The 65,877-nt window shown below is 37.7% G+C and overlaps 1 protein-coding gene across 1 annotated transcript; it reads left to right on the top strand.

The window, feature by feature from the left end:
• Positions 1 to 5,376: 5,376 nt before the first annotated feature.
• GTF2E1 (general transcription factor IIE subunit 1) lies at positions 5,377 to 38,481 on the top strand. The gene is made up of 5 exons (XM_049785951.1): positions 5,377 to 5,854; positions 13,968 to 14,169; positions 29,654 to 29,895; positions 31,474 to 31,476; positions 37,531 to 38,481. Exons 1-5 carry the CDS (start codon positions 5,407 to 5,409, stop codon positions 37,953 to 37,955), a joined length of 1,320 nt encoding a protein of 439 aa, XP_049641908.1. The 5' UTR covers positions 5,377 to 5,406; the 3' UTR covers positions 37,956 to 38,481.
• The last annotated feature ends 27,396 nt before the right edge of the window (positions 38,482 to 65,877 follow it).

Here is a 65,877-nt window from a genome sequence, read left to right as displayed (position 1 = left end):
CTCTTCTTTAATCCTCTCTCATCGAGGTTCTCTCTTGGGCCCCTCAAGATTCCCCCTGACCCAGGATTGGCCTGTTGAGGCCTCGGGTAGAAAGGATGGACTTGGATGTGGGACTTAAGGATGCAGAATTGAGGGCCTGGAAGTGGGGAGGAATCAAGATTTATAGACTGAGCCAGACTTGCTGGAGCTTTCTCGGTTCTTTGCTTTTTAATGGAGGAAAGGGTGGAAAATGCTTAAAATCTGGTTCCCTAGAAAGCCTGTGAAGTGTATAGAATCCCTGTCTATGTTCTTGAAGAGAAAGCTGGTAAGGGTGGGCATGTTGGCACAACACGTATTTAGGAGATATATTGCAACTTTAGAGGAACATTTGACTTGCTCAGTGCTGGGTGTTGGTAAATCACTGGTGAACAGAATTAAGTCCCTTGTTTTAGGTAGGCAGGGAGAAACTGCACATTTCTATTCACTGTGAAAATTAGGAAAGTTAATAGAACGTTTCGTGAAAGAAGCCCATTCCTAGAAGGTTTGTCTCTGAAGCTATTGAGATTTGAGATGTGAAAGATCCTTAGAAGAGAGTTGAAGGTTTAGTTTTTAGGCCGAGAGCATACAGCACATGGAAAAAGTAGGAGTGAGGAAATGATTCATATAATTGGGAGACTCCTAATGTGAGTGGAAAAGAATGTAGACAGTACAAAGAGGGCATTCTTTTTTTTTTTTTTTTTTGGTGTGGGGGGAGGAAAGCAGGTTACATCTGGAGATGCTCAGGGCTTTTTCCTGGCTCTACACCCTGAATTGAACCAGAGTCGGGTATGTTCTAGGTATATGCATTACAGGCTGCACTTAATATCTTTTCTGTAGAAAAGGGGACATTATTTTTTATTTTTATTTTTTCCTCCAAGTTTGTTCCCTGTGTGCTGGAGTCCTTGAATATTTGATATATATTTGGTTCAGAATAAGCCCCGCTTTACCTTTAGAACTCTGGGGTGAGTTTGAGGTAGATAAAGTTGGGAGGTGACTAATAAACTGTAACACTAAAAAGAAACAAGGGTTGACCCTAAAAAGTACACACATTTCAAAACTCCCCAAAGGCCATCCAAGTCCTCCTGTCTTAAAAGTGTCAACTGTTCTTCAACTTTTTGATATTTCCAGTTTTCAAGAGGTTAAAAATGGAAAATTATGTGTAATCTCTGATTTTTAAAATCTCAAAAATGAATTAAAAAATTTTAGAGCATTCTCTGTCATCGTGGCAAAGCTGCTAATCATAGATCTCTGATCTCAATAATTTAGGAAATTTAGGAAAGACAGACTGAGTAATGGATTCTGCCAAAGTAGTACAGGAGATTAGAGAGTTGTCAGGAAGGAAAATTTTAGAATATACAGCGGTTTTGAGTTTTTATTCCTGAACTATCATTTGTTCAACTACTTGCTAGGCATTACATTTTTTTTCTTCTTTCTTTTGTTTTGATCCCTGGCTCTGTATTCAAAAATTACTCCAGACATTGCTTGGGGAACCATCTGAGATCTGGGGATTGAACCAGGTTGGCTTCGTGCAATGCAGTACATCCATCACTCCTGTTTCTTCAGCTTCCTATACCAGAATATTCCACAACAGCATAAAAAGCAAGCAACTTAAAAGTGATCCTTATTTTCCAAACCAGTTCTTTTTCAGTCCTAGTAAATTTATTTCTTAGTAATATTTCCTCAAAACATAAAGCTGTGTGATATTATTGGATAGTATGCTTTATTTTGCTGTTGTTTAAAAGCAGAGAATTTCAGTAATACAAAATGAAAAGTGTTATGAAATGGATGGTATGATAGTTGCACTGTTATGAATATATTTAGTAACACTCAAATTTTAATAGTGGATTAATTTCATCAATTTACCACACCAAAAAGATGGAAAAGACTAGCTATTTTTAAATGTGCCTACTTTGGTACCACACTTCCCAAAGATTATTAGGTCCTTTTGGTTTTGTTCTTGTAGTAAGTTGCATTCATCCTGTCCTCTTAGAAATTTTTGGCTCTCTTCCTTAGTTCAGGTGTGAGTACAATAGCTCATATTATTTCTTCAATGTCCCCATTTGCTCTAATTTCTTCATGTTGTAATAGAAACTTTTATAATGGGGTCTTATGAATGCTAGCACCAAAGGAATTCTTGATGTCAGTCCTGAAAGTAGAACACTTTACATGAATTATCTCAAATAATTTATTAACTCGATGGGGACAGCATTATTAATCATTTTTGGAGGAGGTGTCTCAATAGTTCTCAGCCAACTAGACTAGTGATCTTATGTAAGGGCCAGATGCAGGGCCTCTGGTGCATGGATTATTTGGGTTAGCACTTAGGGGCCTCCAAGCCAACACTCAGTGATGCCTGGGGAAACATGGTGCAAATGATAGAACCAGGCTTGGCCCTATGCAAGGCATGTACCTTAACACTTATACTGCTTCTTTGATCCCAATCATTGTTTAATTTGTGAGGCGACAGGCTGAGTATTTTCCAGGGTTACAAACTAAGAGATAGTTGAACGTCTCTTAGGTTCAAAGCCCTAAAACCATTGGACTGCAGAATACTTACGTCACTCCCTTACTTTTGGATCCCTAGCATGTTTCAGGCAAAGGAATTGAATTATAAGTGCACTGAAGAACTCTCATATATATATATATATATATATATATATATATATATATATATATATATATATATATATATATATATATATATATGATGTGCAATGCCAAACATCCAGTTTTTCTAAAAAGCGTGGTCTAAGACATTTTTGTATTTTAGAGTTACCTAAAAAGATTTTTAAATTAAGATGAGGCTAATCTGGCCTTCCTAGATCTGCTGAAATCGAATCTCTGGTAATGGGGCCCAGGGTATATATTTTTAAATATCTAATGATTCTGCTTTATAGGCTGTCATGAGAATCTTTGATATCGAAAATGGGCTCTGATATGGGAGGTCAAGGAGAGAAAATAGTAGTAGCAAATAATGCAGGAATTGGAGGTTCTTTTTATATTTGTGATCTTTTGCTCTTAAATCTTTCTAAAGCCATTTATTGTAACCTGCCAACTCCCGAAAATGTAAAGACTGGTTTCAAGTACAATGTATAGCTGAAAAAATAAAGTGTATCCCAAGAATTTGGTATTGTATTTCTTTGGCATTGAACCCAGACACTTAATGTTAAAACCTAGACTTAGGATGACAAGAAGACTCTAAAAATCACAGGTTAGGACTTAAGTGATATGAAGGCCAGGCTTTTATCTTAATTTAAAAGCTGGTGACATGCTAGCATCTCTTGTTATAGTTTTGGCTGAGTATTTGATGTCTGAAATACATGCTTTATTTCAACTGATTTTTCTTTTTTATTTTCCCTTAGTGACATGTAGGGCATTATACTCTTCCCCAAATGTGTGTATGTGTGGTGTGTGTGTGTATATTCAAGTTATTTAGGAATATCTTTTAGTAAAGTAGCTTGGATATAAAGATATTTTTATGGAGATTAAATTTTTTATAGTTGATAACCACACATTTTAAATAGAAAGTTCAATAAAAATTAATTTTAATACAGCATATGATCTCATTGAAATATTTTAGTGGGATATTTGTTAAGAATTTCCTTGTGGGATCTGTAGCGATAGCACAGTGGGAAGGATGTTTGCCTTGCATGTGGCCAACCTGGGTTTGATTCCTAGCATCCTCCGAGCATACCAGAAGTAATTACTGAGTGCAGAGCTAGAAATAACCCCTGAGCACCACTGGATGTGTCGGAAAAACCCAAAAATAAAAATTTATTTGTGGTAAAAGGAAATTCCTGTTAGTATCACTAAAACTGGCCAGTTTTAGTTTGGGATATATTAAATGATCTGAAATTTTCTTTATTAAAAAGTGCTTTCTAGGGACCGGAGAGATGGCACAATGGTAAGGCGTTTGCCTTGCACGCAGCCGATCCAAGATGGATGGTGGGTTGAATCCCAGCATCCCATATGGTTACCCATGCCTGCCAGGAGTGATTTCTAAGCATAGAGGCAGGAGTAATCCCTGAGCGCTGCTGTGACACCCCCCCCCCAAAAAAAAAGTGCTTTATAGGCACATTACTTATATTCTCGCATACTCATCACAGCAGCAATGTCACTGAAGTAATTAATTTTTTTCAGAAATTTGTTTAATGAGCAAAAGGTTTATTTTATTTTATTTTTATTTATTTAAACATCTTTATTACAAATATGGTTGTGATTAGGTTTCAGTCATGTAAAGAACACCCCCCTTCACCAGTGCAACATTCCCACCACCAATGTCCCAAATCTCCAATTATTTTTATTTTCTCAGAGAGTAAGTTGTGTCTTGAAGGTGTTTAAGAGATGTGTTCAAGATCATATAGCTGCTAAAATAGACCATCTAATTATGTATTCCAAAGCCCAGGCTTTTTGATACAACATATAAATTTTAATCCCTATGCTTGTTTGGGCTTCTGGGAGACAGCTATTTTTCTGTTTTTCCCTTGAATTCTGGAATTTAAGGCTATTTTACAGTTTTGTCGTATGCTATAAGTTGGTTATCCACCTTAACTGTACAAGGCTGTTTAAAGCTCTCAGAATCTTAATGTTAATTTCTTCAAATTAATAATTTATAAATTTTGGCCCATTTGGTGATTATTTATAAAACCAATGTGCTTATTGGTTTATTATTACTTTATTGGTATACAATCTATACTGTCCTATAATCTTAGAAAAATTTTACTCAACAAAAGAAGTAAAGACACTATCAGAATAGGACAACGATTGAGGTTTCCAACATTCCCAGAGATCTATTTCATTAAGAATATATGACTCCATTAATCTTTTTTTTTTTTGTTTCTTTCTCCAACTTAAGGTGGGCATGACATATCATTGTTATGAATAACAAATTACTTTTTGCATTTATACACACTGTAAATCATGAGTGACCATTTGGAAATAGGGTTTATGGATGTAAATTTTTTTTGGTATTTTTAGATCAAACCTAGCATTGCTCAGGAGTTACTCCTGGCTCTGCACTCAGAAATAACTCCTGGCATGGGGGAGCATATGGGATCCTGGGATTCCAACTTTTCTTCCTGGATCGATGGGTTGCAAGGCTAACTCCCTATCGCTATGCTATCTCTCTGGCCCCTGGATGTAATGTTTTTGTGTGCTCTTGTTCTTTGTTAAATACTTAGACATTAGACTGCTAAAAAATATTCTGAGTACTTGTGTAGCACTGTAAGTATGATGGTGCTGCTAGTTATCTAATAAGTTGATGCTTTTAGATTTTAAAATGTCCTCTAATGATTATTGACAATTGCAATGTCATTTAGCTCAATTGTTCATCACTTTTTTTTTTCCTCCTAAATTCAGCATGTTAAAAGGTGAAGTTTGCTGATAAAGATGGCAGACCCAGATGTTCTCACCGAAGTTCCTGCGGCATTGAAGAGGTTAGCCAAGTATGTAATTCGTGGATTTTATGGCATTGAACATGCCCTGGCTTTGGACATCTTGATCCGGAACCCCTGTGTGAAAGAGGAAGATATGCTGGAGCTGCTCAAATTTGATAGAAAACAACTTCGTTCGGTTTTGAATAATTTAAAGGGAGACAAGTTCATCAAGTGCAGAATGAGGGTAGAGACTGCTGCAGATGGGAAAACCACTCGCCATAACTACTACTTCATTAATTACCGTACTCTTGTTAATGTGGTAAAATATAAATTAGATCACATGAGAAGGAGGATTGAAACTGATGAGCGAAATTCCACCAATCGGGCTTCCTTCAAATGTCCTGTTTGTAGTAGTACTTTTACAGACTTAGAAGCTAATCAGCTCTTTGACCCCATGACAGGTGAGATTTTTTTAGTATATGAATCTTTCTGGTAATATGCGTGTGTGTGTGTGTGTGTGTGTGTGTGTGTGTGTGTGTGTGTGTGTGTGTGTGTGTGTGTGAGAGAGAGACATCTGGTAGGGCTCAGGGTCTACTCTCAGCTATGTGTTTGGGGCCACTCCTGAGAATGTGTGCAGACTGTGATGCCAGGACTCAAGCACAAGAAAACAACATGGATATTTCTTAAAAAACTGGACATTGAGTTCCATATAATCAACAATATCACTTTAGGGATATACCCTAGGACCAGAAAAATACAATACAATAATACCCTCTGAACTCCTATGTTCATAGCAGCACTATTTACAATAGCCAATATCTGGAAACAACCAAGATGCCTGACAACAGATGAGTTGTTAAAGAAATAGTGGTACATCTATACAATGGAATACTATGCAGCTATTAGAAATAATGAAGTCACAAAATTTGCCTATACATGGATGTATATGGAGACTATTATGCTGAGTGAAAAAAGTCAGAGGGAGAGAGATAAAACACTGAATAGTTTAACTCATCTGTAGGATTAAGAAAAATAAAAGACAGTATAGTAATACCCAGAGCAATAGATATGAGGGCCAGAAGGGCCAGCCATGATATAAAGTTTACCACAAAGAGTGGTAAATGCAGCTAGAGAAATAACTACACTAACAACTACCATGACAATGGTAGAGAAATACAATGCCTGTCTCAAAGATGGGCAGGGGATGGGGAGGAAGGAAATGGGGGACATTGTTGGCAGGAGAGTTGCACTGGTGAAGGGGGGGTGTTGTACACTTTATGGCTTCAAACAGTTGTTCCTGTTTTAAATAAATTTTTAACAGCTAACTTCAAGTAAAGTAAGTTTTGAATAAAATAGTCAACCTTGGGAATAAATCTCTTCCAGTGACTATTGTTGCTTCTCCAATATTCAAATAATATGGCAAATTTATTGTAAGTTTGAACTTGAATCATGAGTCATACTGGAGATAAAGCTTTTGGAAGAGAAAGATCAGTTTCCTGATCTCCGTATCACTGAACTATTTCTTCATGTATTTTAACCTAACATTTTCAAAACTGCTGGATTCTATATTAATGAGTTTGTTGAGTTTTCTTCTTTGACTTTTTGATACTATTTTTCTTGACAGAGTAGACTACTTTTTTCTTTATTTCTTTCTAGCTTGGGTAGAAAATGCCTTACAGTTTTTAAATGTCTGAAATGCCAAAAACGTAAATTAGCACAAAAGAAATTATTGTAAGAATACTTTGCGTAATTACTGACTTGTTAGATTGGAGAAAGTAATTGTTAGAGTTAAAAAAAATAGTACATAAAGATAGCAAGAAATTAGATGTTCTCCCTCTTCTCTTTCCTTCTCTCCCAAAATCTTTAGGTCTGATATTTTAGTTCTGATATCTTTGCTGCTTTTGATCTTAAAGATTAAGAATATTCTGTCCTCCTTCCTTTGTACTTTGATGCTATTATAACCGAATTAATTTATCTGAAGAGTTGCTTTTTAGTTTTGATGTTAGCATATCAAAATTCTGTTGAAATCAAAACTGCAGACTTTTTGCCTGCGCACAGTGCATGTTGAAATAGGTTTCACTGTTTTTTAATCTAGAGACTTTTTCTTGCAAGCTTTTGTATTCTTAGTGCTATACTTCAATTTGTGATTTTTATCTTTCTGGGCAAAGCATTTTATTTCTCTTTATAATCAGTTTCATAGTCTAGTAGTAATGCATGATTATATCAAATGTAGACATACTTATTTGAGGAAATACAGTAATCAATTTTGTCAATAAATTAGTTTTGGGGTGCGGGATTATAATGAGTACATCATTAATATATTTGGAATCTTCAGAATTTAAAGATAAATTAAGCCTGCTTCTGCGTTTTTCCTTTAGAATTCAAACAAATTAAATTTTATAATATTATATATAAATGTACAATGCATTACAAAAGGATCATTTTTCAAATTGATTTTCATTATGGTAAAATGATTATATGAAATGTTTTATAAAAACTAAGTCGGGCTGGAGGGATCACATAGCGGTCAGCAGCAGGGCATTTGCCTTGCATGCAGCCGACCCATGATGAACCTGAGTTTGATTTCTGGCATCCCATATGGTCCACAGAGCCTACTAGGAGGATTTTCTGAGCACAGAGCCAGGAGTAACCCCTGAGGGCCTCTGGATGTGACCCGAAAACAAAACAAACAAAAAAACAAAGTCTTTAGATGACATTTTGAGAGCAACATTTTATTATAATACTGTGACTATTTTGAGTTACAAATTTGAGTTATAAAATTAATAATAAATTATTTGATAATAATTTTAAAACTATCTTTTTTAATACATATTTTATTTAAACACCTTGATTACATACATGATTGTGTTTGGGTTTCAGTCATGTAAAGAACACCACCCATTAGCAGTGCAACATTCCCATCACCAATGTCCCAAATCTCTCTCCTCCCCAACCAACCCCCGCCTGTACTCTAGAGAGGCTCTTTATTTCCCTCATACATTCTCATTGTTAGGATAGTTCACAATGTAGTTATTTCTCTAAACTCACCCTGTAAGTGATGAGCTTCATGAGGTGAGCTGTAACTTCCAGCCCTCCTCACTTTTGTGTCTGAAAATTATTATTGCAAGAATCTTTCATTTTTCTTTAAACCCATAGATGAGTGAGACCATTCTGCGTCTTTCTCTCTCTCTCAGACTTATTTCACTCAGCATAATAGATTCCATGTACATCCACGTATCGGAAACTTTCATGACTTCATCTCCTGACAGCTGCATAATATTCCATTGTGTATATGTACCACAGTTTCTTTAGCCATTCGTCTGTTGAAGGGCATCTTGGTTGTTTCCAGAGTCTTGCCATGCTAAATAGTGCTGCAATAAATATAGGTGTAAGGAAGGGATTTTTGTATTGTATTTTTGTGTTCCTAGGGTATATTCCTAGGAGTGGTATAGCTGGATCGTATGGGAGCTCGATTTCCAGTTTTTGGAGGAATCTCCATATCGCTTTCCATAAAGGTTGAACTAGATGGCATTCCCACCAGCAGTGGATAGGAGTTCCTTTCTCTCCACATCCCCGCCAACACTGCTTGTTCACATTCTTTGTGATGTGCGCCAATCTCTGGGGTGTGAAGTAGTACCTCATAGTTGTTTTGATTTGCAACTCCCTGATGACTAGTGATGTGGAGCATTTTTTCATGTGTCTTTTGGCCATTTGTATTTCTTCTTTGTCAAAATGTCCATTTCTTCTCCCCAATTTTTGATGGGATGAGATTTTTTTTCTTGTATAGTTCTGTCAGTGCCTTGTATATTTTGGAGATTAGCCCCTTATCTAATGGATATTGGATGAATAGTTTTTCCCACTCAGTGGGTGGCTCTTGTATCCTGGGCGCTATTTCCTTTGAGGTGTAGAAGCTTCTCCACTTATTCCCATCTGCTATTAATCTCTGCTTTCACTTGCTTGGAGAGTGCAGTTTACTCCTTGAAGATGACTTTAGTCTCAATGTTCTGGAGTGTTTTGCCTACGTGTTGTTCTGTATATCTTATGGTATCGGCCTGATATCAAGGTCTTTAATCCATTTGGAATTTGCCTTTGTACATGATGTTAGCTGGGGGTCTAAGTTTAATTTTTTGTAAGTTGTTAGCCAGTTGTGCCAACACCACTTGTTAGGATTTCTTGCTCTTCTTAATGAGGCATTGAATCCTATTTGCCAGGATTTTGTTGAGGATCCTTGCATCTGTGTTCATCAGTGATATTGGTCTGTAATTTTTTTTTGTAGCCTCTCTGTCTGGTTTAGGTATCAAGGTGATGTTGGCTTTATAAAAACTATTTGGAAGTGTTCCTGTTTTTTTGATTTCATGTAAGAGTCTTGCCAGGATTGGTAGTAGTTCCTCTTGAAAGGTTTGAAAGAATTCATTCCTGAATCCATCTGGGCCTGGGCTTTTGTTTTTGTGCAGACATTTGATTACCGTTTTAATTTCCTCAGTAGTGATGGGGGTGTTTTGATATGCTACATCCTCTTCCTTCAACCATGGAAGATTATAAGAGTCCAAGAATTTATCCATTTCTTCCAGGTTCTCATTTTTAGTGGCATAGAGTTTCTCAAAGTAGTTTCTGATTACCCTTTGAATCTCTGCCATATCAGTAGTGATCTCTCCTTTTTCATTCCTAATACAAGTTATCAAGTTTCTCTCTCTTTCTTTGTTAGTTTTGCCAATGGTCTATCAATCTTGCTTATTTTTCCAAAGAACCAACTTTGCTTTTGTTGATCTTTCAGATTGTTTTTTGGGTTTTCACTTCATTGATTTCTGCTCTCAGGTTTGTTATTTCCTTCTGTCTCCCTATTTTTGGGTCCTTTCTAATTCTATGAGCTGTGTCATTAAGCTATTCAGGTAGGCCCCTTCTTCCTTCCTGATGTGTGCTTGCAAAGCTATAAATTTTTCTCTCAGTACCGCTTTTGCTGTGTCCCATAGGTTTTGATAGTTTGATTCTCTATTGTCATTTGTTTCCAGAATGGTTTTGATTTTCTTTTTGATTTCATCTCTGACCCATTGGTTATTCAGTATTAGGCTGTTTAACTTCCAGGTATTAAAGTTTTTCTTCTGTGTCCCTTTGTAGTTCACATATAATTTCAGGGCCTTGTGGTCAGCAAAGGTAGCCTGCAAAATTTCTATCCTCTTGATATTATGGAGGTATTTTTTATGTGCTAGCATGTAGTTTATCCTAGAGAATGTCCCATGTACATTAGAGAAGAATGTGTATCCAGGTTTCTGGGGGTGTAATGTCCTATATATATATCTACTAGGCCTCTTTCTTCAGTTTCTCTTTTCAGGTCTTGTATATTCTTGTTCTGTTTTGTTCTGGTTGACCTATCAAGTGTTGACAATGCCATGTTGAGGTCTCCAACAATTATTGTGTTGTTATTAATATTCTTTTTCAGATTTGTCAACAATTAAATATTTTGCTGTCCTCTCATTCGGTGCATATATGTTTCAGAGAGTGATGTCTTCCTGCTGTACATACCCCTTGATTAATACAAAATGTCCATCTTTGTCCCTTACAACTTTCCTGAGTTTCAAGTTTGCATCATCAGATATTAGTATGGCCACTCCAGCTGTTTTATGGGTGTTGTTTTCTTGGATGATTTTTCTCCAGCCTTTTATTTTGAGTCTATGTTTGTTCTGACTATTCAGGTGCATTTCTTGTATGCAGCTGAAGGTTGGATTGAGTCTTTTGATCCATTTAGCCACTCTGTGTCTCTTAACTGGTGAAGTTAGTCCATTGACATCGAGAGAAAGAATTGTCCTGGGATTTAGTGCCATCTTTATATCGAAGTTTGGAGTGTCTGTTGGTCAGTCTTGTCTTAAATTAGGTCTTTCAGTTTTTTAAGACTGGTTTTGAGTCTTTAGTTTCTTAGTTGTTGTTTGTCTGTGAAACCTTGTATTTTTCCTTCAAACCTGAAAGTGTGTTTTGCTGGATGCAGTATTCTAGAAGAAACATTTATTTCATTGAGTTTTGTCACTATGTCCCACTATGGCCTTGAGTGTTTCTGGTGACAGGTCTGCTGTAAATCTCAAGGATGTTCCCTTGAATGTAATTTCTTTTTTTGATTTTGCTGCTTTCAGAATTCTGACTCTATCTTTGGGTTCGTCATTGTGACTAGGATGCTTCTTGGGGAGTTTTTTCTGGGGTGTCTTTTGGTTGGTACTCTTTGGGCATGCAGGATTTGATCACATACATTCTTTAACTCTGGAAGTTTCTCTTTAATGATGTTCTTGACCATTTTCTTCCTGGGTCTCTGGGACTCTGATGATTCTTAAGTTGTTTCTGTTGAGCTTATCATAGAGTTCTATTTTCATCTGTTCCCATTCTTTGACTAATTTTTCCATTGTCTGTTCATTTGCTTTAGGTTTTTTTTTCCTATCTCTCCCACTGTATGGAATTGTTATTTATCTCATCTTCCACAGCACCAAGTCTATTCTCAGCTTCTGATACCCTGTCCCAGAGCTTATCCATTTTGTCATTCACTTCGTTTACTGAGTTTTTCAGGCATGTTAGGTGACATGTTATTTCAGTTTGGAGTTTTGTGATTTCTGTCTTCATATTTTCTTGGTTCTTATTAGTGTTCTGTTCAACTCGATCCATGGTTTCTTTGAGTTCTTTGAGCATCTTCCATATTTTTGTCTGAACTCCTTATCTGAGAGTTTGATTAGTTGGTTGGCCTTTTTCCAGTCATCAGAATTTTCATCTTCATTCATTATGTCTGATGCTGGCCTGCATTGTTTCCCCATTGTCACACTTGTATTGTGGGTTTTTCTATGTGTTGTGGAGGTATTCATTAGCTAAATGATGTGCGTGGCCACGTTCCTCTGGCTCCACCCTTTCTGGATGGGTCGACTTGCCTCCAAAAAGGGGGAGTCCTCTGTGGATCAAGCCTCACACAGGATCAAATCTTAGGGTCAAGCACGCAGCAGAGAAGACAGTCCGGGGAGAAATGCTGGGCTTTAGTGATCCAGCACAGTTCTTAATGTTTTTTTTTTCTTCTTCTTGTTGCAGTGGCATTCTTTCCTTAGAAAGAACGCAGGGCCGTGTGTGCTCTTCTGGAGCTTATGGGATAGCGAATTTTCTAGGCCCTTTTAGGGCCACTCCCAAGCGTTCAGAAGACAGGACAGGAGACACACACAGGCAGCACTCACGGTTTCTCACAGTTGGGCTCCACTGGGCAGGTTTAGATTCGTATATTTTCCCAGCCTGACATCACAAACGGGACCTGCCTTCTGCAAAGTACTGCTTATAGCTGGTTTTCACTTTTGGAAGCAGTTCCTTGGCGTTCTGGCCCTTGAATGAGCCTTTGGGAGAGCGAAATTTCTGGGCCCTTTTCGGCCCACTCTCAAGAGGTTCAGAGACAGGACAGGAGACAAACACACAGGCAGCACTCACAGTTTCTCACAGTGGGGCCCCACTGGGCAGGCCAGAACATCAGTTCTTAACATCACTTTATAAGAGTTGCATCCATGTGGCATACATCAAAAAGTGTATATGGGAGCATTTTGAAGAAAAACTTGTATACAAATAAAACAAACATTAATGTCTATATGTTGTATGAGTTTACTGACAGATAAAAGACTGCTTGGGTTTTTGTTTGGGAGAAGATCATATAGGATCTTTATTATTAGAATGAGAAATTTAGGTTAGAAGTCATAGGCTTTAGAAAAGTTCTGATATCTCTCAGGTTGCTGCTGCTGCTTCTTTATTTTTTTTTTTAAAGAAGTATTGGGAACTAAATCTGGAATGGCCATGTACAAGGTAATGACCCTACCTGCAGTACTGTTGCTCTGTCCCCAGCTTTATTTTTAATTTTATTATTATTATTATTATTTTGGTATTTTGACCATACCTGCCTTGCCCAGAGCTAGCTCTATACTCAGAGATCACTCGTGGTGGGCCTCAGAGGACCATATGTTGTCAGGTAATAAATCTGGGTTAATCACATGCAAGGCAAGATCCTTACATGCTATACCAGATAGACTCTATTTTTAATATTTTTGTTAATAATTGTAAGCTAAACATTGTAGACAAATATAAAGCTGGATGAAATAAGAGGATATCCTAAATATAGAACTTAGAATTCAATGCAATTATTAATATAATTCTCAAAAAGTGTAGGTTTTCCATAATGTAGATACAAAAATATAAAATATAGAAAGAAAGCTATTGGAAAGAATATAGTTTCTGTGTTAAATCATAAATAATTTGATTTTAAGTTAGAAATAGTATAAGCTATATTAAATATGATTAAAATATTTGTTGTAGTTATGGGTGGAATTGTTTGGAAATGCATCAAAATGATAGTGGGTAGAAAGATGGTTATGTGAAAATATGCGACGTGTTAATTATAGAATATAGATTGTGAAACATGGATGTTCACTATAAAATTTTTTATATTTGAAAATTTTATTGAAACTTTATTGAACTTTATTGAAAACTATATTGGAGGATGAATTGAGCTCTGATTGTTTTCTAATGACTATTGTTATTTCATTTCCCTGACGAGACTTTGTTTTCTTTTCTGTATAGGAACTTTCCGCTGTACTTTTTGCCAAGCAGAAGTAGAAGAAGATGAATCAGCAATGCCCAAAAAAGATGCACGCACGCTTTTGGCAAGGTTTAATGAACAAATTGAACCCATTTATGAATTGCTACGTGAGACAGAAGATGTGAACCTAGCCTATGAAATACTTGAGCCAGAACCCACAGAAATACCAGCCCTGAAACAGAGGTAAGTGAAGAGCTTGTGTTTTTACTCTTTTATGTTCACCCTTCTTCTAACTACTTAAGTTTTGAAGAGTTGCAGTGTGAAGCAGGAGTGTGTAAATAATTTACCAGAATAATTAAGACTCTAATGTTACAGAGTCTAAATTCTACCATATTTGTCTTACTAACATGTTTATGATGAAATTTGTAGGAATGCAAAACAGTATGTACCTTAAACAAACAAAGAAAAAATCTTAAAACAATTGTATTTGACTTCAGGTATTCTCTTTTCTCAGACTTACTAAAACTCATTTAACTCATATAGATGAATTTACTTTAGATGAATTAAATAGTTTTTTTTTCCTGGGGATATTTGATATTTTTCTAGCTAAGTTCTATTTATATTTTAAAGAAATAAGGGGCTGGAATGGTAGGGCGTTTGCCTTGCATACAGATGACCCAGGATAGACATGGGTAAAATTCCCAGCATCCCATATGGTTCCCCGAGCCTGCCAAGAGTGATTTCTGAGCGCAGAGCCAGGAGTAACCTCTGAGTGCCACCAGGTGTGACCCCAAAACAAACAAAAAAAAGAGAGAGAAATTAATCATTTTATTTTTTTGGTTTCTGAAGCATTTTGACCACACATTTCTTATTTTCCTATACTTTTAAATTCAACTTCCTTGAAAGTGAAGTATTATAGATTACTCATGAGTTTATGTTTCTTACTATGACTCTTGTTTTTATCAGTGTACACCCTAGTATTGGAACCCTAGTAATGGAATGGTAGAAGCAGTATTAGTTTGCCATCCCATAAAAAGTGGTTTATATTCCATTTTGAGAAGCACAGATTAAAATGGGGTTAATTCTCTCTTAATAATTTTTTTTCTTTTTACTGTCAAATTGAGGATTTAAGAGGTTTTTCACCATCTAATCCCTTTCATAGATCTCAGCTGTCTAATTTGTGACTAGTTTTTAGAAGTACTATTAGTATTCAGTTTTCTATTTCTGATATTACAGGAAGTTTGGGGGCCATTCCAGAGAAAATCTGTTTTTTTTTGTTGTAGTTAAAAATAACCAAGTACTTGCTCTTTTACAGGTAATTATAAATTTTCTTGACCAATATCATGTATTGGGATTAAGAATTCTCACTAGAAGTAGCTTGAACAGTAAGAAAAATCTGTCCTGCATAGCCAGGTATTTTGAAGTGTGTCATTTTCTAGTTTTTGCCCATATTTATACTACATTGGACTACACTTGTTGATTATCCTCCTGGGACTTTGAGGGAGCTAGCTTAAGATGATCATGTTTTTTTTGATATCACATATAGATGAAAATATTCAAATACAGGGCCCAGAGAGATAGCACAGCGGCGTTTGCCTTGCAAGCAGCCGATCCAGGACCAAAGGTGGTTGGTTCGAATCCCGGTGTCCCATATGGTCCCCCGTGCCTGCCAGGAGCTATTTCTGAGCAGACAGCCAGGAGTAACCCCTGAGCACTGCCGGGTGTAGCCCAAAAACCAAAAAAAAGAAAAGAAAAAGAAAATATTCAAATATAGAAAAAAATGACAGTACCTTTCTATTTTTTTTAAAACATTATTTATTTTTGATTTCGATTTTGATTTTTCTGATACTACATCCATCACAAGGTACTGACTCCCTCCCCTATTTCTCACCCACTTTACCTCCCACAACCTTTCGACTTAATTGTGTGTGTCAGTTCCCCCTATTATGTTGCCTTTGGATCTTTGTTGCTACTTTGTTAAGTTCCACATGTGAGAGAGATCATCCTGTATTTACTGTCCTATGTTTAGACCAAAGACGGCATTCTCAGAAAATCTTAGTCCTACTCTATCCTTTATTGAATTGCTTTATGTGCTTATGTATTTCTAAGCAAGCATCTGGCAAAGTATATAAGATTATGTAACTGCTGCTTAAACTAGTTAAGGTTTACCACTTAGGAGTGGAAAGTTCCCAGGGTTTGTTGGAGCAAATAACTGTCAGTATTTAAATAAAGTCAGTAAAAGAGAAGAATTACAATTGATAAACAACAAATTTTATCCATATATTGGGTAACCGTAAATTTTGTGATCAGTAACAAAATTTACGGTTACCCAATATATGAATAAGATATATGTATTCCTGTCTTTCTTAAGTAGAATTTTTTGACAGTAACATGCTTTTTTTTCATGCCTTAAGAAATCTTTTAATAAAATAGTTTTAAGGGGCTGGAGAGATGACATGGAGGTAGGGCACTTGTCTTTCATGCAGACGGTCATTGGTTCGAATCCTGGCATCCCATATAGTCCCCAAGCCTGCCAGGAATGATTTCTGAGAGTGGAGCCAGGAGAAACCCCAGAGCGCTGCCAGATGTGACCCAAACATCCCCCCCAAAATAATTTTAAAATAACATTCCTTAACAAGTTTGTAAAGCACAGTTCTTTAAATAAAAACAATTTTAAATATTTCCTTCTCCCAAGAGTTTTCAAAGATCTAACATTACTTAAATAATATAAAGAGATTTTAAAACTGAATCACCACTTTTGTCATCTTTATATAAAATGCATATATTTCTTTATAGAACAGTTTTAAATGTGCAGGAGAAATGAACTAAGGTAATGTTAGTCTAGATTTAGTATCACATTTGCTACTGATTTAGATTTGTCTGTATATGTAGCGAAGGTAGAAATAAAATCTGTTTGGTTAATTCAATTAAAGTTAAACTTAAAATTTTAAAAGTTGAATTAAAAGGGCCAGAGTGATAGCACAGCAGTAGTGAGCTTGCCTTGTATGCGGCCAACCTGGGACAGACCAGGTTTGATTCCTGGTACCCCATATTGTCTCCTGAGCCTACCTGAAGTGATTTCTGAGTGCAGAGCCAGGACTAACCCCTGAACACCACTGGGTGTGGCCCAAAACCCAAAAATAAATAAATAAAAGTTGAATTAAAAGTTAAATTAAAAATTTTTTTTCCACATTCTAAATTTGTTTGGCTTGCAATAAAATTTTTCCTTCCTTAAATTGAAATACAACCAATCTTTAAGTTTTAATAATGGAGTTCTGAAAACAAAAGACTTAAAAAGTAGACCCATGCTAACATCTGCTTGTCCCATTCTATTCCCTCTATTTTTCTTTTTCCTACTCCAGTTGCTGAACACATATTAACCACCAGAAGATAGTATTGAGTTAATACTAAAGATAGAGCATAGGGTCCTGAGTGGTAGCACAGTGGTAGGGTGTTTGCCTGGCATGCAGCTCACCTAGGAGGATATGGGTTTGATCCCCAGCATCCCATATGGTCCCCCAAGCCAGGAGCAATTTCTGAGTTCAGAGCCAGTAGTAACACCTGAGCACTTCCAGGCGTGGCCTGAAAAACCAATAAATAAAAATAATAAATAAGGACACCAGGCGGGGAAAATCCGCGAAAGTACACCGGCCCAGTGGGGCTCAGCTGTGAAAGACTGTGAGTGTGACCTGTCTATGTCTGTCTACTGTCCTCTTGCGTGAAACTCTTGCGAGTGGGGCAAAAAGAGCCTCCAGAAACCTCGCTCGCCCAGACGCCATTTTCAGGGAGGGACTTCAGAGCATAAAAACCGGCTATCCTTTGCAAAAGCTGGCTCCCTGTGTGTGACACCAGGCGGGGAAAATCCGCGAAAGTACACCGGCCCAGTGGGGCTCAGCTGTGAAAGACTGTGAGTGTGACCTGTCTATGTCTGTCTACTGTCCTCTTGCGTGAAACTCTTGCGAGTGGGGCAAAAAGAGCCTCCAGAAACCTCGCTCGCCCAGACGCCATTTTCAGGGAGGGACTTCAGAGCATAAAAACCGGCTATCCTTTGCAAAAGCTGGCTCCCTGTGTGAGACACCAGGCGGGGAAAATCCGCGAAAGTACACCGGCCCAGTGGGGCTCAGCTGTGAAAGACTGTGAGTGTGACCTGTCTATGTCTGTCTACTGTCCTCTTGCGTGAAACTCTTGCGAGTGGGGCAAAAAGAGGCTCAGAGGAGCACGGCCGCTCCGCTTCGCTACGCGGCCGTGCACTCTTTCTAAGGAAAGAACTCCATTGCAACAAGAAGGAAAAATCACACTAAGAACGGCGCTATATCACAGAAGCAAACATTTCTCTCTGGACTGTCTTCTCTGTTACATGCTCGGGCCTAAGATTTGACCCAGTGTGAGGCTTCATCCACGGAGGACTCCCCTCCCTTAGAGGCAAGTCAGCCCATCCAGAAAGGGAGGAGCCAGAGGAGTGTGCTGCCTACATCATATAGACAATGAATACCACTACAACACGTAGAAAAACCCACAATACAAATGTGACAATGGGGAAACAGCGCAGGCCAGCATCAGACATAGAGAATGAAGATGACAATTCTGAGGACCAGATAATGACTGAACAACTAATCAACCTCTCAGATAAGGACTTTAGACTAGCAATATGGAAGGTGCTCAACAGACTCCAAGAAACCATGGATCGAGTTGAACAGAACACTAATAAGAACCAAGAAAATATGAAGGCAGAAATGACAAAACTCCAAACTGAAATAACATGTCAACTAACAGGCCTGAAAAACTCAGTAAACGAAGTGAATGACAAAATGGATAAGCTCTGGGACAGGGTATCAGAAGCTGAGAATAGACTTGGTGCTGTGGAAGATGAGATACATAACAATTCCATACAGCAGGAGAGATTGGACAAAAAACTTAAAGCAAATGAGCAGACAATGGAAAAATTAGTCAAAGAATGGGAACAGACGAAAATAGAAGTCTATGATAAGATCAACAGAAACAACTTAAGAATCATTGGAGTCCCAGAGACCCAGGAAGAAAATTTCCAGGAAGAATCAATGGTCAAGAACATCATTAAAGAGAAACTTCCAGAGCTAAAGAATATATGTGATCAAATCCTGCATGCCCGAAGAGTACCAACCAAAAGAGACCCCAGAAAAACCACCCCAAGACACATCCTAGTCACAATGACAAATCCCACAGATAGAGACAGAATTCTGAAAACAGCAAGATCAAAAGGGGAAATCATGTTCAAGCAAGCTTCCCTGAGATTTACAGCAGACCTGTCACCAGAAACGCTCAATGCCAGAAAGCAGTGGTGGGATATTGTGACAAGACTGAATGAAATGAATGCTTCACCCAGAATACTATACCCAGCAAAACTCACTTTCCGGTTTGATGGAAGAATACATGGTTTCACAGACAAAAAACAGCTCAGAAACTTCACAGACACAAAACCAGTCTTAAGAGAAAAACTGAAAGACCTAATCTAAGACAAGACTACCCAAAAGACACACCAAATTTTGAAATAAAGATGGCGTTAAATCCCAGGACAATTCTTTCTCTCAACGTCAATGGACTAAATGCACCAGTTAAGAGACACAGAGTGGCTAAATGGATCAAAAAACTCAATCCAACCTTCTGCTGCCTACAAGAAACGCACCTGAATAGTCAGAACAAACATAGACTCAAAATAAAAGGCTGGAGAAAAGTTATCCAAGCAAACAACACCCATAAAAAAGCTGGAGTGGCCATACTAATATCAGATAATGCAAACTTTATACTCAGGAAGGTTGTAAGGGACAAAGACGGACATTTTATATTAATCAAGGGGTACGTAGAGCAGGAAGAATTCACTCTCCTAAACATATATGCACCGAATGAGGGGCCAGCAAAATATTTAATACAACTGCTGACAAATCTGAAAAATAATATCAACAACAACACAATAATTGTGGGGGACCTAAACACGGCTTTGTCAACACTGGACAGGTCAACCAGACTGAAACCCAACAAGAATATACTAGACCTGAGGAGAGAAATGGAAGAAAGAGGCCTAGTGGATATATATAGGACACTCCATCCCCAGAAACCTGGATACACATTCTTCTCCAATGTACATGGGACATTCTCCAGGATAGACTACATGCTGGCACATAAAACATACCTCCATAAGATCAAGAGGATAGAAATTTTGCAGACTACCTTCGCTGACCACAAGGCTCTGAAATTATTTGTGAACTCCAAAGGGACTCAGAAGAAACACTTTAACACCTGGAAGTTAAACAGCCTCATGCTCAATAACCAGTGGGTCCGAGATGAAATCAAGGAGGAAATAAAAAGGTTCCTGGAAACAAATGACAATAAAGACACAAACTCTCAGAACTTATGGGACACAGCAAAAGCAGTACTGAGAGGAAAATTTATAGCTTTGCAAGCACACATCAGGAAGGAAGAAGGAGCTTACCTGAGTAGCTTAATGACACAGCTAATAGAACTAGAAAATGCTCAACAAAAGGACCCAAGAACAGGAAGACAGAAGGAAATAACAAAGCTGAGAGCAGAAATCAACGAAGTGGAAACTCAAAAAACAATCCGAAAGATCAACGAAAGCAGAAGTTGGTTCTTTGAAAAACTAAACAAGATTGATAGACCACTGGCAAACCTAACAAAGAAAGAGAGAGAGAGAAACTTGATAACTCGTATCAGGAATGAAAAAGGAGAGATCACTACTGATATGACAGAGATTCAAAGGGTAATCAGAAACTACTTTGAAAAACTCTACGCCACTAAAAATGAGAACCTGGAAGAAATGGATAAATTCTTGGACTCTTATAATCTTCCACGGTTGAAGGAAGAGGATGTAGCATATCTAAACACCCCCATCACCATTGATGAAATTAAAACAGTAATCAAATGTCTGCCGAAAAACAAAAGCCCAGGTCCAGATGGATTCACTAATGAATTCTATCAAACTTTCCAAGAGGAACTACTGCCAATCTTGGCAAGACTCTTTCATGAAATTGAACAAACAGAAACACTTCCAAATAGCTTTTATGAAGCCAACATCACCTTGATACCTAAACCAGACAGAGACGCTACCAAAAAAGAAAATTACAGACCAATATCACTGATGAATGCAGATGCAAAGATCCTCAACAAAATCCTGGCAAATAGGATTCAATGCCTCGTTAAGAAGATCATCCACTACGATCAAGTAGGTTTCATCCCAGGAATGCAAGGCTGGTTTAACATCCGTAAATCTATCAACATAATACACAACATCAATAACAAGAAAAATAAAAACCACATGATCATATCAATAGATGCAGAGAAAGCATTTGATAAGGTCCAACACCCATTCTTGATCAAAACTCTCAGCAAGATGGGAATGGAGGGAACCTTTCTCAATATAGTGAAGGCCATCTACCACAAGCCAGTGGCAAATATTATCCTCAATGGAGAAAAACTGAAAGCCTTCCCTCTAAATTCTGGCACAAGACAAGGCTGTCCTCTCTCACCACTCCTATTCAACATAGCACTGGAAGTACTTGCTATAGCGATTAGGCAAGAAAAGGATATCAAGGGAATCCAGATAGGAAAGGAAGAAGTCAAGCTCTCACTGTTTGCAGATGACATGATACTCTACTTAGAAAACCCTAAAGACTCTATCAAAAAGCTTCTAGAAACAATAGACTCATATAGCAAGGTGGCAGGCTACAAAATTAACACACAAAAATCAATGGCCTTTCTATACACCAACAGTAATAAAGAAGAAATGGACATTAAGAAAACAACCCCATTCACAATAGTACCACACAAACTCAAATATCTTGGAATCAACTTGACTAAATATGTGAAGGACCTATACAAAGAAAACTATAAAACTCTGCTCCAAGAAATAAGAGAGGACACACGGAAATGGAAACACATACCCTGCTCATGGATTGGCAGGATTAACATCATCAAAATGTCAATACTCCCCAAGGCATTATACAGATTTAATGCCATCCCTCTAAAGATACCCATGACATTCTTCAAAGAAGTGGATCAGACACTTTTGAAATTCATTTGGAACAATAAACACCCTCGAATAGCTAAAGCAATCATTGGGAAAAAGAATATGGGAGGAATTACTTTTCCCAACCTTAAACTGTACTACAAAGCAACAGTTATCAAAACAGCATGGTATTGGAATAAGGATAGGTCCTCAGATCAGTGGAATAGGCTTGAATACTCAGAAAATGTTCCCCAGAGATACAACCATCTAATTTTTGATAAAGGAGCATGAAATCCTAAATGGAGCAGGGAAAGCCTCTTCAACAAGTGGTGTTGGCACAATTGGATAGCCACTTGCAAAAAATTAAACTTAGACCCCCAGCTAACATCATGTACAAAGGTAAAATCCAAATGGATTAAAGACCTCGATATCAGCCCCAAAACCATAAGATATATAGAACAGCACATAGGCAAAACACTACAGGACATTACAGGCATCTTCAAGGAGGAAACTGCACTCTCCAAGCAAGTGAAAGCAGAGATTAACAGATGGGAATATATTAAGCTGAGAAGCTTCTGCACCTCAAAGGAAATAGTGCCCAGGATACAAGAGCCACCCACTGAGTGGGAGAAACTATTCACCCAATACCCATCAGATAAGGGGCTAATCTCCAAAATATACAAGGCACTGACAGAACTTTACAAGAAAAAAACATCTAACCCCATCAAAAAATGGGGAGAAGAAATGAACAGACACTTTGACAAAGAAGAAATACGCATGGCCAAAAGACACATGAAAAAATGTTCCACATCACTAATCATCAGGGAGATGCAAATCAAAACAACGATGAGATACCACCTCACACCCCAGAGAATGGCACACATCACAAAGAATGAGAATAAACAGTGTTGGCGGGGATGTGGAGAGAAAGGAACTCTTATCCACTGCTGGTGGGAATGCTGTCTAGTTCAACCTTTATGGAAAGCGATATGGAGATTCCTCCAAAAACTGGAAATCGAGCTCCCATACGATCCAGCTATACCACTCCTAGGAATATACCCTAGGAACACAAAAATACAATACAAAAACCCCTTCCTTACACCTATATTCATTGCAGCTCTATTTACCATAGCAAGACTCTGGAAACAACCAAGATGCCCTTCAACAGATGAATGGCTAAAGAAACTGTGGTACATATACACAATGGAATATTATGCAGCTGTCAGGAGAGATGAAGTCATGAAATTTTCCTATACATGGATGTACATGGAATCTATTATGCTGAGTGAAATAAGTCAGAGAGAGAGAGAGAAAAACGCAGAATGGTCTCACTCATCTATGGGTTTTAAGAAAAATGAAAGACACCCTTGTAATAATAATTTTCAGACACAAAAGAGAAAAGAGCTGGAAGTTCCAGCTCACCTCAGGAAGCTCACCACAAAGAGTGATGAGTTTAGTTAGAGAAATAACTACATTTTGAACTGTCCTAATATTGAGAATGTATGAGGGAAATGTAGAGCCTGTTTAGGGTACAGGCAGGGGTTGGGTGGGGAGGAGGGTGATTTGGGACTTGGGTGATGGGAATGTTGCACTGGTGATGGGTGGTGTTCCTTTTATGACTGAAACCCAAACACAATCATGTATGTAATCAAGGTGTTTAAATAAAAAAAAAATTAAAAAAAAAATAATAAATAAATAAATAAAGATAGAGCATTCATCTATGCTCTATCATACAGCTTTCATATAACTATATGTCAAGGTTATATATAGAAGCAGTACCTTCAAAAAAATCTGGGTGTATCTTAAGAGTCTAGATGAAGGCATGACAGATAAGGACAAGCATATGCTAGAGAAACACTGAGTGGGTGGAGATGAGAGAAAAGGTACATGCTTACATTTGAAGCTGACAGGCATATAGAGCAGGTTTAATGCAAGATAATGGTATTGAAAACAGAAACGATATTAAAAGATGCAAGATGATGACTAAGAGGAAAAGCTTGAGAATATAAGGCGAGGAAAAATAAAGCACTTAACGCAGATGATATGAAGAAAGAACAAGAGAAAAGGGAATACATGCAAGAGACTAAATTAAAAAAACAATTTGTATCAGATTAAAAGTAAGCAAAGTTCGATTAAAGTGAAAATGCAGCATATAGACTTTTAGAAGGCAACATGGAGCAGGTAAGATTAGAAGATAGAAGTACAGTGATTCAGAACAGATAATGATAATTTATACAACCGTAGTACACAAATGTAAATTAGATGACTGCAGAAATAGAATGAGTTATTTAAACTATAATATAAGACTTTAAATTATAACAAGGCAAATAGATAACTTAGATATAGTGAGAGGCCCAGAGTTAAAATTCAATGAGAGATCAAATAATACAAATTGATAACAATTAGTAGTAAGAAACTACAGCTCATAGCTGGACAAACATGGGCCAGTTTAAAAACAAGAATAATAAGAATGCTTTTATTTATTTTTATAACTTGACCCTTTTAACTCAGTGATTTTTTTAAAATTTGTTGTTCATTTGTTTACAATATTGAAAAAAAATTAGGAGTTACCTTTACACCTTTACATTTATGCAGTGTTACCACTCCTACCATCAAAGTTCTAGTGCCATCCTCTAGAGTACTTTTTTTTTTTTTTTGAATAAATTCTTTATTTCAGCACCATGGTTACTTCTTTCAGTCATTTAATGTACATCACCCTGCACCAGTGCACTTTTCCCACCACCAATGTCCCCAACTCCCCTCCCATCCACCCCCACCCTAGTCTCTGAAGGAGGCATTACACTCTCTCTCCCCTCTCTTCTCTCTTCTCTCTTCTCTCTCTCTCTCTCTCTCTCTCTCTCTCTCTCTCTCTCTCTCTCTCTCTCTCTCTCTCTCTCTCTCTTCTCTCATGCATTTCTTAACAGAAAAAATAACATTGGACCTGTGTTACCTAGATTCAGAATGGTGGGGATGAGGTTAGCACAAGATTACCTTAGTCTATATAATGATCAGAGATGTTATTTTCAGGCAGTGGACATTCAGATACATGGATAGAAATCAGAAAAACTTCAACTAATTGCAAGACAGAAATCTTTTTTTGGGGGGGGTGGGCTGTCACACCCAGCAGCGCTTAGGGGTTACTCCTGGCTCTACGCTCAGAATCAGCAGGTTCAGGGGACCATATGGTATACTGGGATTTGAAATATCGACCTTCTGCATGCAAGGCAAATGCCCTACCTCCATGCTATTTCTTCGGCCCCAACAGAAATCATTTTTTATTGAAACCCCTGTGATTTCTTCATAGTTGGGTTTCATGCATATAATGAATCAGAACTAATTCCACCACTAGTGTTGACCTCCCTCTACTAATGGGAGGTCAACTCTTCCCTTTGGGAATAGTGCATTCCATATCACCATGTCTGCCCACCCCCGCTAGTGTAACATGCCCAGATCATTATTACGATTGGGTAAAATAGTTGTTGGGGGATGTTTATAAGAGTTAGCATAGGTGCAGCAGTCAAAAGATGGAACTCAGTAGAAAAGAACCTGAGAGTATTGAAATGTCTTATTTGGCAAGCAGATGAATACTAATATAAGTTGAAGTTTAGCTTTAAAGACTACTTTCCTTAAAGAAAAGGAAATGAACACACAATGACCTTGAATTATTGTAGTTCTCTTTTAGTTCTGGGGGATAGATTCTATGGCTCCTGAAACTGAATTTCACCAAACCTTACAAAAAATACAAAAAAGAGAGATTTTTTTTCAGTATATACATTACTATGATAAAATTTAAATCATAAATTAAATACAGTGAGATTAATAATAACTACTATATTTTCTGGTGTATAAGATGACTTTTTAACCCATAAAAGACTTAAAAGTTGGGGGTCATCTTATACTTTGGTATACAGCATGCTGAAACTTACTCCAGCTTCAGGGACGAGAGATCTGCACTTCCCCCCTTTACCGCTACATCCTATCCAGCTGCCAGCCATCATCACTCAGTCCTCTGCTTGTCCTAATTCATCTTTCAGGGCACACAGCAAAGCTGTTACTAAGCATTGCATCCTATCCAGCTGCCAGATATCATCGCTGATATGCAGCTTTCTGGTGCTCAGTCCTCTGTTAAGCTTTTATGGGACACAGAGGAGGCGCTCTGTCTTCCTCTAGCGGTCCTATTAATCACTGTACCCCAGCCAGCTGCTCTTGTAGGAGGCTCCTCTCCCTGCTCTCATTGTAAAATCACAATTAAAAAGTCTCAGTCACTCACTTCAAATGACAACTGTAAAATGATTGCTGGCATTCCAAAGTTTAGCTTTATTAAACATATACTGTTAACCTTTGAGGGTTCTACTCTTTTTTCTCTTATGTTTTTTTAATTTCCATTTGATGTGTGTTAAGAGAGGTAGTCTTATATACCCAGTTGTCTTATATGCTGGAAAATATGTTAATAATAAAATAGGGTATTTTAACAATATTAAATATTAACTAATATGAGCGTACACTCTATACTCCTCAAAATATGTTAACATAGTTAATATTTAGACTACAGTTGACCATGGTTAAGTGATAGAGGAGGGAAAAAGGGTGGAGAAGGTGCAAGTTAAGCTGAGTATTTTGAGCTTTTTGGTTTACCCCTGATGACTCTCAGGGGTTACTCCTGAAATTGCTCAGAAATCGCTCCTGGCTCAGGGGACCATATGGAACGCTGGGGATTGAACCAGGTCAGTCCTGTGCAGCTTTGTGCAAGGCAAACTTCCTACTGCTATTCTATTGCTCTGGCCCTTTTTGTTTATCTTTAAATAAAAATATTTATGAAATATGTTACTGAGAAAAAGTTTTCCAGACTAGTATTTTAAAGTTACCATATTATTTTCCCCATAAATAGATTTATTGAAATATCTTTTTTTCTTTCTTTTTTTTTTTTTTTTTTTTTTTTTTGGGGTTTTTCGGGCCACACCCGTTTGATGCTCAGGGGCTACTCTTGACTAAGTGCTCAGAAATTGCCTCTGGCTTGGGGGGACCATATGGGACGCCGGGGGATGGAACTGCGGTCCTTCCTTGGCTAGCACTTGCAAGGCAGACACCTTACATCTAGCGCCACCTCACCGGCCCCAGAAATATCTTTTTTTTAATTAAGTATTTTATTTTATTTTAAATTTATTTTGTTTATTTTATTTTTACATATTTAAGCACCATGATTACAAGCATGTCTGTAGTTTCGGTCATAAACAGAATACCTTATTGAAATATCTTAATTGATGTAAGCTCAGTTCCATCAACAAAATCTTCAGTTCTTACGACTTTGACCATTTCTTGTTCCCTTACTTAATGTTTACTGTGTTTCTTTTTATATCTCACATATGGGAGAGACTGTGTATATATGTGTTTGTGGTGTGTCACACTTAAACACATATAAATGATTAGAGATAATCTGGAATTCCACGAAACAAAAATCAGTGATAGGTTGATAAAGTAAATACTTTTAGGACTCAGTATTTCCATTTTTAGATATATCTAAATTTAAATAATATTATGGATAATTATGTGCTAATGCATGTTAGGGTTTACATGAATTAGAAAAATTCTACTAATGTAAAAATTTGTAAGAGTGATAAAAATTAAGATATTTTAAAGGAGAAAATCTTGATAGGTTTATAAATGTATATAGTATGCTTCATCCTAAGAAAAGTATCTAATCTTATCTAATATAAAACCAATGTCTTCTAATATAAAACTGGTATCATAGCAAATATATTAAAATTTCATATATTAGAAAATACTTACATTTTATATTAGAAATATTAGAATACATTTCTAATATATATTAGAAAATATAGATATTGCTTAAATGTTGGCATCTTCTAACTAAAAGATTGTAATAAAAATCTCTGTAAAAACTTAATCAGATACTGACCACTAAGTATAAATGAGACATTAATTTGTTATTGAAAATGTTTAAGAGCCTATTGCAAGCTAGAAAACACATGCCATTTTTAATTTAGTAGGATGCAACCATAATTGTCATAAATAAATGCCATACTCAGTGCTACATGCTGGGAAATTTATTTTGTCCTTGAGAAAAACTCCTAAATTTAATACTTCTTGAAAAACTCGTTTCAAGACTATGAATTTCCAAGCTGTTGCCTGTCCTTGAAGTTCTATGTTGTTCCCTCAAATCTGAAGATAATTTAGCTGGATAGTGTACTCTTGGTGTTTGTTTTATTGAATTTATAGTATATCCTTCTATTCTCTTCTGACTCATCAAGTATCATTTGATCTATCTGTGAAACTTAGACTTTTCACTATTATGCAAATTACCTTTTTATCCTCTGCTTTCAATTTTATGTCTCTATCTTGTTTTTTATTTTTTTATTCTGAGTAAAATGTGTCTAGGAGTTTATCTGTTGTATTTGTTTTCACTGGGTATTTTGTATTTGGTTGCCTATATTCCTAAAGTCTGAGCAGAAAATTTCTAAAATCTTAAACTCTGGAAAATTCTTGACTATGAATTTTTTAACCATCAATTCTTCATCAAAATTTGCCTTCCTGGCCCTCAGGGACTCTAATAATTCTTACATTGTTCCTCTTGCGCTCATCCCATGACTCTTGGGTGTGCTTTTTAAATTTATTTTCAGACTTTTATTTACCGTATTTTCCGGCGTATAAGACGACTTTTGAAACAAACAAAAAAAAGTCAACCAAAAATCGGGGGTCGTCTTATATGCCGAGTATATCCCGAAAAATGTTTCAATATGCCGCTAAACAAAAATTGTCTGAATATTGCCACAAAACGAATTTTCCAACTTGATCCTGCACCGATCACTGCAAGGCTGCTCGGACTGCCTTTCTAAATCAGCCAATCCAAGCAGGCTTTTTATGCATGCAAATGAGACAGTGTTCTGGACCCAAATCTACACTGTAAAAAGCCTGCTCAGATTGGCCAGAGTCAGAGAGGAAGTCTGTTACAGTATAACCTTTGGACCTTTGCTTGTTGTGATTGGCTCACTGTGGTACATGAGCACAGGAACACATGCAGAACGTGCAGCACAGGAACGTTCTGTCTGATACAGCGACTATAGGCCTAAACCTATGTTTTAACTGCAAAATTAGGGAGTCGTCTTATACGCCGGAAAATACGGTACATTCTTGTTTTTTTTCCTAGATGTTTTCTTCATCTTATCTCTGAGTTTCTTGATAATTTTCTCAACTGCTGTTATTCTTGAACTTCAGGACTTCTAATGAGTTTTTAACAGCACCTACCATACCTTCATTTCTGTTATTTCTGATTGTAATTTATCATTTTGGCACTCTTACTTTCTTATGTTTTGCTCACTACCTGTTCCTTCATTTCGTTGGCTCATTAAGCATTCTCAACTTGATATCATTAGAGTCATTTGCTGAGGATTTTTGGAGCTGGTTGGTGTTGTTAGGTCAAACTGTTTTCACGCATTGAACTTGGTGGGCTTCTTTGTATCTTCCTCATTGTTTTTCAGTGTCCCTACTGTGCTGAGGGTAAATTTAGACTCCCCCGGGAAATTCAGGGATTTGGTTGACTGGAAACAGTCCTTGTCCTTCTCTGCCATCTTCACCCAATGATGGGAACTGTAACTAAACACTATGAATTTACTGACAACTTGTAATACTTCCAGCTACCTTCCTTTTCTAACTCCAGGACCTTATTTTTCTTTTTCCTAATCTCTAATTTTTTTTTTTTTTTTTATGTAGCAAGGACCGTGTAGCAGCTACTGCTGGAGCTGCTGGCCTGCCAGGTGTGCACCACAAGGAAGCTTGGACCACTAAAGGTCCCTCCTATGAGGACTTATACACTCAGAATGTTGTCATTAACATGGACGACCAAGAAGAGCTTCATCGAACCTCACTGGAGGGAAAATCTGCTAAAGAGAGACCCATTTGGTTAAGAGAGAGTACTGTTCAAGGGGCATATAGTTCTGAAGAGATGAAAGAAGGTAAGATTGATATTTTTAACAATTAACATGTTCTGGGCTTAGTAGAAAATGAACTTGGGGGCCAGAGTGATAGTGTGTCAAAAAGGGAGTTTGCTTTGAATATAGCTGATCTGGATTTGATCCCTGGCATCCTATATGAGTCCTGAGCCTACCAGGAGTGATTCTGAGAACAGAGCCAGGAGTTACCCTGCAAAACTGATGTGGGAGATTGTCTAAAAAATTCTTTTTTTTATTTTATTATAATAATATCTTTTTTAAGCACCATGATTACAAGCATGTTTGTAGTTGAGTTTTAGTCATATACCCCCTTCACCAGTGCAGCCCTCCTATCATCTCTTCTCTTTCCCCAACCCTGCTAGTATTTGAGACAGACATTCTATTTCTCTCACTCACTACCATTGCCATGATAGTTGTTAAGGTATTTATTTTTCTAATGTCTAGGAAATTTTTATTTTCACTGGTAATTTATTATATCCGTTTTATAAAACAGTTACATTATAGCATGAAGTAAAAATTAAACCAATAATATTTAAAACCAACCATTATATTTGTATTACCCTTCTTTAAAAGCAATTATTGTATTTATACTACCCTTTAGCTTTATTGAAAAGCAAATGGGCATCCTACTAAATTTCTATTTTTAGATTTGAGAAATTTATCTTTTAATATTCTTAAAGAAGTGCTCTTATGTTTGAGGTAGCCAAACTTGCCTCTTTATTCTTACTCCTTTAACTTTTTCCATGACTTTTTATTCTTTACTTTAGTACAAACTTTTTTATGTTGTTTTCTCAAAAATACCGTGAAGTTAGTGCTCCCTGATACATATAAAAAGAAACCACATGACTAAAGGATCAAGGATTCTCACTGTGAAAGATTGGCAAAACATTTTTAGAACATTTTTGAAATCTTTCTAATACCTACCTGACAAATTAAGAATTGAATTTGAGTATGAGAACTGCAATTAAATTTTGATCTTAAATTACTGGATTGAAGATTTTAGGTGACAGTGATTTAGGAATATACCAAATATACTAATAAATAAATATTTAGGAATATAGTAAGTTGGAGGCTAAGACTGAACAAATGTTAAATTGGAAGCAGAGATGAAAGGCAATTTCTCTCTGGATAGATGTCACTAGCATTAAAATCTGTGTTTCCTATCCCCATGATATATATCTTTATAGTGTAAATGTTATCATCTTGGTTTTGGCCTTCTAATATCCTTTGCCTTCATAGTTAACATTTCTTTAAAGTACATATTGAGTGTAAGAGCAGGACCATAGTGATAGTACAGTGAGTAAGACACTTGCCTTGCATGCAGCCAACCCAGATTGAATCCCTAGCATCCCTATTGTCCTCCATGCACTGCCAGGAATGGTGCCCGAGTGCAGAGCCCAGAGTATGTCCTGAGAACTACCACGTATAACTCCCCTAGAAAAAAATTGTAAAAGTAATAATTAGATTGTGTGATGGTAAAGCAAGTAATACCACCCCTATGCATACTTATGCATAATTCATAGTGCTTTAAGAAAATTTTGTTAAAAATAGTTAATTTTAGGGGCTGGAGTGGTGGTGCAGGCGGTAGGGCATTTGTCTTGCACACGCTAACCTAGGACAAACTGTGGTTCAATCCCCCAGCATCCCATATGGTCCCAAGCCAGGGGAGATTTCTGAGTACATAGCCAGGAATAACCGCTGAGCATCATGGAGTGTGGCCAAAACCAAAACAAAAAAAAATAGTTAATTTATTAAAAAGTACAATTAGATGCTACTTATGTGGGTGGCTTAAAACTATATTGTAGGCTGCATTGACATGATGTAATAAAATGTTTTTATTTGATATACAAAATATTTTTCCTTATGATATAGTATTAATATATCCTTTTATTTAAAAAAATTAAAAACAATAAATCAAATTTAAATCTGCTTTTCCTTACTCTTTTAATTCCAGTCAGAAAAAATAGTTTTAGCAGCTGTAACTTCACTTTCTCTCCTATATTGATGAACTTGGCTGTGCTTTTTGATTATTTGATTAGGTTATTTAGATTATATTGCATTAAGGTTGTTGACTACTAAAAAATACTTTTTTTCTCCAACTTGTTGCCTATTCTTAAAATAACAAAATCCTTTCTTTGAACTTAAAAACAAAATTGAGTAAAATGAAACTATCATTAGCAAGAACCTAATTATCTACAACTAGGTTTATAAGCTTAACAAAGTTTATGCACTTAGGGATTCTAAAAAGATGGTATTTATTTCAAAAAGCCTTAAATTATTTCTTCCATATTCAGTTTTGTGAACTGAGGCTTTCTTTTTGTTTTGTTTTGTTTTGTTTTGTTGTTTTGGGGGCAACACCCAGTGACACTCGGGTTACTCCTGGCTATGCGCTCAGAAATCTCTCCTGGCTTGGGAAACCATATGGGACACTGGGGGATCTAACCACGGTCCGTCCTAGGCCAGCTCCCGCAAGGTGGGCTTACCACTTCTCACCACCACTCTGGCCCAATTGAGGCTTTATAAAGTAGGAAGGTCTGTAGTATAGGGATAAGGTGCTTATATTACATGAAGAAAACCTTAATTGGTCACTAACACCACATATGGTATACCATAAGCACCACATATGATCATCTGAGTAGTGTCAGGATTTATCTCTGAATACAGAGCCAGGGGTAAGCCCTGTGCACCATTGCCAGAGAAATAGTACAGTGGGTAGGGCATTTGTCTTGCATACAGTCACCCCTAGCACCATTTGGTCTCCTGAGCACTTAAGGATAGTCCCTGAGTGCAGTGCCAGGAAGAAACACTGAGTCCTGTTGAGTGTGACCCCCAAAGCCGAATAGAATAGAATAGAATAGAATAGAATAGAATAGAATAGAATAGAATAGAATAGAATAGAATAGAATAGAGGGGCCGGGCGGTGGCGCTGGAGGTAAGGTGCCTGCCTTACCTGCGCTAGCCTAGGACGGACCGCGGTTCGATCCCCCGGCATCCCATATGGTCCCCCAAGCCAGGAGCGACTTCTGAGCGCATAGCCAGGAGTAACCCCTGAGCGTCACCGGGTGTGGCCCAAAAACCAAAAAAAAAAAAAAAAAAAAAGAATAAAATAGAATAGAATAGAATAGAATGCTTCTTGTCTAAATTTGTCTTCCATCAATTTTCATGAAAGAATAGGATTTATATAGTGAATGTAAGAAGACACTCTTATTTGTTCTGTACTTAATTTTCCTCCATCATTTCAATATTTTTTAGAAATTTGTAGACAAATTATGTCTCGTTATAATGAGCTATAATTTCTTTTATTTCCAATTTCCTTACAAATAGATCTCTTCTTCCCAACCTGCCTTCATCTATTGTTTTCATTTTGTGTATATCTTGACCATCTCAAATTGTAATATACTGTTTGGCCATGGCCAAAATGTCATATGTTGTTTATGCATTTTGTCATCATTATTTGAGTTTTATTTTCAATATTCTGCTAGGTTGTAACTAATATTTCATTACTTGCTCTTTTAATTGATTAATTGACAATATATTAATGATGGCTTCCCTACATAATTTCAACATCACACCCATCACCAATGTATTTTACCTTTGTCTTCCAAGGATTCCAGTGCCCATCTCTTTCAAAAATTTGGCCCCACCCCTTATAAACTCAATTTGTGTATCAGTCCTGTTATTGTGTTGCCGTTGGCTTTGGATGCCAACTTGTATATCTTTAAATCCTTCATATGAGTGAAATCATTTTAGCTCTTCTGAATGATTTCACTCAGTATGATATTCTCTAGTTTACTTGCTGTGGTTTTAAGACCAACAACTGTATTGACATGTGCAGAGAGGTTTTTTTTTTATCAGATAAGTTTTATCTGATAAGTTTGAACTATCTTTTGGATATCTTAATTTCTTTTTTCCTGTAGGCAGATTTGCTCATAAATTGCCAGGGTAGAAATGATCTCTTTCTGATCTGCCCTCTTATATAACTTTTGGTTCTTCCTATATTATTTTTTTGTTGTCAGCTCTCTTTTTTCTCTCTCCCTCTCTCCACTTCTTGGTCTTTAAGCATACATTATTGCTTAACATCTCCAGAAAACTTGTCATTTCCCAATATACATCTTTGTGATTTATAAGTGTTAAATAATACTCTTCCTAGAACTGTATTTCTACTTTAACTTCCAGAGATAATCTTTATTTTTTGTTTTTCAGCTTTATAACAACATTTTTTTTTTACTAAGTTTTGAAGAACCTTATCAGTCATCTGATAGGTCTCTTGCTTCCCAAGAGAAATGACTCAAGTTTTAATTCATTTCCCTTACCCTTATTGATATTATTTTATTGTAATTTTGTGAATATAATTGCAGTAGTGATGACTTTCTATTTTTCTGTATAAAATTGCTAGACTTTCACCACCCCAAAGTTCCCAAAACCTTCACTACTGCTTTATATCATTTCTAATCTAGCCTTTTCTCAGTCTTCTCCCCTCATTGCTTGTTAATTTTAGCTGTGTCCTCAAAAGTAAAGAGTATTTTGTTTTACTGTTCAGTGAAACCGATTCCCCCTTTTTCTCCCCCTCTATGCCATAGATGAGTGAAATAATTCAGTATTTGTTTTCCCTCTGACTTATTTCACTTAATACCCTCTTGTTCCATCAGAATTGCACCAGGCTGCAAGTTTCACCTTTTTTATAGTTATATATTCTGCTTGAATAACTTTTTAAAATTATTTTTTCATTAGATTTTCTTTGACATGTGCAGAGAGGTTTTAAGCAAATATAAATGTAGGGAAGTACCCAGGGAAATAACTTGGTGATAAAGTACCTGATTTCAAACCCTGTCTCTGGCATTGTCCCACATCATCAAATGTGATTCCCAGTGTCACAATTGGTGTGAGATATACCGCAAGCACTATACCAAGTGTATAAGATCACTTTTTATAAAGGTCATCTGGCATCAAAGGATCAGTTGTAAAAATCTTAAGGTAGTTTAGAGAGATCTGGTGTAATTGAGGGTCCCTGAACTTTTGTTGCCATTGACGTAACTGAGCCCCTTTATTTATTTCATTGTCACAGTGCTGTGTGCTTGGGTGTTGCATACTGAAGATGTATGGGTGGAACTCACCCCATCTCTCCCTCTTAGAAATTGGGTATCATTTCTCAGTTGTTCTCCTACCAGTTGTTCTTCAGTTTGATTGTGTGCAGCATGTTCAGGATTTGGCCAGCAGTAGGTGTCTCTGTGTTTTAATTTAAATGATAGGCAATCAATATGTAGGCAATTGAGTTCCTAATGTTCTTGGTCGGGGTTGCCTTCTTCTTTCTTCTGGAGGCACTGATTGAGGCTTACTTGTATAAATTGGCAGGTATCAGATGACTTGGCCAGATCAGTGGCACACTCCCCACCTCAAGCCAAATGGCAGTGTGCTTATTCTAGTTTAGAAACTACCTCTCCTTTATTCTAAGGCTTTGACTGAGGGAAATTGGGCAGATAGCAGAAAGTAAGATAGGGGGGTCATTTGCCTCCTCTCTGTATATTTAATCAAATTGCAGACTTTCTACTGTTCCTGACAACATTCCCCTCTCTTTTGTTCTGGAGGTACTAGTTTGGGCTGCTTGTGCTGCTTAGCAGGTGGCATAAAGGCTGATTTGGCCCATTTTCCATGTTGTGCTAATCTGTGGCCTATCGTATGTTCCTGCCTGGGGCGTTCCTATCTTTTCTGTTCTTGTTATGACATCCAGATCTCACACACTTGGTATGGTGCTTGCTGTATATTTCACACCAATTGTGACATTGGAAATCACATTTGATGATGTGGGACAATGCTAGGGACAGGGTTTGAAATCAGGTACTTTATCACTGAGTTATTTCCCTGGGTACTTTCCTACCTTTATATTTGCTTAAAAAATTAATCAAAATGCAATGTTGATAATACTTAACTATTTGGAACACTATTTTAGAAGTAGCAATTGCCTTAGAATCTCTACATTCCTTTTTATAAAGTTTTCTATTGAATTCTGCTCTAACTAAAAGAATCTAAGGAGGACATCCTGCCTTTAGAAGCTTTTTTTAAAGTAGTTAAGTGTTGACTGATCTTTATTCCCATTTTTACATTTATGTTATCAATTCTATTTTCTTTAACAAAACCTTCAATTTTTTTAATGTTTTACTTTGTCTTAATATGTTTAATAATTCCGTTCTATACTTTCTGAAATGTTCACAATTACAGCTAATCCAATGTAATGTGCTAATGAGAAGATAGATGCTTTTACTTAGTCATAAACAGAATTGGTCATTCTTAAGCCTTTTTTTGCTTAATGATCATAGATCATTTTTCATATAGATAAACCAATCAAAGTGTTTGACTTATACTAAGCACATCATTAATACTCACTAATTCTCCACAATAATCCACTAAAGCAGATACTAATTTTTGCATATTTTTACACTAGAGAGAAAACATAAAGCTTTTAGGTAGCATATCACAATTTTAGTGAGTAAGTCAGGTTCCAAACACTTTTATTACTTTTGTATATTTGAAGCATTGATGTCTTTGGTATTATTTTCAAACTTAACATAATTCAAGCGTTTTCAAAAAAAAAAATTTTTTTTTTTTTTTTTGCAAGTCACTCTCTTCACTCTGGGCATTTTGGGGGTAGGAACCTGGGCAACAGTGCTCCCAGGGAGAGGGAAATGGGGGCACTAGTTGGAGGGGTGGAAGGTGGAAGGAAATTTTTTTGAGGAGTTAAACAACCCCAGCTGAGGGCAGAAGAGATAGAATAGTGGGCAAGGCACTTGCTTCCAATGCAGCCTACCCAGATTTGATCCCTGGCACCTCATATAGTCCACTGATTTTTTTTTTTTGTCTAATTTATCAAATAAGATGTAAACAGAAAACGATAAGTGTGCACTTAGAAAAATCTCTGATCCTGAATATTTTTAATAAAGTGTTCAAAGTACACTTAATTTGCTTTATGTAAACAAAACTCATTTATTGCATCATCTATCAAATATTTATTTAGTGATAGGCACACTGTTCAGGGCACATGGGGCATATTACTCATTAGAAAGAAATAGGTTCCAGAGCAGTAACACAGTAGGTAGAGTGCCTTGCTGACTTGGTTTGCTTCCCGAGATTTCGTGTGATCCCGGGCCAGCCAGGAGTGATTCCTGAGTGCAGAGCTGCAAAGCCAAGCATTCCCAGTGCACATCTAGGTCTGGCCTCCCCACAAAAAAAAAAAAAAAAAAAGAGAGAAAGAAAAAAACGGGATAAATATCTGTTGAGAAGACCTACATTCTGATGTAGCAATGTTGATGACATGAATTATTCTCTATATTATAAATAAATGTTGAGGGAAAATACAGAAATTTGGTATATAGATATGTGAAAGGAAGAGGTTCTTATTTGTGTAATAGATAGGAAGTGATGAAAAGGAATAAACTGTGTGAATACCATGCATTTTTTATTGTGCATCTTAAATTCATTTGTGGGACTCATTTTTCATATATTAAGGATGTAATCTAAAAATATCGAACCAGTGGAATGTGTCTTATACTACCTAAATATACTAAAATTATATGCTTTAAATTACTTACCAAAGCATGCCTTTTAATATTTGAGGATATTGACTTACTGGGTTTTTCTTTCTAGGTATAGATATAGACACATTTCAGGACCGGAAGGAAGGACGTACAGGGCTGGATGATAATGAAGAAGTCATGCGAGCACTCCTTATTCATGAGAAGAAGACTTCCTCTGCCACAGCTGGCTTGGTGGGATCAGCTGCTCCTGGCAACGCTGGCAATGCCAGCGACTCAGAGAGTGATACTAGTGAGTCAGACGATGAGTCCCCACCCCATCCAGCAGCTATGGCTTCGCATCACCGAGAAGAAGATGAGGAGGATGACGACGAATTTGAGGAAGTAGCAGATGACCCTGTTGTTATGGTCGCTGGTCGTTCTTTCTCTTATAGTGAAGTGAGCCAGAGGCCAGAGCTGGTTGCTCAAATGACACCAGAGGAGAAGGATGCATATATAGCAATGGGACAAAGAATGTTTCACGACCTCTTTGAGTGAGCTTTTACTATTTTTCCTCTTCTCTGTAATACTCATTTCAAAAAGAAATTCCTACCTTTGATGAAAATAGTTTTAGTGACTTTTTGCTCCTCCTGATGTAAAAATGACTTATCTTGTGCAAAGAATGATATGAGAATGATTTTCTTACCAAAACTTTCCATTTAATAGATTAGCAGCATTTACTTTTCTACAATTAATACAGTAGTATTAATATTTTAGTGTATTTGCTTCTCTAATGTTTTTATTTCCTTTTAAGACAATTTTTTCCTTTCTGAAATGAATTAGAAAAGTCAAGTCTGTAAGGTTGATTCTTTCTGTCTCTGCCGAAGCCACCTATAATAACTTATAGTAGACTGTCCATTAATCTTTTCCATCTAAACATTCCAAACAGTTGCTGTTTTTTATTGTCAACCAAAGAACTTTGCCTTAGACAAATCATTGATTAGGGAAGAAAAGTCTTAAAATGTCATATCATTTCATAATTGAGGATGGAATCAGTATATAAGGGAGTAAGGATATGATTTGAAAGGAGTGGATATGTCTAAATGTCATGATATGTAAGCAAGTTTATGCCTTTAGAAGTCTTCTATTTAATACCTTTTGGTTGGACGTCAGATGCCAGAAAACAAAAAATAGACTTGATAATTCTCATGAAAATAATTTTTGTTTTATTTTTGGGTCACACCTGTAGTATGATCAGGCAGTGATCAGGGTTACTCCTGAGCTCAGAAATTATACCTGGCAGGCTTGGGGCCAGACAGAATGCCAGGGATCAAATCTTAGTCAGCTGGCAGATTTGCAAACAAGGCAAATGCAGAACCTAGTGTACTATTGCTCCAGCCCCAGAATTTTTTTTTTTTTAATAAACATAGGACAAGTAGTAGAGAGCATGGCAGCCATGATTTTAGAATTTCTGGAGATGTTCTGACATTGGAAATGTTTTATGTAAAGCTGCATCTGGTCATTGCCTCCTTCTTTTCTCCTTAATATAGACCTCTAGTGACATAAAATTTGTTTAATGAAATTCCAACAGAATCCAATATAAAAGATATTTTCTTTCTCAAAACATTTCAGTATCATTGAAGACCTTTGTATCTGTGATTCTTGATAGTCACAGCATTTCAGAGTGGATTCATTATGTTGTTGTTTGTAACCTCAAGGAACTTAGTTTATTTTTTCTTCTGATGTTAATATGTTATTATTCACTAATGTTGAACATTAAAAATAAATAACTGTAAAAATCTATGTTGTATTTTTATAATATTTTCCCCCTTGCATTGTAATGTTTTATCTTTTTACTTTATTTAAAGAAAATGCATCACAGTTGACATAGTTGACTATACTACATTTGTTTACAGAAACAAAGCAAAGTTACTGTAAAGGAAATAGAAAGAAGACATTATTTTTGGGTGAGTAGGGTAACACCCAGTGGTCCTCAGGTCACTCCTGGCTCTGTGCTCAGAAATTGCACCTGGCTCCGGAGACCATATGGAAAGCCGGGAATCAAACCTACGTCTGTCCTGGGTCAGCTGCATGCAAGGCAAATGCCCTAACCCTCTGCTACCACTCCAACCCCCAGAAAGAAGAAATTTTTAAAAAGGAAAAGAAGAAAGATTTTTTTTTTAAAAAGAAAAAAACTATAGTAGCAAGCACATTTGTGAAAATTATAGTATCTCTAATAAAGTCATTAATACAATGGCAGAAAATTTAGTAAGTTCTTGTTAGCTGTCCATTCTGTTAAATTCGTGTGTTGAGGTAGGATGTTAGCATCAAGCAGATGGAGTTATCCAAAAATTCAAGCATTACTGATATTGCAACTTTTGGGATCATTTACTCAGCTGCCATGCCTCCTGGAACAAGGAAGATATGAGAGGAGGTCTGGTCCAAATATGACAGTCCTGAGTTTGATCAGATAGGTATCCACAAAGGTGATAAGGCAGGATCATCAAGAAAACAGTAATTTTGGGTGTGAAGACAGCAGGCATGGCTTTTCAGGGTGGGGACTTGGACTTCTCCTGAGATGGCTAACTTTATGCTCCTTGGACTGGTATACCCATAATCTTTCATAATTCTGCTTATACTTGTTTAAAAAAAAGAGTGAATCTATGAAGCTAGCCCTGTTCAAACATGGTGACTGTCTTTGTGGGCATAGGTACAGTTGCCAGGCTTCATGGAAAAAGGAAGATGTGGGGGTACCCACATTAACTTCAGAAAACCTGGTGATATCAGTCCAAATAACTGTGTACCTGAACTTTGGTCAGATTGGTGTCCCCAAAGGAAATTATAGAGAGTGATGAGACATTGCCATTTGAAAAACCAATGATTCTGGGTGATGGAGGAAGCAGGCATGTCTTCAGCAGGGTGGGGAATTAGCCCAGCTTGTCTCCCAAGATTGCCAGCTTTCTGCTGCATTGACTGGTGTCCTCATGATCTTTCAGGGTGTGGTTTACATCTTATTCGAGAACAGTGAGTCTTTGAGCTAGATCTGTTCAAACATGATGACTGCATTTTTGCACTGTAATATTTAAACTTTTTGAACATATTTGAAATTAGAACATATTTGCAATTAAGCTATTCTTGCGTATCTGAATCATAAATGAAATGAAATGAAATTTGTTTATCTGACTGTTGAATAAAGTTTGAAATAAAATTTTATTTAAAATATCTCTAGTAAGATGAATATGAAGACATTAAAATTAAACTTTTAATCTTTAAGTTTTAGTTTTGGACTTCAAAATTGTTTTATTTTAACTGAAGTAACATTAGTCATAACATACGTTTTAAGTAGATAGCTTTATAGTTCAATCTAATATATTTTCATCTTAACTACTAGAAATCTAGTTGTCATCCAAAATTTATTTCTACAGACTAAAACTTATGATTTTTTTACTCTGTAATATTTTGGGATATATACTGCTAGGGATATACTCTAGGAACCCAAAAACACTATGCAGAAAATCCCTCTGCATTCCAATGTTCATCACCACTATATATAGTGGCTGGAATTTGTAAACAACTCAAGTGCCCAAGAACATGTGAGTGCCTAAAGAAATGTTGGTACATCTACACAATGGAATCTACACATCTGTTAGGAAAAGTGAAGTCATGAAATTTGCTTATACATGGATGGATGTGGAGAGTGTTATGTTGAATAAAATGAATCAGAGGGAGAACTGTAGACATTGATTAATTTTATTTGTAGGAGATAAAAGGAAAATGAAAGATAGTATGGTAATATCCTGAGATAATAGAGGTGAGGGCCAGGAGGACCAATTTCTCAGCCTCTCTTAGAAAATTTTCCAAAAAGTGGTGAGTAGAGTTGGGTACAGAAGAGTCCACTGTGACAAAATATAGTTGAAACTGATCACTCAGGACAAGGATAGAATGCTAAAAGGGTACAAAGTGATATGCATGGCGCTCCCTTATTAACAATAGTACAAACCATAGTATCAAAAAGGAAAATAAAAGTAAAATGCCTGCCCCAGAAGCTGACATGGGGTGAAAGGGAAGGGAAACTGGGGACATTGGTGGTAGGAATTGTGCACTGGTGATGAGAGGTATATTGTGTGATGAAATTCATCATGAACAATTTTGTAACCACAGTTCTTAAAGGAGTTAGAAAAGAATTAAAATCTTGGTATAATTAAAATAAATATTCTTACCATTAAAATGCCTGATGTTAGTTGTACTTCAAATAATAGAGATATAATGTAGACAGTGTGTAGCCAAAAGGCAGAGCTAACTGACTTGCTTGAGGCCTACTCACACAGGTCAGAGGCCATTCCCAGAGGTATCACCTCCCAAGCAGGTGGTCACAAGGTCACATACATAAGCTCCCCCAAACCTTCCTTGGAGTGGGAAAAGTTGGCAGTGACATAGGAAAGAAGCAACTTAAGACTTCAAAAGGAACCATGGTCAAGCATCGAAAAGCCCCATGATGCCTTATGGGTGAAGATTGCAATTCTGCGGGCCAAATCAATAGTAATACCTATGTAAGCTCTCTGAAATGGAGTTCAGAGTGGAAATGCTTAGAATGTTCAATAAATTCAAGGAAACAATGGAACGTACTTCCAGTGAAACAGGAGGATATGAGATCCAGGAAGAAAACCCTTATGAAGAAGTAACAAAGACTTCATTGCTGAAAAGTTCTCAGAGCTAGAAGATTCATGTACCCACAATCTGAAGCCAAAGAGTAAAAAAGACCCAAATAAAAACACCCTAAGGCACATCCTAATCACAATGATAAAAACCAGAGAGACAGAATGCTGTAAACAGTGAGATTATAAAAGGAAGTTACACACAAAGCAGCATTCTCAAGATTTACCAGTAGAAACTGAGCCAACACACTGAGAGGATATAGTGAAAAAACTCAATGAAATGAACAACTCACCAAGAATACTTTACCCAGCTAAAATCTCATTCAATACTTGAGGGAAAAATACACAGATTCACAGATAAACAAGTTCAGCAACTTCATAGACTCGAACTACAGAGAACTACAGGGTCGGAGAAATAGCGCTGAGAAATAGCACTTGCCTTGCACACCGTCGACTCGGGACGGACCCAGGTTCAATTCCCAGCATCCCATATGGTCCCCTGAGCCTGCCAGGAGCAATTTCTGAATGACGAGCCAGGAGTAACCCCTGAACACAGCTGGGTATGATCCAAAAGCCAAACAATAAATAAAAATAACTACAGTGGATACTTTAAGACAAGACAAACTCCATAAACATCAAACCTATAGAAAGATGCAACAAAACTCCATGCCAGTAATCTCAGTATCTAGACACACTAATTGTCAGTGGCATGCTGGATTAGAAAATTAAACCCAGGAGCCAGAGTGATAGCATGGAGGCAGGGTGTTTGCCTTGCATGCAGAAGGACGGTGGTTCTAATCCCGGCATCCCGTGTGGTCCCCTGAGCCTGCCAGGAGCGATTTCTGAGCGTAGAGCCAGGAGGAGCCCCTGAGCACTGCTGGGTGTGACCCACCCCCCCAAAAAAAAGAAAATTAAACCCAAAAGTCTGCTACCTACAAGAAATATATTTGAACAGTCAAAGCAAACAGACTCAGTCAAAGGTTGGAAGACAATTCTTCAAGAAAACAACACATTCAAGAACCCAGTGTGACCATATGGCCATACTACTATAAATTACATAGACTTCAGTCTCAACAAGGTCATAAGAGACAGCAAAGGTCATTTCTTAATTTCTTAAGGGACTTAAACACCTAAGTACCCTAAGAGTACATCTAAATTTTTTGCTCTTTTCTATTGGCTTTAAGTAGTAGTTTTTAGCCACATTTATTTGCTATTTTCTTTACAAGCTATTCCTTAACACATTTTGACATTCTTTCTGTTTTGCAAATAGCCATATTTTTTCATGCCTTAGTTATTTATCCTATCTGCATTCTTTGCCTACTGCACTCTTCTACTCTTGCCTTTTATTTTATCTCAGTTGAAATGATACCAAAAAGAAAGCCTTTGTCTACACAATCTATCTCATTTATAGTTTCCTGTTTTATTTTTTTGTTTTGCTTTTTTTGGTATTTTTGGGTCACACCCAGCAGTGCTCAGGGGTTACTCCTGGCTCTACGCTCAGAATTCGCTCCTGGCAGGCTTGGGGGACCATATGAATGCCAGGAATAGAACCACAGTCCTTCTGCATGCAAGGCAAATGCGCTACCTCCATGCTATCTCTCCAGCCCCATCCTGTTTTGTTTTTTAAAGGTTTACCATTTGACAAACGTTTAAGAGATTTGCCAATTAAAAATTAACTTGTTTATTTCTAATGTCCACCAACTTCTGCTCCTTTTGTGTATTATTTTTGCACAGTGGCTGTGCTAAGTTCTGTATCATTCCAATTTTAGTATATGTGTTACCAAAGTGAGCACTTCTCCATTTAAAAGATTTAGCTCCCTGAAGCGGGACATGAGCATGTAAAATTCATTCTAGCATATATGAGGTTCTGACTGTTCAAATGGATAGATAAATTGACACTAGTAACAGACTTTTCTCTACCAAGACTCATTTTTTTTTTTGTTTTTGGCCAAATTGTGGAATCTATCAGCTAATTATGTCCACTTGTTCACATGGTACCCAGGGCTGTGACTCCAGGACTAACAGTAGAGGGTGCCAAAATATAGCTTCTTGGTCACAGCCAATGAGATAGAGCTTAATTTTGTGAGGCCATTAGCTTTTATATTCATAGAAAAAGAAATTGAGGTGTGGGAGGTTAAAGGGGAATATTGGTGAAGGGAAGTTAGCACTGGTCATGGGACAGATGTTGGACAATTGTATACCTGAAAGCTATGAATAATTTTATAAATCATGGTGCCTAAATAAAATAATAGGATATTTTAAATATAGAGAACAAAATTTAGTGAGTATTTTGTTTAGGAATGCAGTTAGGAAGATAGGCACTAGTCGTGTGCTGCCAAGTATTTCAAGTATATAGAGTACAGAGGGTCAGGGATGTGGCTCATGCATTGTATGTTTGAGGCCTGCCTGGGTTTGAGTCCATAAAAGAGAAAAAAAATATCTATTCTAAATTGAGATGTGTATACCAAATTTTGAAAACTTGCTAGGGTATTAAAGAACATAAAATTTCTATTTAATTATATATTGATTGTGTTAAAATTATATTTTATATATGCTTACTTAGAGGAAATACTACTAAAATAATTTTAGAGGCTGGAAGATAACTTAAGTAACAAAGCACGCATCTAACATGAAGCACATATCTAATTCTAAGTTCCATCACAACCCACATATGAAACCTCCCCTTACCAATGTAACCAGCACATGGGTATGACTTTGGTAGTCCCTTGAGCACTTATTAGGAGCACATTGCCTACAAAAAGGAAAAATAATTTTTTTAATATAATTTTTATTTTGATCATAGTGGCTTACATATTGTTGACAATAATATTTTAGGTACATATTTACATAAAATCAGGGGGGATTCCCATCCCCAAATTGCCCTCCCTACACCTCCGTTTTTGTCTTACCTCCCTTTTCCTCTTCCCTCACCCCCAGGGCGGCTAGAATATGTGGTCCCCTCTGTCTCTAACCAACTACTTAGTAGTCTTGCATCAGTTTGGTCTTGATGCCTCCCTTATTTCCCCCTCTAAGTAGGGGCAGGGGTGGCTAGTTCAAGTTGCGTGGTTTTGCCTGAAAAAGAGAAAATAAATAAACTGGGGTAAGAGTTTAATACCCCAAAAATGGGCAGAATCCTTCTAGAGGTTCTCATCATCGATTTGGGAAATGAAGGAGAAAAAGAAGTTGAAACACTTCACCAGTACCAAAAGAAGTGTCAAATATCCAGTGAGGACTCCAGCTATAACGATAAGCACCACAAAAAAAAAAAAAAACAGATAAAAAACAAAACAAAACAAAACAAACAAAAAACAAACACAAACAAACAAAAAACACACCGTGGTCTTGAAATAAGAAACATGGCGTAGCACATAACGAAAGAAAAGAAAGGAAGAGAAAAAAAAATAAGTATAATTGGGGACAACAATTTCAATAATCACACCCAAACAGAGAAATCGACCAAAATAGATAGGTAAATAAAAATAATAATAACAATAATAAATGAAGGTAAAAGATATATATGTATATATATATATACACACACACATATTTGTTTTTGTTTTTTGTATTTTTGTTTTCCCTCCTGCCCTGGCACAGTAAATATTGGGGTCATTCGAAAAGGAATTCACATGGCCTATGAAATATGGGGTTTCTCCGTCCTTGGAGTATACTGTCATGGGATCAGCTCCAGACTTTGCTCAGGATCATTTATTCTCCTGGTGGTGTTTTTTTTTTTTTTTTTTTTTTTTTGGCGTGTGGAAGACTTCTGTTCTGTCCAGGGTGATACACTCAGAGCTCTGTGTTTAGAGGTCTCAGTATCTGCACATATCCTGAGGTAGGACTTATGGTGAAGTCAGTCTTTGTGGTTCTAGAGGTTCTGTTACCTCAGTGTCATTTTAATCCATCTTCTGTGGTTGGTGATCTTGGTCTTTGCGCTAAACCTAGGAAGGCATCTAGGATAGCATCTTTCTTTGTTCTTCCAGAAGCCCCTTTCCGTTACAATTGTCTCTGCCGGACCTTTGGAACTGGGGATCATGTTTATTGTGCAGGTCTTAGTTCAAACCCTAGACTAGGGCTTTTATGTTGGTCCCAAGATGTATACGGTCTGGTCGTGGTTCTAGCAGCCAGTCATCTGTAAATCACGATCTTGGCTTTTGTATCTACCAAAGGGTGCCACGTCTTCTGGTTTTGTCTTGTCGTTAGCTGGTAAGGTAGGCTAAACTGTTCTAAGGTCAAGTTGTTCACATTTTCCTCATTGTCGGGATATCATGTTAGAGCTGGCCCTTGTTGTTGACCCTGCAGTATTAAGGCTGTCCCAGATGGAGTTTGTTTCTTGCAGCTGTTGTGAAGAGCTGTGCCATTTCTATGTCTGGGATCCAGGGTTCAAGGCTGGATGGATGATATCTAATCACCTGAGGTCTAAGTTGATTCCACATGACATATTTTCAAGGTTGGAGATATCCCTGTATTGTAAACAACTATGAGTTCCTATCTCTAGTAGATAAGAGCTCTTTTTTTTTTTAAATGTGTAAGATTTCCCCTTTATTTAGTGTGCCTTTGCAGGGGGAAGTGGTGCTCCATTATATGTCGGAGTATTTGGGGTGGACAAAGTGGATAACAGAAATAGGTCACATACCCAAAAACGATTAAAAAAAAAAAAAGGAAATAAAAGTGTATGTGCCCACAAATGTATATGTAGGGCAAACATTTAAATAAATAAATAAATAAAAAAAGAAAAAAGAAATAAAATGAGTTAGCGAAGTTTTTAAAGGACCAAAGTGGTGCAAAAGACTACTTTGCATTTGGGGGAGAACAGGTAAAGAGGTGGTGTATTACAGGTCTTATGCCTATGTTGGAAGTACAGTTTTCCCATTGTCTTTTGGATTTTACTTGTGGTGTGTGGGCTCCCAGGCATCTTCCAATCATACCCCCTGACCCTCTTCAGATTGGTAGAAATTTGCAGCAGGGAGGTCTTGGAAGAGTTCTTGCATTGGGGATACTATTGGACCTAAGTCCGGTTTCAAGAAACAGTCCACGTTAGGGGGAGTTGGTAGGGAGGGTCTCGCAGCATGAGTCCACAGGGGAGTTGGCTGTCTTTTCTTGCAGGAGACGAGGTGTGGGTTCGGCTGGGTGTCCCCTCGCCTGGGTGCTGGGTACTGGTTCATTGGGTAGGAGGTCGATCTTGATGCCTAAAAGATTAAGGACTGAGGGTGGAGAGTTATAATATGGTGGGAGATCTGGATGGGATTGAGGGGTGAAGGGATAGTTGGATTTCTGGGGGGGAGAAAGGGGAAGGTATATGGGAGGGGTATGAAGGCAGAGAAAAGAGAAAATACCGTAGAAAGAAAGGGAGAAGAGAAAGGGAAAAAAGTAAAGAGAAGAATAGAAGAGAAAAAGAAAAGAGAAGAAAAAAAAAAGTAGAGAGAAGAAAGGAGAGAATAGCAAAGGAATGCTGGTTTGGTTGAATGTGTTCGATGACTAGAGCCTGTAGTTTAGGTCTGTACATCGCAGGTACTGCTTTGGTGGTCTGACTGGTCACGTGCTTCGATTCCTAAAAGAAGGTTTAACCTAGAGATAAAGTGTATGTTAAAGAGTTTTCTCGTGGCCATCTCATAGTGCAAGCAAGGTATGGTATCTCGTGTGGTATCCCGAGTTGCCATCTTAGTTTGTCCGCCCTTTGTATCTAAGGGCGCCTGTGGACAGAAAAGCTGAGAGGTTATTTTTAAAATATAGTAAGGTAAAGGGATTAAAACGTAGTGTTATGGTATGTTGCCATTGCATTACGTGATTTCCCGCGGTGTTCTATACTTGTGTTCCTGTTTACGATCTCTAAGGGATTATTGTGGGCCTTTGTTGTAGGAGTCTGGTTACATACCTGTAACTCTCTTGTGCAGTCAAGAGTTTGCATTGTTCCTTTTTCATGTATTTTGGGCACTGCTCCCACGTATATGTTGACTATTACAGTGTTCGGAGTTTCTACCCTGTTAAACCCTGTTATATGATTGTTAGGTATTAGTTGTGTATAAAATATATGTTCTAGGTGTTTCAGAATAGTGCTACCATTCTGTGTTTATCTTTTGTCTTCTGGCTTACTTCGTTTAACATAACATGATCTAGGTCCATCCACGTTGCTGCAAAGTCTGTGATTGTATCATTTCTAACTGCCATGTAATATTCCATTGTGTATATGTACCACATCTTAATGATCCATTCATCTGTTGTTGGACACCTAGGTTGGTTCCAAGATTTGGCTATTATACTGAGTGCTGCGATAAATAGTGGGGTGCATACGTATTTTGGAATGAATGTCCTTCCATCTTGGGGGTATATGCCTAGGAGAGCAATTGCTGGGTCAAATGGCAGTTCAATTCTGAGTTCTTTGAGCACTCTCCAGACTTTCCTCCATAGGTGTTGGACTAGGGGACATTCCCACCAGCAGTGGATGAGAGTTCCTTTCATACCACATCCCCGCCAACAAAGGTTGTTTCCATTATTTTTGATGTGGGCCATCCTCACTGGTGTAAGGTGGTATCTCATTGTTGTCTTGATTTGGATCTCCCTGATGATGAGTGAAGGTGAGCATGTTTTCATGTGTTTGTTGGCCATCCTTCTGTCTTCCTCAGAGAAGTGTCTATTCATTTCATCTCCCCATTTTTTTATAGCTTTGTTTGGTTTTGGGGGGCTCAGCTTTCTGAGTGCTTTGTATGTTCTAGATATCAGCCCTTTATCTGATATGTCGAGTGAAAAGATTTTTTCCCATTCTGTTAGCTGTCTTCTTGCATTAAGCAGGGTTTTTTTTTGCCATGCAGAAGCTTTTTAGTTTGATGTAGTCCCATTTGTTTATATTTGATGCTAACGTTCTTGCCATTGGTGCTCCATTCTCAAAGACCTTTTTGATATATAGGTCTTCGAGTGTTCTGCCTATTTTATTCTCGATAAACTTTATGGATTCGGGTCTGATTTCAAGGTCTTTGATCCATTTTGAGTTGATTTTTGTATAAGGAGTAAGGTATGGGTTGATTTTCACTTTCGTACATGTGGTTTTCCAGTTGTACCAACACCATTTGTTGAATAGGCTTTCTTTGTTCCATTTTAGATTCTTGCCTCTTTTATCAAATATTAGTTGGCTATATACCTGGGGGTTTATGTCTGGGAATTCTGTTTCGACCCACTGGTCTGAGGTCCTGTCTCTGTTCCAGTACCATGCTGTTTTGATTACTATGGCTTTATAGTATAGTTTCAAGTTAGGTAAGGAGATGCCTCCCAGCTTCTTGTTTTTCAGTATTTGTTTGGCTATCCTGGGTCTTTTGTGGTTCCAGATGAATTTTGTGAATGATTGTTCTAATTCTTTAAAGAATTGTGTCTGGATTTGGATAGGGATTGCATTAAATCTATATAGGAGTTTGGGTAGGATAGTCATTTTGATTATGTTAATTCTACCTATCCATGAGCATGGGATGTTCTTCCATTTCTTTAGATCGTCTTCAATTTCTTTCTGAAGTGTTTTGAAGTTTCCCTGGTATAGGTCTTTCACTTCTCTTGTAAGGTTGATTCCTAGATACTTGATGTTTTTTGATACTATCTTAAATGGAATTGTATTTTTAATCTCTCTCTCCTCAACTTCATTGTTTGTATATAGAAACGCTACTGTCTTTTGTGTATTGACTTTGTAACCAGCCACTTTGCTGTATTGGTTAATTGTTTCTAGGAGTTTTACTGTGGACTCTTTAGGGTTTTCGATGTATATCATCATTTCGTCGGCAAAAAGAGATAGCTTGTGTTCCTCTTTCCCAATTTGAATTCCTTTGATTTCCTTCTCTTGTCGGATTGCTATTGCTAGGACTTCTAAGGTTATATTGAATAAGAGTGGAGAGAGTGGAAAGACTTGCCTCGTTCCTGATCTTAGTGGGAATGCTTCTAGTTTCTCACCATTGAGTATAATGTTGGCTGTAGGCTTTTCATAGATAGCTGTAACTATCTTGAGGAAGGTTCCTTCTAACCCTATTTTGCTGAGTGTCTTTAACATGAAAGGATGTTGGATTTTGTCAAATGCCTTCTCTGCATCGATTGATATGATCATGTGGTTTTTGTCTTTCATGTTGTTGATGTGGTGTATAATGTTGATTGATTTGCATATGTTGAACCAACCTTGCATTCCTGGGATGAATCCCACTTGATCATGATGTATGATCTTTTTGATGAAGTGCTGGATTCGGTTTGCTAATATTTTATTGAGTATCTTTGCATCTATGTTCATTAGTGAGATTGGTCTGTAGTTTTCTTTTTTGGTAGTGTCTTTGCCTTCTTTGGGAATGAGTGTGATATTAGCCTCATAAAAGGAGTTGGGGAGGATTCCTGTTTTTTCTATGGTTTGGAAGAGCCTATGGAAAAGTGGTAGTAACTCTTCTTGAAATGTTTGATAGAATTCACCTGTAAATCCATCTGGGCCTGGGCTTTTGTTCTTAGGGAGTTTTTTAATTACATCTTCAATTTCCTCTGAGGTGATTGGTCTGTTTAGGATTTCTAGATCTTCCTTTTCCAGTCTTGGAAGAGGGTGTTTTTCCAAGAATCTATCGATTTCTACTGGGTTCTCTAGCCTAGTTGAGTATAGTTGTTCATAATATGATCTCATGATATGTTGTATTTCTTGGGGTTCTGTTGTAATCTCTCCCCTTTCATTTGTGATCCTACTGATTTGGGTGTTTTCTCTCTTTTTTTTGGTGAGTTTTGCCAGTGGTTTGTCTATCTTGTTTATTTTTTCGAAAAACCAACTCCTGGTCTCATTGATTTTTTGTATTGTTTTCTTGGTTTCTATGTTGTTTATTTCTGCTCTGGTTTTTATTATTTCTTGCCTTCTGGATGTGGTTGGATTTCTCTGTTGCTGATGTTCCAATTCTTTGAGGTGATCTTTTAAACTGTTGGTTTTGTTATTTTCCTGATTCTTGACATAGGCCTGTATTGCTATGAGTTTCCCCCTAATTACTGCTTTTGCTGTGTCCCATAAATTTTGACATGTTGTCTCTTCATTGTCATTTGTCTCAAGGAATCTTTTTATTTCTTCCTTGAGTTGTTCTTTGATCCAGCTGTTGTTGAGCAGCATGTTATTTAATCTCCAGGTATTAGTTTTTCTCCATTGCTTCTTCTTGACCTCAATTTTGAGCTCTGTGGCATAGTGATCTGAGAGGGTACTTCTAATGATCCTTACCTTTGTGGTCTTATATAGGTTGGCTTTGTATCCTAATACGTGGTCTATTCTGGAGAAGGTTCCATGTGGGCTTGAGAAGAATGTGTATTCTGCTTTCTGGGGGTGGAGGGCTCTATATAAGTCTATTAGCCCTAAATCTTCTAATTTTTCATTCAAAGCTCTTATTTCTTTGCTATTTTTCTGTTTGGTGGATCTGTCCAGTGGTGATAATGGAGTATTGAGGTCCCCTGCTATTATCACATTTCCCTTCATGTGTTTCTCCAGGTTTGCCAGTAGTTGCCTCACATATTTTGCTGACTCTACATTAGGTGCATAGATATTGACCAGGGTTAGTGTTTCTTGATCTAATGTTCCCCTGATCAGTAAGTAGTGACCCTCTTTGTCTCTGATCACTTTCTTGAGGTTGAATGCAATTTGGTCTGATATAAGAATGGCTGTCCCTGCTCTTTTTTGTTTTCCATTGGCCTGAATAATTACTTTCCATCCTTTTATTCTAAGCCTGTGCTTGTCCTGCATCTGTAGGTGTGTTTCTTGCAGACAGCAGAAGTCCGGTTTATTTTTCCTAATCCAGTTCTCTACTATGTGTCTTTTAATTGGAGAGTTTAGTCCGTTAACATTTAGGGAGATTATTGAGAGAGAGGATTGTTGTGTAGTTGTGTTGTGTAGGGTGGTTTTTGTTACAATCGGGGGTTTGGATTGTGTAAATCGTCTTTGAGTAAGTCGTTTAGGATTGGCTTTGTTTGCACAAATAGTTCAATTTCGTTCTTGTTTGAGAATGTTTTTAGTCTTTCCTCCCATATGAATGATAGTTTTGCTGGGTATTGGACCCCAGGTTTGAAATCTCTTTCATTTAGTCGTTTAAATATGTCATTCCACTGTCTTCTTGCTTGAATTATTTCAAATGGGAGATCTGGTTTGATTCTTATGTCCCTTCCTTTGTACTTGAGGATTTTTTTTCTCCCTTATTGCTTTAAGGAGTTCCTCTTTCTCTTTGTTTTTTGCCAATTGGATTACCATGTGTCTTGGTGTTTGTTTATTAGGGTCTATTTTATTAGGGACTCTCTTGATTTCCTGGATTTGTCCTGAAGTGTCTTTCCAGAGGGTGGGGAAGTTCTCTGCTATTATCTCCCTGACTACTTGTTCTTCCCCTTTCCCTACTTCCTCCCCTTCCGGTATACCCACAATTCTTAGGTTGTTTCTTTTATCCTTGTTCATTAGATACTGGACCTTTCCTTCCAGTGCTTTGCCTTTTATTTCTTTGTTGGTTTCTTGATCATTTTTTGTTTGCAGTTTTCCTTCGAGTTCTTCAATGTGTTTCTCCAATTCTGTGTTTCTGCTTGTAAGGCTTGTTACTTTATCTTTTAATTCCTTCACTTCTTTTTGTATGGAATCTCTCATGTTCTTTAACATTTCTTCTTTAAATTGGCTGATTTGTTCATCCATAGATTTATTATACTCGATAGCTAGGGTTTCTCTCATTCCTTTTATTAATTCTTGCATTTCCTTCCTCATGGCTGCTTTTAGGTCTTCATCGCGTGGATCTGTGCGTTTTGGTGGGCTTGGAAGCTTGCAAGGGTTTGTCACCATATCTCCAGATATTAGTGATCTCCTTGATTTACGCATATTTCTTTGTATTTAATGGTGTGTTTTAGAGTGCTGTGCTTCTAATTTTCACCTGTTTTGATCCCCTGTGGTGTGGGAGTGAGTTCTCTCCTTGAGGGTGGTTCTAGAGGGACTTTTGGGTGAACTCGCTGAGGTTTGGATCCTCCTGTACTCTTTATGTGGCCTGGTTAGTTGTTTTCCCCTTTTGTTGGCAGTTAGTACTGGCCCTTTCCTGACCACAGTGGTGGGGGGCCCTGTTTCTCCTCTCCTTTTTCTCCTCTCCTCTACTACTTGGAAGTCAGTCTTCCTCTTTATTCCTGTCAGCAGGTGTAGTTCCGCTCCTGGCCACACTGGTTGCGGGCGCTGTTGAGCCTGACTCTCTTTTCCCTCCCTTATCTGGGGGTCAATGAAGCTCTGCTCCTCCGAGTTACCGCGGAGGAAATTCCCCCAGTCAAGCCCTCCCGGTAGCTGCTCTCAGCCCTAGGGGGGTGTCTCAGGTCCACTCTGGGGCTCGGGGCTAGGTTGCTCTAGGTTACCTAAAGGTCCAGGGGGCAGGCCCAAGCTCACCCAGTTTTTTCGTCCCACCTGTCCCAGCTGGGCAGGTGACTCCGGCCCACTAGGTACTAGGGAATGTCCTCCCCTGTCTACGCTCGGGTCAGGTGGGGTGAACTCTGGGGCCTGGAAGTTGAGGCAACGGGTGTTGTGGTCTGTGTGCCAACAAGCTGGCCTCTGCAGTCTATGGGGGGGGTCGCGCGCAAGGTGGCTGGCGGCTGCGGGGTCGTCCACGTGTGAGCGCCCTAGGAGAGTGCACTCACCCTGGACACCGGGGGTCCCTACTCCCCGGTTGGAGCGGCTCCGGCCTCTGTAGTCTATGGGGGGGGGTCGCGCGCAAGGTGGCTGGCGGCCGCGGGGTCGTCCACGTGTGAGCGCCCTAGGAGAGTGCACTCACCCTGGACGCCGGGGGTCCCTACTCTCCAGTTGGAGCGGCTCCGGCCTCTGCAGTCTATGGGGGGGGGGTCGCGCGCAAGGTGGCTGGCGGCCGCGGGGTCGTCCACGTGTGAGTGCCCTAGGAGAGTGCACTCACCCTGGACGCCGGGGGTCCCTACTCCCCGGTTGGAGCAGTTCCGGCCTCTGTAGTCTATGGGGGGGGGGGTCGCGCGCAAGGTGGCTGGCGGCCGCGGGGTCGTCCACGTGTCAGGAAAAATAATTTTTAAGTGATTTAATTTTTTTTTTTTTTGCTTTCATATGGCCATTAGCAACATTTACATTGCTGGCGCCGGAGTGGTAGCACAGTGGTAGGGTGTTTGCCTTGCATGTGGCTGACCCAGGACAGACCGGATTTGATCCCTGGCATCTCATATGGTCCCCCAAGCCTGCTTAGAGTGATTTCTGAGTGCAGAACCTGGAGTAACCCCTGAATGTCACCGGGTGAGGCCCAATAACCAAAGTTTTTTTTTTTTGGGGGGGGGCTACACCCAGTGACGCTCAGGGGTTATCTTGGCTATGTGCTCAGAAATCGCCCCTGGCTTACCAATTGTGCCACTGATATGCCCCCCCCCCCAATTTTTTAATTGCACAGATGGATTACATATGTAGTTTTTAATATATCTGCTGGAAAACACTTTTTTTTCTTCAAATGTTTCAGTTTGATAAATATATTCTACTTTGTGGTTGTTTGCATTCACTCATAGAAACATTTTAGATTTTGTGATCACTCTCCTGCCCCCAGTCTATCAGAAAGGTATAATTTATTATGCGTGTAGCCTCATTATTCTTGGGAACAATAATGAATTTTGCTTCTGGTTTAATATTTTCCGTTTTGGGATGGGATTGAGTGGGCTGAGCTATATTGTTTTCCTGAAAGAGAATGAAATGTAGGAGTAGGAATAATGATAAAGAAATGAACAGTTTTTAACTACTGAGCCCAATGGTGTGATGTTGAAAGTACTGATAACTCCTGGGTAACTACAGAACCTCAGCACCCTGGTAAACCATGCTGGGGGAGGATCCAAAGCCAGTCTAAATCAGAGGAAAGTTGGAATCCAAAGTGTTGCTCTCTTTATCCAAAATTATATTTAGTGTAAGTGAAATTGCTCATGTATTTATTTTCTACCTCACTAGAATGTAACTTCATGTAAGCAGACAGTATCATCTTTGCTCAATATATTATTCTGCTATACATCCCTGGCTCAATGCCTTCTATATAGTAAATAGTCATTAATACATAATGAATAAATAGAAAATAATGTCAATTTCTTAGAATAGAAATCAATGGTAAGTCTTACATGAAAGAATGTTATTTTCAATTTCTGTTATTTGTATGCTTAATGATTGTGGTACTCATTTTATTAATTATTCTTCATTGAAATACTCTCAGATGGTAATTATTTATCATTATAGTAGAGGCTATTTTTCTAGCAGCCACTAAAACCTAACCAAATACACATCTAACCCAAGGCTTGTGTGTGAATTTGTTTTCTTGGTCCAATTTAAGAGAAGATTTTAAAGAAGAGATTTTGGGGGGGGGGGTCACACCCTGCAGCGCTCAGGGCTTACTCCTGGCTCTATGCTCAGATATTGGTCCTGGCAGGCTGGGGGACCATATGGGGTGCTGGGATTCGAACCACCGACCTTCTGCATGCAAGGCAAATGCCTTTCTTCCATGCCATCTCTCTGGCCCCTAAAGAAGAGATTTTTAAAGATCAAAGATTATGCTATTTCTTCAATATGAAGGTTTATTTGTATCATTCATTATAAAATTTGGTGATATCATGATTGCCATCATCCTCTCAAAAACACAGTTTTCTTTTACTTTTATGTTCAGTCATTTTTGGCAAATGTTTGTTGTATCATCGACATGTAATGGCTGATCTTTTTACATTCAAGTAGGAAAAAGGGTGGAAAATTAATTAAAATCGTATGGCAGCTGAATCAGTATTTTTCTCCTTTTTTTCTTTAATATAGAATAGGTGAAAATCACATAACAAAATTAACCTTTTTTTTTTTGGTTTTTGGGCCACACCCGGTGACGCTCAGGGGTTACTCCTGGCTTTGCGCTCAGAAGTCGCTCCTGGCTTGGGGGACCATATGGGATGCCGGGGGATCGAACCGCGGTCCGTCCGAGGCTAGCGCAGTCAAGGCAGGCACCTTACCTTTAGCGCCACCACCTGGCCCCAACAAAATTAACCTTTAACGTGAACAATTCGGGAGTGTTTAGTACATTTATATTAATGTATAATCATCATTGCTATCTTGTTCCAAAAACATTTTCAAGAGAAAACCCACTGCACATTAATTAGCTCCTCAGCATAGCCCTTGGTAACTGTCAATTCTTTCTGTCTCTTATAAATTTGCCTATCTATCATGGCCTGCTTGGTCTGGACAACTAAAGGAAATCTTGGGGTCCCTGCTCAGGAAGGTGTGTGCATGAATTTGGCAAAAATGGGATTGATATTCAGACACTCAGAAGTGAAGTAGCATCTTGTCTCTTTGTTCTAGTCTTCATCTTCTCTCTAGAACAGAACACTTATACAAAATTTCTTGGTAAGGTATCACAATTGCAGACAAAACCATTAGTTCTCTTCACTGGACCTAAACAAAATGCCCAGGACAAGCTGCGTGTTTATCTTTACCGACCCAGAGCAGGGATCCAGCCCTCAGCCTCCATGCTCCTTGAGCAAGGCCAGTTCCCAGAGACTGACTATAGCTTTGGCCTTGCTCCATTTCATGTATTCTGAGCTGAGGCCTGAAATATTAACCCTTTATATGACTGCACTTAGGCTAACAGTAAAGCTAGCTTTGATGGTGATTAATTATTCTGTAAGACTAAAGAATACTTGAATCTACAGAAATTTTCATAACAAGGTGTATTTATAGAAATCTAAATGGTCTTTAAAAGAGGCTCAAAAAAGTCCTTAGGATGTTAGTAAAGTTATGTCTCAAATAATATTTATGCTACATCCCCTTGTTTCCTGAGTGCCTCATGGACAGGCAAGCAAGATCTTTTGGCACCCTAATGCCCTCCTTTCTGTGGGTACAGGTAGCTTTTCAAGTGCCCTCTTTTTTGGTCACAGGAAGCTTCTCAAAAGGACCCTTCCTTAAAGGTACAGGTGGCTAGGGCCTTCTCATACCTAGTGCCCCCTTTTGGTCTCAGGGTCAGAGTTTCTTACACAGGGTTGAGAATAGCACCTATGCATGGTAATTTTCAAAGAAAAAATATTGATTTGAGACATATGTCTCACTTCTTTCACTTTACATGATATTCAGAGTGTTCGTCCACTTTATGGCATGTCTTAGTATTTCATTCCTTTTATTAAAATATAAATTATTTTATTTAAAAGCCATGTATCACAAAGTTGACATAATTGATCATAACACATTTGTTTCCAGGTAAGTGGGAGTGAAATTATTAAAAAACAAAAGAAAAAAGTACAACAAAAATTATTGTATATTGCAATGAGAACATTAAGTCATTGTTAGCAGGGTTAGTAAACTCTTGTTGCTACTTGATCATTCTGTTACTTCTTTTGTTTCTGAAAATTAGGCGAATTCAGATACACATTGGTATCTACATTGATGTGTTCCAACAGGAATGACAATATTTAAAGAATTGGAGTTATCATGACCACACTGCTATTCAGGAATTCTAAGCACTTTTGTGAGCATGTTTTCAGTTTTCAGGGCTTCAGTAAGTATGAGAAGGTGGAAGGGTTGCTTGCACTGACTCCCAAAACATCCTGGTTATGTTAGCCCAAATATCACCATACCTGAAGTTTTGGCCAGATTGGTATCTCTGCAGCGAGCCATAGAAGAGTGATGAAGCAGGGACATTGGTGGAGATTGTGGGTGATGGATGCAGCAGGCATGGTTTCAGCAGGGTGGGGATTTTTCCAGCTCTCTCCTCCTGAGATTGCCAGCTTTTAGCTGTGTGGCCAGTGCACCTATAATTTTTCAAGGCTTAATTTCCATTTCTTTTGAGAACAGAGTGAGTCTTTGGAGCTGGCTGAATGTAGACATGGTGACCACTTCATTTATTTTTATGGCTGAATAACATTCAATTAAATACATATCATAGTGAATTTATCTATTCAATTATTGTTAGGGCACCAAGTCTATTTTTATATTTTGGTTATTGTGAATAGTACTGCAATGAATATTTGAGTACTCTTTAATCAAGCAGTATATATTAATATATATATATATATATATATATATATATATATATATATATATCAAGAAGTAGATTGATGGGCCATCTAATTCTGTAACTGGCAAATACTACCTCAGCAGGGGAACCCATAAGTTTTATAGTGCAGAACACATTTTACGCAGAACATTTGTCATGTTGACGTGACTTAGACCTCAATTGCTTGGACATTGATCATCTAATCCCAAGTAGTATCTTGGCTATCATCCTTGAAATGACATGATTTTCTATACACGCACCAGAAATTAAACTCCCTCCCAGAGAGCCCTAATGCCATCCTGGCACCAACTTCTCCAGGGTAGGTACATATGACACCCTGATGATGAGGAAACAGCAACAAGTCACCTAACAATGAGATGAAATCAAAGGATTCTCCTTGACACTCTGGCTTTGACTTAGGCTCTGTGCAAAAAGCCAAGATCTCTAATGACACAAGACTGACTACAACAACAGTGACAGGGTAGAACTTTTCTTGGGACCATAAAGAAAGACCTTGGGGTTGGGCAATTAACATGCCGAGAGCCTGTAGTTTGTCTTATGACCATATGCTGCATTGGTAGAGACACCCTGTTTTTTTTGTTTGTTTGTTTGTTTTGTTTTTTAGGCCAGGGGTATTTTCTTCCTAATTTCCCCAAAGTTTACTGTGCCTATGCAACAACAACAACAACAACAACAACAACAACAATAATAATAATAAAATCAAACCTGCCACCCCACCCCCATTTTCTTTTTAATTTTATTTGTATCTTCTAGATACACCTTTTTCATATAAAATGTGAATCACTTTTTTTTTACCTCTTATTTCTACACTTTATGCAAATTGAGAAAAGAAAAGCATTTAGACTGAGCCCAGGGGTCAAGTGGTCTCAGGTGCATTGGGTGGAAAAAATAATGGTCAGAATTAAATACCAAAACCAAAGTCAACAACAATAGAATATCAAGAGACCCAAACTATAGTAAGCTAAACACAAAATGGATCTGTTACACTGGTAGACCCAGGGGCTAAAGGATTATGCATGTTGGGAACTCTGGTGGAGGGATGTCAACACTGCTCATGGGAGTGGGCCTAATTTACTGTCACTATATGCCTGAAATACAACTATGAAGAACTTGTAATTCATAATGGTCTCAATAAGAAATTTTAAAAAATAGTATAACTTTCATCATTGTGTGTAATAACTTGTCATTGAGGCAGGTAAACAGGATCTTGTACTAAGATGTCTGTTCTGGATGTGGGTGTTAACAGAGAGTAACCATAGAATATTTCATACAACAATGACAGGAGACAGATATAGGAGACATGCATACAGGGTAAAAATTCAAGAGTCTTGGATTTTCTGTTTCTGAATTAGCTCTATCAGTTATCATTTACCACCATTAATTGGATTTAAACCTTATGTCTCATCCTAGCCTAGCAGAACCCTAACCTGGAACATTGATTTTTATGCTCTGATTCTTTGTCACATCATCAGACCTTTAAGTCCAATGTTTCCTTATGTCTTCATTTGGTTAAGGATAAGGTATTGCCACACTGTCTGAACAAGATTGGAAGTATGCTAATGTCAGGGCTGGTGATGAAAATTGTTAGAATCTAGAGTGGATGGATCTAGAACTAAATTGGTTCTTATAAGCAATTGCTCAGTATGAAGTCAGTTTTAATCAACCCTATTTCATCAGCTTCCAGAATGAAGGCTGGCAGCTTTTCATTTCAGGGTAGTGGCTTACCTGGGAGGTCTAAAGAATGGTTCTGGTAATGTTCCAAGAGAATCCTTTCCTGCTGTTATATACAGAGCTCAGGTATAATGTGAATGTAGGAGGGAAGAACAAAGGCAAGTTAGGTTAGGTCCTTATATTTAATGGGTGGGAGGAGACGACATACATGCTGAGTATGCCAGTTATATTTCACATCTCTTTGACAGACTGTAACTTCTAGTAGTTTTAGTGATTATTTCTTTGCTACTTTTCCCCAATGAGATTATTAAAATAAAAATTACGTTGGAGTAACTGTTGGCCATGTCTCTTCTCCTTCATTAATCTATTTTCTTCAAGACTTATACAGTTCTTTCTCTACACACATACTCCCTTTCCAGACCCAATAGTTAGAAAACAAAATTGAAGTTGTTGTCTCCATTTACATTTGTTTTTTTTCTTCTTTTCTTCCTTTGTGTGCTCTGCCATGTTTTTTTATCTCAAGACCATGGCCTTTATGTGATGCTTATCTTTATTGTTGGAGTGCTCACTGGATGTTTTACTTGACACTTCTTTTGGTACTGTTGAGGTGTTTCACCCTCCTTTTTCCTTTCATCTCTCAAACCTAGGATGAGAGTCTCCAGAAGGACTCCGCCCATTTTCAGCGTATTTGATCCCCCCCCCCAGTTTAGTACCTTTCTCTTCTTCAAACAAAACCACATAATTTGAACTATCTAGTCCAGCCTCCCAATTAGAGCAGGAAATAAGGGAGGTACCAAGAACAAACAGGTGTAGGACCTCAAGTAGTAAACTAGGCACAGAGGGGACTACTTATTCTGGCAGCCTGGGGGTGAAGGAGGAGGATATGGGAGGTAGGATGGGAACAGAGGTGGAGGTAGGACAATTCGGTGATGGGAACTCCCTTGTTTTTATGTTAATATGTACCTAAATATTATCATCAATGATATGTAAGCCACTATGATTAAAATAAATATATTAAAAAAGAAAACGAAAACAGCTAACTAACTTGTTTTGGCCTTCTAAACTACTATTAATCAAATACTTCATTGGACCACATCAGGAATTCTTAAACATGTTCTTATGTTTTGACACTCTGACAGCACCACCTCCCCATCTCAAATATGCTTGTTAAGGCCCCTTTCAAACTTGGCTTTCTCTGTAAGTATCTCTTCCTCTGCATGTAAACCTCCTTTGATTTTCTTGCCTACTCTATTTTGTGTGCTGTTCTGCACAACTATTATTTCTGCTACAAGCATCTTAAATCTCCTTTATGTGATGAATGCTGTGGCTTTATATGCTTCACCAAGAATTTTCATTCCTCCTTAAATCTCTATTTACAAGTGGCTCATCTAGAATTGATGCTAGTCATAGTGATTGATTCAAAGAAGAGCATATAATCAAGGACAGACAAGGAGTTACATTAAGATTTTCATTGAAATAAGGAAGAACTCTTTCTATGAAGGTGACTTAACTGGTAGAGCATAACTGGTAATTGTTGGGTCCCATCTTTGTCATCATTTGTGGACAACCTATCTGAAAATGAAGCAAACACAGAAGAAATATTATAGAGAGGTTTACAGCTATATTTGCATCCTGAAACCTGACACATTTAAGCCAGTTTTACTTTTCAATTACTTCTTTGTGGGTTAATTTAAAAACTGTGGTCTTCTCTCTGACCCATGTCCATATTATAATCCAATGAATACATTTATCTAAGCGTTATAATCTACTCAGGATCTCATTCTTCGTTACTTAAAGTTCTGAGAATTGTAGAGGCAGTATCTCTTTTATTTCCCTGAAAAGATATGTTGAAAAAATTTTCTGCTGCTCCATCCTTGTATTTACATTTATTGCTGGCACTGAAACACAATTTTTCTGACAGCTGATCTAGAAAAAAGATATTTCTTTCACCTTGCTTCCCTTGGGTAGAAACATAACTCTAATGTAAACTACTCTCCATGGAGACCTTTTCCTATAGGCCCAGTGGGAGAGAAATCCTCATACTTGTTTCAATATCTTGTTTCATATTGGCTCTCTTCTTTTTCTATCATCGAGGTGCCTATTTTTGACTGTTTACCTGCCACAACTCTTGTTATAGGTGATTGTTATAGGTCTCTTCTCAATGGCATAACCTAATTTTATAATATGACTGATTTTGTGTTATAAATATTGCCCTAGTCCCATATGAAAACTCCTTTTTTAGCTTCTTCAGATTTTTTTTCTTTTCTTTTTTTTTTTGGCTTTTGAGTCACACCCGGCAGTGCTCAGGGATTACTCCTGGCTCTATGCTCAGAAATCGCTCCTGGCAAGCTTGGGGACCATATGGAATGCCGGAACTCGAACCACCATCCTTCTGCATGCAAGGCAAATGCCTTACCTCCATGCTATCTCTCTGGCCCCACTTCTTCAGTTTTTCCAGCAGTGCACAAGGGTTACTTCTGTCTCTGCACTCAGGAATTAATCCTGGTGGGTTTGGGTGGTCAGATGAGATTCTGGAGATCAAACCCAGGTCAACTACATGCAAGGCAAATGCCTTACTCACTGTACTATCACACTGGCTCATTTTTCAACTGTTTTTTTTTAAATATTCTAAGGTTTTTCTACAAAGCAACCGCGAATCATTCATTATACTCACAAATCTTTCTAATTTGTTTCTTATGTTCCCGTTTGGTGTACAGAATGTAGTAGCAAAGTACCACTAACACATTTTGTTAATTATACAGATCTCGTAGGTTTCTGTTCCAATGGTGGCTTGTTTCTTTCTTCCTTAATCATAGTTGATCTGTTCGTGATATTCCTTTCTCTATTTCTTTGATGTCTGATATCTTTTTGCTATCATGCCGCTTCTATAATAAACAATATTGGTTGCCTATTTACACACATTGCTCCCTTTCTAATATTCCTTTTTATTTATTTATCGATAAGGGATCTTATTGCCAGATAATTTCATGCTAAGTTTTGTATAGTTAGGCCTGAATTGAGCCAAGAATAATTGTGTTAACTAGTGTATTGACAAATATTCTAGTTCTCCTATATGTGTAGAGGGGTTGCATTTTCTAGCTAATTGAAACTACATAAGTATATGATTTACTTTAGCCAATAAAATGTGAGTAGAAGTAATACATGTAATTTTCATGCAGAACTTTTCAAAGTCAGTGTATAATTCAACATATCTCCTTTCCCTGCTGCATTGATGATGAAGTATGTGTCAAGATAAAACCTCCATCAGAGTTGGTTAAAGTGACCACAATGGTTGACCTTCCCCTGTTGACCTACACTGGCATGGATTGAGAATAAGAGAAAAAAAAATTTTTTTAATTAAGCTACTACCACCGAGATTTGGGACTAGCTATTAAGCAAAGTGTAAATAAGACTAATAGAGTACTTAATGAGAATATTTTTATCTGATTATCAATGTCTGCACTGCATCAAGAACCTGGCTTCAGCCAAGCAGTTCATGGCATTCCTTGATAAGATCAGTTGGGGCTTATAATTGTTGGTGTGCTGAGATGAGAAGGGAAGTTTGTTTTGTTGCTTTTAATAGAGCTCCCAGTCATCTTTAAGATATTTACCATTACTTCTCTGTGTTGATTAAATGTAAAATTATAACAAAAAGATAGTATAGTATTAATTCCCAAAATCAATAAAGACAAGGGCCAGAAAAACTGGTCCATAGTAGAAAGCTTGCCATAAACAGTGGGAAAGTGCAATTAAGGCAGAGAAGGGACCACTATGACAATGATAGTTAGAAAATGATCATTCTAGACAGGTGTTTGCAATAGAGATGGGAAGTGGGAGTACAGAGGGACGGTGGGAATATTGGTGACAGAAAATGTCCATTGGTGAAGGAAGGGGTATTGGACATTGTATCACTAACGCTCAATAATGCACAACTTTTTAACTGTCTCATAATGATTCAATTAAACAATTTTTTAAAATAATTTTTAATTTGACCACAGTGGATTACTAATCTTCCACAGTAATATTTTATTACATAGTGACATTGAGTCAGGGGCATTCCCACCACCAATGTTGTCCTTCCTCCACCTCTGTTCTTAGCCTGCATCTCATATCCCCTTTTTTTGCCCCCCCCACCCCCCGGCTACTAGTATAAGTGGTCCCCTCTGTGTCTAGCTTGTTGTAGATTGGGTATTGATTCTGTTGTCGTTGGCTTTGGTTTTTAAATCTGATCATTTTTATTTCTACTCGATGTTCATACGACTGTTTAGTCTTGGTACCCTCCATTTTTTTCTCCTCCAATTTGTGAGGCTTAACAAGATGGTTCAAGTTATATGGTTCAGTTAGAAGGAAAGAATATTGTGCATAGACACAGCAATATTGGGGAGATTAGAAAGGGAATTCCCTTGGGTTTCTCCGCCCTTGAAGTATACTGTCATGGGAATAACTACAGGCTCTCCGTACATGCTCTTATTCTCTCTCTCGTAGGTCCTTTTGTGATGTCTGAAAACTTTTTGCTCAGTCATGGATGATAAAATCAGGCCTTTGTAACTAGAGATCTTGGTTTTTGCACAGGTCATAGGATGGAGCTTAGGATGGAGTCTTTCTTTATGGTTCTAGAAGTTCTGTTCCATCACTGTTGTTTTAATCAGTCTTCACTAGTTGATGGTCTTGGTTTTTGCATCAATCCTAGAGTGAAATCAGAGTCTTTTGTTATGTTTCCAGAAGTCAATTAAACATTTTTTTCAAGTGAAGCCTGGAATCATTGCTGTCTTTTTTTTATACTAGCAATCTGAGGGGCAAAGGAGGAGAACAGGGGTAGAGAGAGGACAACACTAGTGGTAGGAATACCCCTAATTCAACGTCACTATATACCTTAAATATTACTGTGAAAGATTCATAATTCATGTAGGTCACAATAAAAATATTAAAAAAATAGTACCAAATGAATTACAAAGAAACAAAGCCAAAGTTCTGGATGAATCACAACCAGTCATTTACCCTACTTCTGAATTTTTTCCATTAGAAGCACCAATTAGATCTCCTTTAATGTTTAATCTCTGAAATGTTTTTTTTGTTCTTTACCTTCAAAAGCAAACTAACAACTGTAATTTCCTTTCAAGTTGTTATCTCCACTTCTCACTCTTTCCATCCAGTTTTAGGTAAATAATAACAAATTTTGTGTCCATTCATAGAAGACCGACTTACTATATGTTTGGTATTATGCTAAGTACTTTCCAGAAAGGCATTATGATTCCATTTTAGAGTAGCAAATAAATGTGTGTGCTTAAAAGCAGCTATCTTATTTATATGTTTTTATCTACAATAGTAATTTGGTACAAGTAGCTCCCCAAATAATGAATAAATGTGAACTTTACTTTTAAATAAAATAATATTACCAACTTATTTAAGTCACAAAAACATGAAAGATTTGGGACCAATACAAGAAAATACTATAAAGTACTAAACAATGAAAGCCCCAAAGTTATGTTGCCCAAATAAAGTATAATTATTGCGTGAACATTGGGAAAAAAGACTTTGGATAGGGTCAAAATATTCCTGGGGACTACACTCGGCAACGTTTCTGGGATTACTCCGGCCTCTGCTCAGGTTGTGTGCAGGGGACCAGATGAGATGCCGAGAATTACTGGGTCAGTAATTGTATACAAGGCAAGTGCCCTACCCATTGTACTATAGATAAGAATATTTCTGTGTATTTGTTTTGGAGACACACCCAACAGCATTCAGGGGTTCGTCCTGGCTCTGCATTAAGGAATTACTCCGTCAGGCTTGGAGAACCATATAGGATGCTGGGGATCGAACCTGGGTTGACTGCATGCAAGGCAAATGCTACCCACTATGCTATCGCTCCAGCCCCAGGTTCAAAATATTTTAACTAAAATAATCCAATATAATATTTATAATTATATATTATATATAGTTGTATATAATAATCCAATATGCTATACTTCCGTATAGCAGTAGGAGAGCAAATATCATTTAAAGTCATAGCAAGAGTAATAGCATAGTGAGAAGAAGGTACATGAATATTGAAGAGCATTTAAGGCAAGTGGTTTAATTGCTCAATTCATATTAGGATTTTATATTAGGTTTTCATTTGCTTTTGTTTGTTTATGGGCAACACAT

The sequence above is a fragment of the Suncus etruscus genome, chromosome 13, assembly GCF_024139225.1.
Source record: "Suncus etruscus isolate mSunEtr1 chromosome 13, mSunEtr1.pri.cur, whole genome shotgun sequence".
Taxonomy (NCBI): domain Eukaryota; kingdom Metazoa; phylum Chordata; class Mammalia; order Eulipotyphla; family Soricidae; genus Suncus; species Suncus etruscus.
Note: the sequence above shows the minus strand (reverse complement) of the source record. Positions and strands in the feature narration are given on the sequence as shown.

What these genes read in the sequence shown, in the direction of transcription:
- GTF2E1 (XM_049785951.1), top strand. Translation starts at nt 5,407, where the DNA reads ATGGCAGACCCAGATGTTCTCACCGAAGTTCCTGCGGCATTGAAGAGG. An exon ending in GCTCTTTGACCCCATGACAG is followed by an intron (nt 5,855 to 13,967) that starts GTGAGATTTTTT and finishes TTTTCTGTATAG; the next exon opens with GAACTTTCCGCTGTACTTTT. An exon ending in ATACCAGCCCTGAAACAGAG is followed by an intron (nt 14,170 to 29,653) that starts GTAAGTGAAGAG and finishes TTTTTTATGTAG; the next exon opens with CAAGGACCGTGTAGCAGCTA.